Raw genomic sequence first — 72089 nt, 5'->3', positions numbered from 1 at the left:
TTGCAGATGGACCACCAGATCACTAAGTAGACAGTGCAAAAAAGATGAAGATGGATGAGAGCAGAATGCGCTATGGAAAAAAAAAAAAAAAAAGACTGACACAGTATTTTTAGAATGAAGTTCAATACACCTGTTTGTCTATTGGAGCCACCCCCAGTGGCTGTCAGTGGTAGTACACTTTTTTTTTTACTACTACGTATTCAAATTTTATGACAACTTTACAAACAGCAAACAAAAAACAAACAAACAAAAAAACAGTTGATAAAATTAAAATTACAAAGATGCTACAAGACTGGTTTATGTAATAGGCTTGTGCAACATCACTAGCACACTGAGGTTGTACATTATATTTGCACAATAACTCATATCGTAAAATACAACACATAAGTATGTGAGTCAAGAATATTATTTCTTTACAATCAAAGTGAAAAGGAAGACAAGCAAAAAAAAAAAAACAAAACAAAATATAAAGTGACAGATATCCATCATGTTATGTGTTTAAGTCCAAATTATACTGCCACCTCCAGTGGCTTCCTCCATTTCTGCAGGAAAATATCAGTCCTGTTATTAATACAGTGTTGTAGTTTTACTAATATCACAACTTCTGAGATCAGTGATTTCTACGTAGGAATGGAAGGGGGGGTCTTCTTCAACCCATTTGACCATCATGGCTTTCCTTGCTAGTGTTAAAACTGACTGGGTCACATCTTCATTTTCTTTTAGAAAAGCAGAGACCTTCCCTTGCAGACATTAAAACAGGTTTACTGGTACCTGCTGACTTATTGCTGTACTAATACTTAAGCATACTGCCTTCCAGAACAACTGAATTTTTTTGCATTCCCACAAACAGTGCAACCTTTTACCTACACAAGATGTACATTTGGGGCAGTTCGCTGAAGTTCCAGTTTCATACTTACTATAAATATACGGAGATGTGTAGATACTGTGCACAGTATTATACTGTAACTCTTTATATATCTTGCAGATTGAAATTCTGGAAGATAATTGCAAAATGTCATAGTGGTATTACACTTTGAAATACCTCTGCACCTCATTTTACACTAATCTTAACAATAACTTGATACACAAAATAACTTTAGACCTAAAAGTAATACATAACCTGAGCATATCTAAAATAGTATATCAGTGAGTAAGTCTTCTTCCACATTAAAACCGTGCACATTGTTAGTATGTAACACGTGTTAGTATGCATCTCCTCTATAAAAGGATGCATTTCCTTATGTTCCAAAGCAGCGTAAAAATAACATGATAACATAAGACGTTCAAGTGGAACATGTGGCTTTGGAATAAATTCTCCCATGAAAGACATGGCAATACATATGAAATTATGTTATAACACGAGTTCAGATAACACATATGGTTTTGCATAGGCTTCATTTGTGATTAACATGAGCGGCAGACATTACAACATAAAATACTTCCAAAAGCATAAGAATTTCACTTTACAGTAAACATTGCTCTCCTCTACATAAATGATACTCCAGTCATGAGCCCAGAATCCTGGTATGATCCTGGTGAATATCATTTTCGGGTGCACATGTTAAAATTATATCAACACACACAAAAAAAAAATTTATTAACACCTCTGTACCATGTCTCACCTTCACTTACCTTGAAAACACAAGTTAACGTCAGCTTTTGCAGCACCACCTCTATTGATTTCCCCATGTTACAGTTCTGAATCACTATCTCTTAACTGTGTTGGAAAAACATTCCTTCAAGACAAATTTCACTCAACATGAGCTGCTTCACCCTGACATTGGCAAAGTTGGAGTTGTATAAATGTCAAGAGAGATGTGTCCTCCTTTTGTTCACTGCAGAATTTGCCAGCAGCTCATTTCCTCAAGGAACGCATTAACAAAGCAGTTAATTCTATCATTAATTAAAAGGAATCACAATTCAGTGAACACTTCAAATTAATCTATTGAGATTTGCTCTCACACAATGCTCACATTCTTTTTTCTTTGTCTCATCAAAGACATTGCAGCTTTTTTTCTCGTGTCATTTACGTCAGTCTGGTTCTGTGTAGTTCCGTTAGCAAAGCATGTCACTAACACCGCTAGCACTTTGAGTCCGTAGGGAACCATCCATGCAGTTAATGAATATACTTGTAGCATAAGATGAGGCTTGTTTTCGTAAAGATTTATTTTGTAGAATCATTTCAGTATAAGTACTTTAATGAGTTACACATTGTAATTAGAGGTCATTGTATGTTATTATTTGATACATCATAATGTGATATGTAGGTTGAAGGTTATATTACTGTACCTATGCCTTTATACGGTATGTATTTAAGTGATTATTTACATTAACAGGCCTTAACTCTGACATTATAGTCATTTAAGTCATTTAGGAGTCATCTCCTGTTGATGCGACATTGGTTTTGTCGCTGCCACGCCTCTTTTATGAGACAAACGGCAGGTCCTGACTCTGTGGTGAATAAACATGAATACATTACCACTGATTCTTTTGTCCCATTATCACTAAAAACACTGGATCTGAGCCACAGTTTCCTCTAAACATTCGCCAAACATGACACTAAAATGGCAAGAGAAACATGGATTTTTGATCAAGAACTGCTTCTGTCTCAGCAAAACAGTCACAAGATACATGCTACTTCCTAAAAAGAATAAATAAATAAACAAATAAATAATTAAATGGCTGCAACATTAGGCACATTCATATGGTTGTATCGTGATCATGCCAAAGATTTGAGCTTTTATATCATATGCTTCATAACAGGAACAGTTCAGTCCATTCTTTTCTAAAGGATGCAGAAATGTTAGCTAATTGAACAATTTCTTCTTTTCAAGTGAATTTCTAAGATTAAGAATGGGCCTTCAGAGCAATGGATGTGCTTTTGTAAAGGTGACATTGAACCAACAGAACATCGTCTTTCATGCTCTCATACTCAGTTGTTTGGAAACTGTTCATGAAATGGTTTAAATGGCAACAACACAGTAGGTTTGTCAATTACTGTGTCTTGATGATTGGACCTTATTGTGAATGTTTTGCTCATTTTGCTCATTACCTCCGCCAGGAAGTATTATGATCACTTTGTGTGATTGTGTGCGTGTTTATTTGTTTGTTAGCAAGATAACTCAAAAAGTTATGGACAGATTTTCATAAAATTTTCAGGAAATGTTGACACTGGCACAAGGAAGAAATGATTAAATTTTGGTGGTGATTGGGGGGATCTGCGCTCTCCGAGTGCTTTTCTTGTTTTTTGCTAAATTCAATAAGACGTCATTGTCGTCATGTGCTGCTTAAATCAAAAACAACTCTCCACCAAGTCCCTGAAATGAATGAAATACAACTGAAAGGGTTGTAAAGACCTCTGTAGTCTTAGATCCCAGCAACACAATGAATGGATCTGATGTTAATTTTTTCTTATACATGTTATTTTACCTGTTTTAATCTTGTATCCTTTACCCTTCTTAATGTTTTTTTTTTTTTTTTTTTTTTGCCATTAGTGCCCATTTTCCTTTGGGTCTTTGTGAATATTTTATTATCGATGTACTGTGTTTTAAGACACTGAAATGTTTGTTTATGGTTTAAAAAACCTAATATTATTGTCATGTTTCAGACTATAGCTGCATTGTTGTGGAGCATCTTTGCTTCAGCTCAGTTACAGTTAAAATGGATGCTGAAGTGAGCTGGAGAAAGTTATCTTAATGTTATGCTTTCATAAACAACCTGAAGTACTGATGTGAGGTTTATCACTAATTCTGAGACAAGAGAGACGAGCACAACCCCCACCCTGGTGTTAGCCACAGAAGCATGTAGAATTAGCAGGTTAGCACATTGTTTAGAAAAAGAAATAAAAGAAAGAAAGAAAAAGAATCTATAAAATGGGGTCAGCTTCTTTACCAATCTAAAGACTTTTGACTGGAGAGATGGGAAAAAAATGTAATAAACAAAGAATAAGTGGTGCCAGGCACAACAAACCCCGCCCCTCGCACGTATTGTATCTTATTTTGGCATCGATCCAGCTGATGTCATCATGTCTATGCATGTGCTGATGTCAGCATATCAGTTTCCTCTACATATGTGCCAAGTTTGAAGTAAATTGAAACAAAATTGATGTTTCATAGACATGTGAAATTTTGCCCATTATAAGTAAATGGGAACAAAAAAAATATTTTAAAAATTCATGAAAAATGTAAACTTTGACCAACTTTTCCCAAAATGTAATGGCATCTATTTTGGGTCACTGGTAATCTATAAACTCAATTTGGTATGAATTCTATCAATAGTTTTGCTGCTAGAGTATTAACAAACAAAGAAACAAAAAACAGTACCCCTTGCCTCCCCTTTGGGGGGCGGGGTCATTTAGGCCTCTCTACATTAACCACAAAATGAAAATTTATGCTTAAGAGTGCTTTTAACTCTACATTACAATAATGCAATGTTTGGTGCATTTATGAAACTATTCTATAATAATAACAACAATAATACAATGGAAAAATACCAGATATTTTGAGATTCATTATTAACATTTTGTTATTTAATTGAAGGAGCTATTTCCATAACACAAATATGAAAAGGGAAACTGCATTGGCATGTGCGATTAAACAAATGCAAACTGAGTTTGTTCTATTGTTTGGCAACAAAAATATGCCCAATGTAACATGAGACACATATTTATTTATTACACATTTTTATTCTATGTAAAGGCTATAAAATGTTACAGTGTATGAATGGCTTTAGGTCTCCAACAGTGATGGCTAAATGCTGTAAAATTAATTGTTATTTTCATATGTGACATGTTTTTTGCACAAAACAACACAAACCAAAAAGTGGAGAAAGCGAATCTAGATATAGTTAATTAATTGTAATCACTGCTGTTGTATGTAAGATATCAAAACTTTATAGAGGCCTAGTTATATTGAGTTCATGTGAAATTGATTCAACGGCAGTGTTTTCTGTATAAATCCCTCATTTTGTCCAGAATAATACTAAATTGTTTCATAACACCAGCAAAATGTTTGATCTGGCCACTGGCCACGCTGAGCTGTTTATCTCCTCAGTCACTGGTTATAAATACTTGGCGTCTCCACAGTATGGAGCTACTTGGAGGGTGATAAGGTGCTAATTAGCAACTGTTAGCAGAAGTAAAAAACTACATGCACAGAATGAAGCACATCTTGCCGTTGTCACCGAATGTTCCGCCGATGATCCTTTCTCCTCCGCTCGTAGACACAGAGACTTGAGAGATGTCCCTTATTAACACTGTGTACAAGAAACTCTCTTTTTTCCTCCTTCCAGGCAAGCCAGGTCTGACAAATTAAGGCTGTGGAATCATTAGATTAAGATAAGAACTTATCTTTTTCTCTGAGACAGACTTTTATCTATTGTATTTTTCTTCTCTCCCATCTCTTTCGTTCCGTCTCCCCCCTCATTCACTGTGAGATTGTTAAAGTAATTGGGATGTTATGTGACCAGAAAGGCCAGATAAGTTTTTAACCCTGTCATGGATTAACCTCTCATGTCTGAGGTAGGTCACAAAAGGTGCAGCTGGAGACATGTTAAGACTCATTTAAGGGAATCTTGATATATTATTGTTCCAAGACGGCTTGTTTTTCTGCAGGTACATGTGCCAGGAGGTCTAGAAATGACTTCTGTTCGCTGTCAGGGGTTATTAAAGCATAAAGTGTATTTTTAGGGTCGCTGAGCAAGACTGCCACGGTGTCTTCAACTGCGAGTACATCATTTAGAAACATTCAACCAGGTTTCATCATATGGTTCCTGAAAGCTATTTTATATGACCTTTTAAAGTTAATCACAGTCATGCTCTGTTGAACTGGTTTAAAGGGAATCTGCGTCAAGAACGAGAAAAAAGGAGGAATCTCTATATAATCTGCAGCGGGATAATTAAAGAAGCTCTCAATCTGTAGCTGAACATCAAATAAACAATCACTGACGGTTGCTTTGCCGACAAAAATGCGTGTATAGTTGACCCCGTATCTGATGCTTCTGTATTTTTCTGTTATTAATATCTAAGGAAAGAATCGCAGCCTGGAGCAGCATGATTAGAGCATCGAGATTTATTATTCTTCAAAGCAGAACATATGAAAAACACCTGAAATAAATGAGTTAGACCCTCATGGCAGCAGCCGGTGCATTTCTGCGATCCCAGTGTTTATAATCCTTTGTTTTAAAGGTCATTGCACCACCTCGTTGATATCTAGACATTTCTTTGTAGCACTAATTGTGTCTACATTCTTGACCACTTTGTCAGAAAACTCCACACTAGAGCTGAGAATTCAGAGGAGTATATGCTGCTTGTTTACTGCGATCAAGATAACAAGGACAAGTCTGTGAAATAACGAAGGCCGGGCTGATGCAGAAAACAGTATATTTTCCATTTTAATGGTGTTTAAGCGTGGAAGCTGCAAGAGAGATAGCTTGAAAAATGTAACTAAAGGATCGGATTCAGTGGGATCCAAATGGCAAGGGTAGCTGTTGGGCATGATGACGTCCCTTTGATGTAAGCTATAACTAGCTTTAAGCTCGTCTCAGGCGCATCATGGCTGCATCCTGACTGATGTGGGTAGATGAGGACCACTTTGTCGTGTGTGCCAACTGTACCTTTAATTTCATATTCTCTAATGTCTCAGATGGGATGACATTAAAGGCTGGGGTCATTAGTGTATTGTAATGTTTGCCCACAACAGCGTGAGCCGGACTGTCATCTCTTGGAATTTTGTCATATTCATCAATGCTCTGCATAATAGGATGAGAAACTATTTACATGTTGGATCAAAACTGCCAGCGGAGAGCATTAATTATTGAAAAACTGACAAAATCAAAAGACCAGCTTTTTCCTCTTCATAGTTTGTTGTCTGCACAGACTGAAAGCCACTCTGTGCCCAGTAAACATAATTATCTCAATTTTAAAGACAGCACAGGCGTTCTTTTTTTTGAGGGAACATGGTCGACACAAAAGCAAAGGCCCCACTGTCAACACAGTAAAATAAAGGTTTGTCCTTTGTGTTCCCCAATAGGCAGTAACAAGTATCTTGAGAGGGGCCGTGGTGTAACTTCTGGAGAGCCACCTACTGTACAGTCTTTGTTTGTGTGTCAGGCTGCTGATGTAGTTAAGGCTACTACATAATAGAAAGTGCATCATATTGATCAGTGTCACTGTGCGTGCGACTTGTACTGACTTAATTATTGAAAATAAAGCACTGTACTAACAAGGAGACACTGGACACTGCACTGCTGGATGCTGTGCACTTCCTTCTGGTGTCTTCACAGTTATTTGGCTGCATGTAATCTGAATAATGACAGCAGCCATGAAGATAAAAGCATCAACTACACTTGATCTTACATCCTGTACCACCATCATACACATGTGTGCAGTTTTATATTATACAGAAATTATTAACTGTAATTTTTTCATCAGTTGCTGCAGTTCATGTTTTAACATCAGAGAAAGTACACCTAACTTGTTGTCGTTGCACTGCTCAGTGGAACTTTTTGGATTTAGCTGTAATTAATTAATTTTTATGCACTTTCCCTATGGGGGTCATTAAATTTTCATCTTGATCTTATCTTTTTAATCATAATCTGTTTGAATGTTGTAACCTGCTTTTCCCACTGATGCAGTAACCTGTGCCTTTTTTATATTCACAAAATATTTAATGCTAAGTCTCCCAGAATATAGAAAAATCCGGGGTGATACCAGCCGTTGACATCGCACAGAAATGCAGCCTCCTGTTTAAACAGAGCCATAATGGTAGATAATGAAGTTTGTTTTATAACGCTGCCCCAGTATATACTGTAAATTAAATGCATAGGCAGTAGAGACAGTAAGGACTTGAAAATGCAGACGGATACATTTTACTGCATTTCCCCCCGACCACAGTGTCATCCCCTTAAGCTGCCAAGAGAGTGTAGGGGGGTGAATTCATGAGGGTCTTCTGTAATAGGCTGGCACACACACAGGCACAGCCTGTGGAACCTTACAGGCTGCTGAAGCTGGTCTTGGCATTGCTTTTGGCAGCTATGTGGTTATGTGCTCTGCTCTACACATTCTTTCTGAAAAAAAAAAAAAAGAAAGTTTATACTAGCTGGTCTTGCCACTCCTTTATAAATGAGGAAGCCCTTGGCATAAATAGATCTACATGTTCATTTGGTATATTAAGAGAGACACACAGTTAAAGAGTGTTCATTACAATTGTAAATTTCTGCCCTGAGGCCCTTAGCCCGGCACTAGATTACATGAGGTCTATGCTCATGGACAGCGCCTGGCATCTGATTGAGGGTCCAGTGCAGCTAATTAATTTCATTAGAAAGTGAAGTCATCTTCTAGCAGGAATTAATATTTGGAGCGTCATGTTGCTAATTTATTTCCAGATTTAATTAGCTCAGAGAAGAAATGTTGCTTGGGCAAGAGGACTTTTTAATTATCAGCTTGGATAAATTTGAAAATGTTGATGCCTAAGGGTTGAGTTAATTAAAACCTGCATTATTTTAACTTTAATTAGCTCCCATCTTTGTTTTTCTACACCATATGGCCATGTCCTGTAGTCAAATTTAGTTAATTAAGCTAATTAAGCTAATCATTTTAATTACTCAAGACAATGTGATTGGATAGAGGATGACTACAAGTTTATAGCCAAGTACTTGTTTTTCATTAAGTTGAAGGGACAGAGTTATTTCTGATTGCAGTTGGCAAGCATAGCAGAGTAGTTTGAGAATGTGACAGCTCTGAGATATTAAGGCTGAAGTCTAATTGCATTCCTTGATAATAAAAAAAATCTTGTCACCAGCACAACTCTTTCAGAGGAGAAATGATTTACTACATCTCGAAGCTTTGCACTGGTTCTTGCTTGTATGCTGCTGCGTGCTCTATCAGATTAAATAATGTCCAGGTTTACTCAGGTTTACCATCACCAAGGATGTCCTGATCACTGTGTGGCACTCGGTAACAGATATAATGCTGCTAATGGATGTACAAACGTCTCTGTACTGCTGCACACGTAGAAATGTGTGAAACTCAGGGAACCTTTGTGTCTGCTTCGTGTCTTCAGGCCACTGCAGGTTATGAAATTCAATTGTAATTGGGTAATAGGTCTGTGGTTGGTGGTGGGATAGGATGCTGCCCTTCCCCTTTGTGACCCTGGAGTGTGGGATGGCCGATGTGTGGGTCTGTGTGAGCCACTGGCAGCTGTGCGTCAGTCTGGACACAAGCTGGGCCCATCCAGAAGCCAGGCCTAGCTGACAGATGCACAGGCTAAACCCAATAATGAAATAATACTGGGAGACATCATGTCCGTGGTTTCCATCATTGTTAAAAGATTTTGGTAGCGAGTACCCCCACTTAGGTAATTTGTTTCCATGTATAATCCTATTGCTCACTATTAAATTAAACCAACTGGTCATTTCAGTTTGGAGCCTATAAATAAACTGGTTGCTATGTGCATGAGCAGTCTGTGGGACGTCTCATCTGATTAGAGGGGAAGCACTTAATTTCAACTGAAAAAGGTGACCTTCAGTGTCAGGTGACCTCAGTGGTCTGCCACACATATGGCCCCGACGGCTGCAGCAATATTACTAATGTCTGCTCCTAATGTATTTTTACAATCCTGATCCAGGACCACTCTCCACAAATTGTTTTGGACAAATGTTGATGTGTGGTGAGATGGCTAAATGTAGAGGCCATTTACATGGTCAAGAGCAGAGCTGGACAGCAGATGCCAGCGATAGGCCCCTCTCTGCTTTCTTTCATCAGGCCGAGCCTGGTTAGTCATCGGTATGTTCGCGTTTCTCAGGTTTTGGTGAGCACCGGAGGGAAGGAGCCCCCAGTCTTCTCGTAGTTGCGCTGTAACTTAGAGTGCAATATGAGAGCAGAATTAGTCACCACGTCCCCGACAGGCTTTCACCCACTTCAGTGATGTTTCTGTCACCACCTGCACACTGTAAATGGTCCTGTCTCTCACTGCAGCTGCCCACCTGAATGGCTCAGGGTCACATACTCACCACAGACATGTGGTGGAAGACAATAAATCAATCCAAGTACATTCAAAGCTATAATGTGTGTAAGTTCTCCCCATACCACTACTCTGTTGAATATGTATATCAAATGAAGAGCAATCGGTAGTATATTACAGTGTAACTGCACATTTCACTTGGTCACCTGGCATCGAATCTCCTTAACTAACATTAGAAGTTAATGTTAGTTATTCTTATTTGACTGGAACTAAATAACTGTATAACATAGAAAGTGCTAGTGTGAAGAGACCTTATATTACTTAATGTATCTGCCAAGATTTTCATCATCAGTGGTGGTGAAAACAACAAATCCCATCATCCCACACAAGTTCACATCACTGCACCATCTACTGTATGTGTTTGGATAGACTGTTACAAAAACTGGAAACCCTAACCATCATGTTACAGTTGTTACAGTGCTGTTCAATGTGTCTATATGTTTATATTCTACTCAGACACAAGACACAGTAAATTCTAATATTTTGCCTTTACCAGTTTTTATGGGGTCTGTCAGCTGTTAGCACGTTAGCATGCAATGCCAGATAAATACTACTAGATGCTAACTTGTGGCACACATGCGTGCTTTCTGTTTTTATACTTACAGAAATAGCATACTGGAATTAGTTTCAATTTAGATCATGTTATAACCACCTTTCACAAACAACAGCTAATTTAAATTTGTAGCTTTAGCCTTACAGCATAGGTTATTTTTTGCCACTGACAGCAAAAATTTACATTGAAAACCAAACTACTCACCCTTCAGTGAGCAAACCAAATGAAAATAAAGTGAAAACCTTTGTATGATATTTTATGTTTGTATGATATTTTATTTTATTTGTATAGTAACATGTTTTTGCTGGATTTGTGCAAGTGCAAAGTTTTTATTTTTGGATCTGTCATTTTTTTCATGTATGGGTGCTCACATGCACAGTTTACCCAGTTATTAACATACATAGCAAATACTTATATATTATATTGTCTATCAAGTTTGCAGACATATACAGTCACTTATTCATTATCCCATGTGTAATAATAATGTGAAATAGTAGGTAATAGGTTTTTACTGTTTATTAATTTATACCGCATATTACTGTTATCTTATCTTCTCTTATCTTATCTTATCTTATCTTATCTTATCATTTACTAGTGTAGTGCTTCAAAAATTTTTATAGCCTATTCCGAAAAGCCAAACTACAGCCATGTGTGATTATATATAAAATGATATTTGTGGCCACTAGTGCATTCATTAATGAGAATTTGGACACTGAAATATCACACTGAATATAAAAATATTCCACACGGTAAAACTGCTTCAGAGGGAAAAAAAACACACAAAGGCAATACTTGTATAGCACACATGATTAACAAAACTGGGACCATGGGATGTCATTAAATGTTTATTTACAGCCAAAATGCCTCACACTTTTTACACTTAGTGAAGTTTTATTATCGTTTTCACCTCCACAGATACAAATTCACAATCATGCCTTTAAAAAAAGTGTAATTTCAGCTCAATTTGATGACTCTTGTCTAATCATCTTAAAAAATCAGATTACTCTTTGGCCTTCATTTGGCCCACTGTCCAATATAAGCCCCTACACCAGCCAAGGAGAACTCTGCAAGAAGCAGCTTAATAGATTTAGATGAAAGGAGGGAGACGTGGAAGCCTCAACCAGCAGAGAGCAAGGAGAGCATCTGCTCAAAGGCCACCTCCCCATGCCCGGATCACCATCTCCAGAAGAACTCGGGCATGGAGCCTCCATCTCCACAGTTCCACACTAATTCCAGTGCCCCCGCCACACGCAGGCTAATTAAGGCCATGCATTTATTTATGACTGAGCTCATTAAACAGGGAAAAAGATGGTCGCCGCTCTGAAAACACATTAGTCCCCGAGGAAACTGCCTGTGAAGTCGCTCTCCTCAGGCTGTTTCAGGTCACAGATTCTGAATCTTTTTGACATATGAAGAAACAGCAAGCTGTAATGCCTTAAAAAAAAAAAAAAAAACATCAGTTCGGAGGCGATGAAGTGATGGTGCAGGACATTCTTTAGGGTATATTTGAAGCTGCTTGAACTGGTCCCATAATTACATGCGTAGGTCATTGACCGGAGGATGAGGAGAGATTTCACTCTCAGGTCTTTTGCTTTGCATTTTTGTCTTGGGGTATTTGTACAATGTGTTGTTCTTTACATCCTTGACATGATTTCTTTAATGTAAACTGACAACTGCAGCAAAAAGAAATGACACTTTAGGCAATAATAGCAATAATTAGTGGACATAACGAACATGAAAATGCCTCTGTCCTCTAACACACACACAGATACACACACACTCATTTTTTATATTACTTTGGTATTTAAGTTAATTTAAGACTTAGGCAGTGTAGAGCTGGAAAATCAAAGACAGAGGAGATCCCTCAGGTATATTTTCTCTCCCCAGAGTGCTTGTCTTTCTCACTCTCTCTTTCTGTGTGTGTGTATAGGGCATAGACTTAGAGATCTTACACAGATCCTACTCCCTGCCTTGTAATTGCAAAGATAATGCCAAATCACACAGTCCTTTGCTGAGACAACTGGCAACTTGATTTAGTGCTCTTTAATGGCTTCAACTTTGAAGGCTGTGAGAAATTCCTCGTTGAACAGCTTGTGCGGACTGGAACCATAAATGGAAGATAATGTTTTGTGCTTTTACTCAGACAAGAGAGCCGACATATTTTCCCATCACTTCTTTTTATGTTTACACACCATTTGGGTAAAAAAGTAGTGCGGGGATAATAAACCGAAGTGTGTTTGTAATGTCGCAGGCGCAGAAGGGCTAAAATCAATCCACAGGATACCCACTCGGCGCTTCGTTTTAGGATGGCTGATAAACAACAGCATTTGGTGACCTTTTGGTGTTCTTATGGGGGATTTAACCCCCTGCTCTGAGCCGCACCATGCTGGTGGCTCCAACATGGAACTCAGGTGGGACTTTTTCCTGCAGGCATCGTAGGACGCCCGCACAAAAACCATCATTTCACGTGTCGAGGTCTTGGGATTCACTGGACAGTGCAAGACCCCAGTCTGACATGTTTTTATTTCGTCATCAGAGTAACAGACAGTGTGAGTGAGAGAGAGAGAGAGAGAAAGAGAGAGAAAGAGAAAGAGCCGGGCGGGGGGTGTAGGGGTGAACTCTGTAGGACTTTGTAAGATGCTTTCAACAGCAGGCAAACTGGTTCTGCACTTACTGTGAGAGGAAGCTCTGAGTGTTTAGAGTACTCAGCCCACTTAATGCATTATTATTGTTACTACATTCTTGAGGAGAATGGGGGAAAATGGAACAAGGAATGCTTTTCAAGAGTCAAACCAGTAAAAGGGGAAGAAATGCGGGGGGAGTAAACATAACATGAATGTTGACTATCTCATTCCTTTTGTATTTATACTCCTTTTTTCAATAAAATCCATTTAAGCCCAGATGTCATGTTTGTAGTATTCACTGAGTAAATAAACATTTATATCAATGGAGAAAAAGTAGGTCTCGTTTATTTTTTTGTATTTATTTATTTTTGTTGTAATCTTTTAATAATCCAGCCTGATGTAAATATGGAAATACAGAAAAATGGATAAAACTAATAATTTGGTTAGTTCATAGAACATCTGGGGTTTGGAGAAGGTTTTGAAATTAATTTGTGTGTGTGTGTGTGTGTGTGTTTTGTTGTTGACTAATGTTTAGTCTCCTCACAGAAGAGGTAGATGCTGTGAGTTGTAACAGTTTTGGGAAGGTTACAAATGAATAGTTACTCTTTTCCAAACTAGATGTTATAATGAGTAGTATACCCTGCATAGGCAAAAGTAGTGGGACACATTGAATTCAGGTGTTTCATTACTAACAGGAGGCTGGACTGGAAAACAATGATTAAAAACATCAGTATATAATATAAAATTTTGTTAATTGTCGCTGCGATAAACGTTTTCAATTTGTTTTTGAGGTTCATTTTGTTTGCATTGTTATCTAAAACATACAAAATGCTTTACTTTGTTTTACTCATACATATTTATCTTCATAATTGCTTTTAATATTGTGCCGTTAATATTCTGCAATATTTACCACTCTCTGACCATAAATAATCATTTTAAACTACAAGTAACTGTCAAGTTTCTTCAACTCTCACATGGGAAGATACGTCTCTAAATGTAAAGTAATACTAATTTTTTTTACATATATCATAATAATTACTGACAACAATCAATCAGTCAAATTTATTTTATATTGTGCCAAATCATAAAAAAAGTTATCTCATGGCACTTTACATTTAGAGCTGGTCTAAACAGACAGGAACTTTTTTATTTTATTTTTTTTTTTTTATTATCATAATATTTTGTTTTTTTTCATTGAGAATGGGAAGTGTTATGAGCTGTAAGTGATGTGTCAAGATATTTTTGTCTGTGTGTATTTTAACTATTCCATATTGTAGGTTATTGTGGCCAATGACGCTGAGAAGTTCTAAAAACATTAAAAAAAAAAAAACATCTAAAAAACTTCTAAAAATATATATTCTCTTCAGACATAGTCCCTGGCCTTTGTGTGTCTGTTTCCTACACAGAGGCTTTAAAGGAAAATAACACATTTAGATGGAACCTCCTAACCCTATTTTTTTTTTTTTTTTTTGTCAAACTGACAGATTGCAGTTATGTTTATCTTCTAATTTAAGTATGTAATGCTATTCCATGTGGGCTACTGGTTAAACTACTCACCAACACTGGTTAGCATGTTAGCATTCATTGCTACATGACATGCTGTTAGCTTATGGCTTCCATTTGTTACTTTATTGTTTATTTTTATAGTTTACATTCATTTACATTTTATGCTTAATTGTACAACATTGATTTTTTTAAAAATAAAAATTATGCTTCAAGCTATAACACAAACTATGTATTTCCTTGTTTTTAGTTACCATGTTTTTTTTTTTAATAAACTCTTGTTTTAATTAAAGTACTGCATGGCAATTTCCACTTCCAGTAAATGTGGCTTTAAGGAGATAAGAGTCCAGTGGTGCAGGAGGTTCTTTGTTTCTCCTGTTGCATTACGACTACATTTCCACTGTGAAGGACATCGCGGTGTAAGCTGAGCCTGTTTTTGTCAGAAGGTAAGCCTTTTAACAGTAAAAAGCGACGCTTTAACAGTGCTCCTTGCCCCAGAGTTCACAGCATACATAATGGAAAGGATAGAGTTACCTGCTACTTCAGGCCAAACATGACTGCCAATTATTGCCTTACCAATATTTGCATGTCCCTCTCTGTGTTATTGAACACCGCACTAAGTAAGAGAGCTCACCAGCCAAGGCTCTATTTTAAGTTGTTTGCTGATTCCATGGTGGGCTGAAACAGGACAATTATGGACCACAGTTCACACCATTATAGTGTGTTGAGGAGCTTCACATTTCACTAAAGCTTGGACTCAGGCCTGTTTCTATGCTCTACATATGATCTGAGCTACATCAGATGACTTTTCTGGACATGACATTTTAAGTAAGTACCTACTTTGTTGCTTGAAATGTTAACAGGAGTAACAACCATTTAACCATTAAACAACCCCCTCCTGACTGAGTCTAATCACTATCATTATGTTTGGGCCTACAGTACAATCATATGAGGAGAGGAGGGAAATGCAGTGATGGGATGCATCCTTTCCCCAAGTTCTTTTTAACTTGATAAATGGTGTATGTGCTCCAGTGAACAAAAGCAACAGACAAAACCCCTCAGACCTAATCAATGTAATTAGACATGTTGGAACGCAATGGTGAGATGCATGATGTTCACAGGTTCTGGCAAAATCACATCAGGACTGGCCAAGAAAGCAGATGGTTGGATGAACTAGCAAAGGAACAATTAGAAGAAAGTTGAATAGTGTGGAAAAAGCTCAGTTTGAGAAATGGATAATATTGGAACAACTACATTAGGGAACATGAGATGACCTAAAAATAAACTTGAAAGTTAGCTTTGTAATGTTGGTAGCAGGCAACAATTTTAGGTTTTGTGACATAAAACACTGCTATTTTACACCAAATGGAGAGCTTTGCATTAGAGGGTCCAACAAACAAATTAATACACGCACTTAATGTGCCTCAATGGATGCATGGTTTGCAATCATTTATCAAAAATCCCCTTGGTAGTTTTTCTTTTCTTTTTTTTCTGTGCAGTGCCACCAACAGATGGCATTACATGACATTTTCCCTGCTTACTGACTTATGCCATTTTGACATTAGCCATCAGACAGACATGAGGATGAATCTCCTTTTAATATCAGCGGTGGAGAATGACACTGCTGTGGTTGCCAAGCTGATGCCACCATGAGATTCATTGATGATTGAAATATTTCTTCAAAAAGTTTATTCTTCATGTACGGTGTTGGGTTGTAGGACCAGTAAATGCTGATTAAAGCTGGGGTAGGCAGTTGTGTTTAGCATCAGAAATCCATTAGTAACTTTTCAACAAGTTATGACTCAGGTGGTTTGAGAGGGGACTAGATTGTATCCTGTCTTGGATCTGTCTTCAGCTTTTAGAAAATGTAGCCAGTGGCTGAGGAATTTGGCCAATCACAGGTCTGTTTATTTGGAGGGTGTTCCTATTGGCTGTTCTACAGTCGCACAGGTCTATGTTCAGACAGTGAGGGTAGAAGGGAGAGCATGAATGTGTTATTAGAACTAGATGCCAAATTCCAAAATAGACCCGTTTTTTTTAATCTGAAAGTTGATCACTGGTTTTCTGGCTTCCAGGATTACTTTCACGTGATGGCCCATGCCCACATCTTCCAACATTATATTTTACCTCAGAGGTTGTGTCCCTATATTGTTCTTTCCTCTGGGAGTTTAGAAGATTTAGCACATATACAGTACACTGCCCAAAATTAGCTGCCACCTGGATTTAACTAAAGGTGGCCATACACTGTACGATTTCAGAGACGATTTCTCACTCGTGCGACTCTTTCTGGGATCGGGCCAGATGTGCCTCTGATCGTGTGTCGTGCTTTGTGCAGTGTACATGGGGTAAGGAGAAGCCATTAACACCTCACAACCACCTCACAACCAGCAATCATGTGTTCGCAAGGAAAACGGAGCTGTTTGAAATCCTGCTCGCTCCTCATGAGGGTATCGCACTGTCAAAGCAGTGCCACGAGCCCATGGGCTTCAAATTCTCACACTGTGCATACACGAACGCAGAAATGTACAGTAGTGTACAAGCTTCCAGTAGCTGGTTATTGTCCTAGTGTAGTTTAGCTTTTGCAGCTTCCCTCTAGTTCCCGCTGTAGGATTGACAGCCCATACTGTCCACGTCTGGACAACCAATTCCTGCACCAAACACGTCGTCATCTTTTCTTCCTTTTTGATTCCCTGCAGGTAATGGCACATATTGCCAAAGCAGCTCGTTGGTTTTTGTTTAGCACTACCATTTCGTGACTCACACCAATACACAATCGTCTATGCACTTTTACGGATTCCTCGGTATTTTAACGTTGTATTTCCGGATACAACACTTGAATGTGTGGTGCGTCCTCTGGTGTATGGTCCTTCAGTGTGTGCAGTCAGGTCGCATACGAGCGTCGGTCCGTACGGTGTGAGAACATGAATTGTGAGCCTGACTTTACCATTGATTCGCACAGTTTGAGATGGAGCTGCGTGCAACGATCGTAATAATCGCACAGTGTATGGCCGCCTTAAGCAAGTAGTTCACATTCTTCCATTGGATAATTACTGCAGTCATTAATAGTTTCATCTGCAGGTTCTTTAACTCTAACTGGTGCAGTGAGGAGCTTCTCATTTCTTAACCAACCATCAGTTTGTAGAGAGCATATAGTTTGAACTGTGTTTCAATGGACAAAGGTCATGTGGTCTGATGAGTCCAGATTGACCCTGTTCTAGACTGAAGAGAGGCAGATGAAGTGATTACCCATCATGCCTAGTGCCTACAGTGCAAGCCAGTGGGGGCAGTGTTATGATGTGGAGTTGGTTCAGTTAGTCAGGTCTAGGTTCAATCATGTTATGTGTCTATAAAATAGGGTCAGCTGACTACCTTGGGGGGTGCAGTGGCTTAGTGATCAGCACTGTAGCCTCACAGCAAGAGGGTTCTGTGTTCCACTCTGGTTACGTTCAGACAACAGGTCTTAATGCACAATTTAGATTTTTTGGTGAAATCCGATTTTTTTTTGTGTGCTTGTTCATATTACACATTAAATGCGACTTCAATTAGTTTTGAGTAATGAACTGAATGTGACCCTGCAGTGACCCGCATGCGCAAAAGAGGTCCTGATATAATACGCGACCACGCAGGCATGCACTGTGTTTACAGAAGTAAATATGTTTTTCCCGCAGAATTGTGACTTCGTTGCATTTCTATGACATAAAGATTGGATAAATGCGATCTGGCTGTTCAGACTGAAGTTGTATTGCAAAACATCAGGTACGTATCAGATTTAGGACCACATATGAAAGTGGCCTGGGTCGGATTTTAAAAAATCTGATTTGTGCTGTTCAAACTGTCTTTAACAAATCGGATACAGGTCACATATGGGCAAATAACTCAGATTTGTGCTGTTCAAGCTATCTTTAACAGATCAGATACAGGTCACATATGGGCAAAAAAATTGGATTTGGGCCACATCTGCCTGCAGTCTGAACGTAGCCTCGCAGCTGAGTTAATGAAACCAAAAAAACAAACAAACAAACAAAAAAAAAAAACAGGTATATATTGGTTAATTCTCCTGTCAGTGCCCCTGACTATGGTACTGATGAAGATCTAGAGTTGGTCCACAAAGGCCTCCAGTGGCAGCTCTCTGCTCCGAATTTATGTTCTATGTGCTAATGCTAATGGTAGGTCCATTGTATGTATCAGGATGGGTAAAATGCACAGACCGCAGTTCCCTATGAGGAAAATAAGCAAGTTAATCATTTACATGAATACACTAAATGACCACCTTTAACATCACCAGGATTCATCAGGCTCTAGTTGTCAAACAGTGGTTCAGGGAGCATGAGATCATCTTCACACATGGATTGGACGCCACAGAGTCCAGACCTGAACCCCAGTGAGAATGTTTAGGATGTTTTGCAGAAGACTTATATACAGTGGTTTGACTCTACCATCACCAATACTAGATCTAGGCTAAAAATGAACAGAGCTCTGGTTGTTGACATGTACAGGGTGGGGAAGCAAAATTTACAATATTTTGAGGCAGGGATTGAAAGACAGTGTATGACCAATTAGTTTATTGAAAGTCATGAGAATTTATTTGCCACAAGAAAATGTACATAATAGAAAATGTTTTTATTCTATGTGTCCTCCTTCTTTCCCAATAACTGCCTTCACACGCTTCCTGAAACTTGCGCAAGTGTTCCTCAAATATTCGGGTGACAACTTCTCCCATTCTTCTTTAATAGTATCTTCCAGACTTTCTCGTAATAGTTTTGCTCATAGTCATTTTCTTCTTTACATTATAAACAGTCTTTATGGACACTCCAACTATTTTTGAAATCTCCTTTGGTGTGACGAGTGCATTCAGCAAATCACACACTCTTTGACGTTTGCTTTCCTGATTACTCATATGGGCAAAACTTTCTGAAAAGGTATGGATAATAGTGTTAGGTATGATTATGACATCAGTATATGTTTGGTTTCAAAACAATTGACGTAGTGCCTGCTGAGAAAAAACAACTAAATATTCATTGTAAATTTTGCTTCCCCACCCTGTATTGTGACATTGTATAATCATTGTGTGGAAACAATTAAATATTATGTGTGACCCTTTTTTTGGTCTGACTGTGTATAACCTCTATATTATATAAACTAAACTAATGATATGGGGTGATTTACACTTGCAGTATATTGTATTGTTTGGTTGTCTGCTTTTTGGGTGCCATGGGATTGTTTTTGTTGCAGTACCACAATTGGACACTAGGGGAATTGATAGTCCTACAGTCGCAGAAAACATTATTAGACCACCAGTGTTTTCTTCAATGTTTTGTTCATTTAGCTATGTGGACGACAGTCAGATAGATACATGCCCTTCTCAAAAAGAAGGATGAATCTTTTGTCAAACCTCTACTCAGGTGTCTTGATGCCATAAAGGGCTGGATGGCTATACATTGTTTAAAGTTTAATGAGAAAAAGACAGAGGTGATGGTTTTTGGTGGCACCACTGCCCCCCACCCCCACCCCCTTGCAAACCTGGGTCCCTTGGCCCAGTTCATTAAGCCAACCATCACAAACCTTGGACTTAAAGTGGATGCTGGTCTCAAATTTTTGACTGTCACATCACTTCAGTCGTTAAATCCAGTTTTTTTTCCAGTTGAAGCAGCTGGAAAAAATTAAACCAATTCTTTCTAGACACCACTTTGAAACAGTCATTCATGCTCTTGTGACCACCAGGCTCGATTATTGCAGTGGACTTTATGTGGGGGCTAGTGGTTCCTCCGTCACCCGTCTTCAGATGGTGCAAAATGCTGGTGCACGTCTTTTAACCGGCACACGTAAACATGAGCACATTTCCCCCATTTAAGCCTCTCTCCACTGACTGCCCATACATTTTAGGATTAATTTTTAAATTATTTTATTTACTTTTAAATCCCTAAATGGCCTCACCCCACCCTACCTCTCCGAACTGCTGCAGCTTAATACACCCCCTCACTCTCTTAGGTCAGCTGATCATCTGCTCCTGGGTATACCAAAAACTCAGCACAAGTTCAGGGGTGACTGTGCCTTTGCTGCAGCAGCTCCTAAACTATAGGACCATCTGCCTCTCCAGATCAGACAGACCTCCGCTCTGTCTGTTTTTAAGTCCCTTCTCAAAACACATCTTTTCTCCTTGGCCTTTGAAACCATGTGAGATGTTTGAATGTATTATTTTTTATTCTATTGTTGTTCTATTGTTGTTATTTATTTATTTAGTTGTTTTTTTAATTGTACTGCTTTTTATGTTTTTAATTTATTCTTGTATTTTATTCTTTTATTTAGGTTTTATTTATTTTTCTGTACAGCACTGGCTTTTTTTGTACAGTTGTTCTATGTTTTTTAATCTATTCTTGTATTTTACTCTTTTATTTTGGTTTTTATGTATTCTTCTGTACAGCACTTTGGTCCACTGTGGTTGTTTTAAAGTGCTTTACAAATAAAGTGGGATTGGATTGGATTTTAATGCCTGGTACAACTAAAGGTTCATTTGTTTGGACAAATATAATGATAACAACAAAAATAGCTCATAGTAGTTTCATTTCAGAGCTGATTTTCCATGTTGTCTTGATAATAACCAAAATCACTTCAGTTCTTACATCAGTAGCTATGGCATTGTACTGACAAAACCAGTGCTTTTAGGCATTCCATGTTTTCTTTTCTGTCTGTTTTAGTCACATGATACACACAGGAGTTAGTACTTGATTGCATAACCATTGTTTTTGATGACTTTTGATGGTCTAATAATTTTTCTGTATATTCACCTCAGTTAATACACCCATGAGGGAGAGGTGCAGGAGGACGATGTGTGTTTTCCTGATTCCTGCCTACTGTAGCTTTACGTTCATATTCACTCCTTTTCTGTTAAAATGAAGAATTTAGAAGTAGCAAGGCCCATGTTTCAGTGAAATAAAAAACATGCAACCTCCCAAACCAACCATAAATGCTTAACTATCGGCTAAATCAGTTTACAGAATCCATCCATGTGTTTATCACTCAGCATCTGCAAGGTGGAACCTATTATTCCTGAGTAAACAAAAGGAGAAGAAATGAGGTTGGCTAGAATGAGAGATTCCAAAGTAAATTCCCCAGGTTTGCACAGCCTATCATGCAGAACACTACATCTACCCTCTCATAAAAAGCGACCAATCTTACTGAGATAAATGGTAATCAAAAACGTGCGGCAGAAATGAAGACCCTAAACTAATTACAAATAAATACAAGGTGACTAATCATAAGTAATCCAGTTGCGGTGCATCAGCAGACTCCCCAGTGAGAGCAGGAAGGAGCTGGAGTTGAAGCAAAGTGATTTCCCTCAGGCAGACATGCCATTTAAGTGTGCTCCATTGTTGTGGGTGAGATCCATTAGCCCTCACTCTGGTTTGGCACATCAAAGCAAATTCTCACATATGGATTATCTGCAAATAGTGTTTTATATATATATATATATATATATATATATATATATATATATATATATATATATATATATATATATATATATATATATATATATATATGTATAATTTTAGCAAATCTGAGAACTGAGCAATTGCATGTATTCAGTAAGTTGAGACATATGAATGTGTGTGTCGCCCATGTGTGCAGCTTATATATAGTTATGCATTTGTGTTTATGTGTGCAGGGATGTGTGTGAGTAAACAGCTTAATGGAACCAAGAGGATTTCATAATGGAAAAGGCCGACGTAATGTAGCACGAAATAGTGTTGTCATGATGTGGATTACCGAGGTCACTTTAAAGCAAAAATCAAACCCAAAATCAACTTAAAGGATAATTCATTTTCCAAATCTGATACTCAGAGGCTTCTTTGGCCTGAGAGTCATTTAATAAGCAGGTGAAAGTGGAATGCACGCTCTGGTTATCACCTCAGAAACATCCACCAGCGTCGGCCTCATCTCATCCTAAAAGGCCTTAAATCAAATGCAACAGTTAAGCTAAATGAGGATGAGGGTTTTGAAACATTTTTGCAGTCATCTAAGCATTAGTGCGGACTGTATTTTGATGATATTTACATAGCTATTCCCCAAAATTCCAGTTGTAAGTGGTTCGCAGAGACTCCAGCCAACACTCCATTTAAATGTCACATGCAGAAGTGGCATTATCCCCAGAGATTGTTTTTTGTTTTTCATTTTTTTGGTAAATCTGCATATTGTTTTTGTGCATTTGCAGAAAAGCCTGTTTGTCATTGATCTGCTTTACCCAGAAAATACATGTACTAAAATGTCTGGAGGATCATACACTATGTATATGAAGGAAGAGGATTATGTTCGGCCCAAATATATTTTGTTTGATAGTCAGACTTTGTGAACTCCAACACTGACAAACCGTGAAGAATATTTGTAGGAGTCATGTTTAAATGTTTAGCTAAGGAGGCTGAGATCGCTCCAGAGCTGAATACATTCACAACAGATCTGTTCCTGCAGCTTTGCAATGCTTCCACAGCCCTGAAATTCTGTCTGTTTACTGTTTTGGCCTTTTTTTCCCACTTCTATTCAAGATGGTTTTTGCATGAAGGTCTTATCCTGTATTGCAGCATTGTTTCAGTGACAGCGACGGGCTCATGAGGGGCCCAGACGCTGCAGATAAGCGCATCAGCCATTCCTGGGTTCCTCCTTCAGACCTATTAGGTCTTGCAAGGACTTCAAACACCAATTTGTTCTGCAAATAGCCCATTCAATTTGTGGCTGCCAAAGAGAGACACCTCTCTCCCTCTCTGCAGTAATTGAATCTTCAAAGGGACATTTTCCTCTATTTCTGTCAGGTATTAGAGTGATGAATAGCAAACGGTCATTTGAACAGAAAGAGTGGATACATGTTTATCCATTTTCAGTTAGACGCTCATCATGCGCCTTGATGATTGCTAGGCTGGAAACTGAATGGCAGCTCTGTGGCATCTTTAATAGAGTTTTTTCCTTACTAAGTCATGCACTCATATCAGGCTTTTGCATGAAAGATACATTCTTGGGCACTTGGCAAATGGGATCTTGTAGTAATTATGCCATTCAGACATAAAGACGCCTCTGAAAATGCTTCATTGCTAAAAACAAGGACATCAGACATCATGACAGCACATCTCTAAGTGTTCCACCATCCATTATTAAGAGAATGTCTTCAACCAACTTTAGCAGGTTACAACTTTAAATTCTGTATATTTACAATGAATTTAACGAGTCCTTTAAATCTTCAATATTTTTATTAATTAAATACACCATACTGGAGCAAATGTCTCGGAAAATATCACAAATAAATTTCTCTTTCATTCAGCATTTATATGTTGGTGATGATCTCTACATTAGTGACTATGAGCAACTTTCTTCTGTTCGCCATGGGTTCAGGGTTTGAGGGGAGGAGGAAAGACTGGAGCTGAGTGCGGAGGGTCAGATGTACTGTAGCCACGCCTGGACAACGACATTTACATGCATACTGTACATACATGGTAGTTTTACAAATACACCAAGAGTGTTTTCATGATTTGTTTTTCACAAAAAGCCACAGATTTTTTTAAAACCCCATCTTTTTTTATATATATACCACCAAAAGAAAGAAAACATTCCCCTTTGACAACACTTAAAATATATAAAGTGGAAACACCATGTTGTTGGGAAATGAAGATAGAAAAGGAAGCGAGGAAAAAAAAATGAAAAGTTCCCGGTTTTCCCCCAAAACGTCTTTTAACAAATGTTGCAGAGTTGAAAAGTCTGCATCTCTTTAACCTCATTAGTCTTTTTCTCTTTTCCTCACTTCAGTCACAACATCCTCTGCATCTGATTTCATTTTCTCTTCCGCAAGAGTCCCTTGGATCGGTCTCCTTCTTTCCTTTTTTTTAAATTCCAGGGTCGTGGAGTCCTCAGCGTCCCGATTCAGGTGCATTAAGTGCAAGTATCCACCCATATTTGGGGAAAAGCCAAGGCTGAAGGCTGAGCGTTAGGTATGGGTTGCAGAAATAAAAGTCAGGTTACTGGTTAAGATGGGTAGAGGATTCCTTTGGGGCAAAAGGGCCTGGGAGCACAGCTGAAAGGCTGGGGTGCTGATCCACTCTGTCTCGGGTGACAATGAGTAAGGGCTAAAATGAAGGCACACATCCTGCTTCCTGTACAGCTCCCGCTTAACACACCTGAACAGAAGACACAAAGTACATCAACATGGGATCTGTCATTCATCTAATACACATATTCTACATTTACCAGAGCCCTGGGTATCAAAGGTCAATACTTTCATGGCAACGACTGAAATGCATAGATAGCATCAAGTATTAAGTATCATTTCATGTTCAATTTCAATACTTAAGGACTAAATCGCATCAGAGTCTGAGATTTTTTTAATTAAAGATGTTTATTTTTACACTGTTAAACTGCTTTGAGTATATAAAAATGCAAACAAGTAGAAAACAAATGCAGATATCTATTGCAATGTCTGAGTCAAAACAGAAAATTTGACAAATTATTATTCAGAAAATCAGCACTGAAACTGATCTGTTACTATTAACAACAGACCGTCCCTATGTTTGGGACTTTACCTACATGCCAACAGTGTTTTAGGTCTAGTTAATGGGTGCACCTAAAATGATCATTAATGTGAATTAAGCTGTTGAATATTTCTTATAAATGTAAGAAAAAGGTAAAAAATGTTGATCAATGTTTCCCAAAGCCCAAAATGAGATCCATAAATATCTTGTTTGGTCCACAGACTGAATACTTTCTGCTTCTTGCTGTAGAGGAGTCAAAAGATAGAAAATATTCAAACGTAAAAGCTGGAATAAGAGCTGGATGACATGATCTAAAAATTTAATCTCAATTTTCTCAATGCGATGGATGATTTAGATAGTGTAGATAAAACAGTTAAAAATTGTCTATACTTGTCTTGTCTTTACTACAACTATATTCACAATTAATATATTACAAAAAACAAACAGGATGCATTTTCATTTTTATTGCACAAGAAACTTCTCCAGTGGAATAATCTGACTTTTGTGATTTAAGCATTTGCTTCATGTGAACAAAATATTGATCAATTGAGTAATAAAATGGACTAAGAAAATACTCAAAAATGTAAAAGCTCAATTTCATACTTTAAAGCTGACAGTAATATTATAATTTCTGCTGCTATATTCGACTTTATGTTTGTATGTAAAACAATGATGTCACACCCTAATTCACACATGCCTATTGTTGCTTTGTGTGATAAGGATGCACTCTAAACAACAATAACATGAGTAGATTCTGAGTATTTTACATTTGATTGGCCTTAGCAACTACAACTTCACAAATTCAAGGTTTAATATAAAATATGTGTGTGCTCATCTGCTTTTGGATTTAGCGTTGGAGTTTGTTTTGTGCTGGGAGCTGGTTGTATGTCGTTAGCTAACTCCATTTCTAAACTAACAGCTAGATGATGTAGTTCAGTGTTACTCCAAAAATCCAGCACTGAGCACAACACAACTCCAACACCACCATTAACATTTTAGACAAGAGCATTTATGTCTGCTACAGTACGTGATCAACAATGTCAGTGGTTCAGTCTGCTAAAAACCAATGTCAGAAGTTTTCCCATTGTTTCTCCATTGTTGCGTGTACGAGTTATAAATGGTAAAGGATGTAAAACAAAGGCCATGAAGACGAAGCGTTTGTTTAAATGGAGGGGGAACATTTCCATTGAGAGATAGATCTGTATTAGTGTGGACGGGCCCTCAGAGCATCAGTTCACAAAATAGCAGAACTGTTTCAAGCTGACACGTCAACTTTCCAGCAGCTTCAGTCGGGTCCTTGTTTAATTTATTGATCAGCCAGGCTTTGAAAACCATCTGGTGTCCCATTTACTTTGCATTAACTTAAAAGTGCATTCATGAAGCGATTCTCTTTGGTATAATTATAACCACGCTCAAACATAACTGCAGGAGGTGTTCAGTCCTGTGAAACAGAAAAATGCAGGGGAGGAAAGACAATTATCTGTCTGGGTTCCACCAGCATTCAACTTTTTCATCTTTCTTGTTTTCTTTGCATTTTTTCCACGATTCTGAGGAGCGATTTACTTTTTCCCTTCATCCCTCAAATCACTAGGAGGGCTTCAGTCTATTAGTAATTGCAAACTCCTACTTGGGGTCTAATTAAAGTGACTGACGCTGGGAGGGTCTCACTCCCCTGGGTCAAAGCAGCTCTGTAGGAGAGAGGTAATTTGTCTCTTCTGAACAAAGAGATTAGGAAGAAGCTGGGAAGAAAGCTTAATAAATGAGCATCAAATGTCCTATGCCATGAACGCACACCACACCAATTATGTCACTGCAAAATCGCACATAATCAAAACAATGGTCAGCAGATAACCCTGTGTTTCCGTTCGAGTGGTGACTGCTTAATTTTCTCCCTGATCTCCTCTGCTGGCGTTTCTACATTCAGTTTATGTTGCTGTTGAGGATACATGAGGTATATTGATTTTGAGCACCTTTCACCGTGAGCTGTTATCCTCCTGGAAGTGTGAGGCCGTCCAAATTCTGTTTTAGTGAAAGGAACAGCTATGTTTTGTGCTAACGTGCTTTAGCAGCAGGATAATTCTCCTTTATTTCACTCACGGAGATAATAAAAGCATCCTGAGACAGTTCCCACTGAGGCTTGTGTCTCTGTTTATTTAATAATTCTCTCTCTGCTATAATTAAAGCACCAGGGCCAATATTCAGATTGCATTTTAGCATCAATAATTCAGCAGTTTTCACTACAATTGATGTTAGCGCATAAATAAACAATGAGGCCTCATATTTACTACACCAGCCATGCTACAAGAGACATGCGGGTCGGTGTAAGGACTTAAACAGACATTTAAAATTAAGCTAGATAATGCAACGGCTTTCAATTTAAATGTGAGGAGCTCTAAGAGCTCTAAGAGCTGATTTGTAAAAGTGACAAGCCCTTAAAAGGCCTGTGACGTGGAGTGGGAGGGTGAGAGGGGGGTTAATGGAGTTCTACTTCTCCTCTACTCACAAAACCACTCAAGGTGAAATGCATGCTCCCAACAATATAATTCCTCTTTCAGTCAGACTCTGACACACTCCAAACACCTCCCATATCTCTCTGCACTGTGTGTATCAATAAAGCTGCTTGTTGTTGAGGCAAAAATGATTACATCTGCTGCCGGCACAATGAAGCTATCCTGAAGAATGAAGTTATCCTTCGTATATGATTAGGCCTTCTGTTTTGCTTTCACTGGAGGCATCGAGATCAAATCAGGGAAAGCCATGATGACAGCTTTCATGATAGAGTAGCTGCTGCAGCTTGCTGTCTGCATTCAACCCCGGGCTCCGGATACATATTTTTGGCCCGGGTATAATAACTTAGCACAGGTGATCCCAGTCTTGTTGATAGAGTAGTCAAATGCTGTTTTAAACAGTCTATTAATGGCAGCATGTGTCATTTTTCAGGACAATTGTAAGTCTGGCTCAGGACGGTGAATGCATTCAATACATTCAGTTTAACATGTATCTACTCGTAACAAAGTGAGTCTGAAGACAGCCGCACAAAAAAAAAAAAAAAAAAAAAAAGGAAACAACAAAAATCATTTTCACATGGTTTGTGCTGACAGATTTTCAGAGCACCATGTTCACCAACAAGAATGATGGAAAAATCCATTGGCTGTCTGAAAATCAAATTCATCTCTGCTCGACAAGATTTAATATGTGCTGCTGCATGCCTTGCAGTAAAGTTGTCGTCAATATAAACAGAGTAAAAAAGTTGGAAATTACAGATGTTTTTCTTTTCCTGCTAATGACTCAGTGACTGATGACAAGCTTTAAGTGACCGTTTTTTACTTTGAAGGTATCAGCCGCCCCTTTAATACTTCAAAATGAGACCACAAAGAGCTCTGCACTCTGCAGAACCAGAGTCCCTGTCGTATTTCACTGGAGAGAGGGAGGGAGCAGGAGGCGGGGCTTCTTACCTTCTGGTCAGGCAGTAGCGGGTTCGTCTGCAGTGAACTCAAATGGCCGTTGATGAGTGCTGTGGGTCTGTCGTGTTCGCAGAACAGGCTGCCGTTGATGTAGTGGAACCGGTCCCCGGGGACGAGTCGGTTCCGGCAGGTGGAACATGTGAAACACTGCGGGGGGTACAGAGCGAGAACCGTTCACAACCAGGCCCACAGCGAGCCGACGCTCAGGCTGTTATGTAATATCACCTCTGAGCAAACACACATGCTTCAGTTATGGGCAGACGTAAACTGCACGTACTTCTACTGAGGTATGAGTGACTTTACCAGTTTAACACACCACCAGGCTGAAAATCTACAAAAGACACTTTCTAAAAATGTTTATACAAATTTACCATTATTTTGGAACCAGATCCAAATATCTGAGTCTGCATCGACCAGTTATTGTACTTAAGAATGATCAGATCAATACTAAGAATTTTTTATGGATACTGGTATCATTATTTTTTAACAATAAATGTATTTAATCTGAAAATCCAATACTTCGCAAAAGCAGCTGCCTCTTCATCTGAGACAAACATTTCAATACAACATTAAGTTTTACTTTATTTATTTATTTTTATAGAATTCTTTAGCTTGTAAAACTTTATGAAAACAAACTTATTTTAGCTCTGTAAAGTTCTTGGGGGTAACTAGTTAAATAAACAGCTTAAATTAAAGATGGTGTTACAAATAATTTATATAATTGCAATCTATTATAGTTACCATGAAGAATAAGTCACTAAATTATTTCTTCAAAATCCTAACATTTTAGTTTTATTAAATAGTCAGATTTAAATTTTTGTTTCTATTAATTTTCAGCTTTATTGCCCAAGTCAGTCAAATGTAATTACATTTCTTTGAAGAAAAGACAAAATACTTGCATTACTTGTTATTTTAACTTGTAATCAGTAACCTTGCATTTCCAAATTTAACGCTTCAATACTGACCCTGTCCTACACCCTTTATTGTTGTCCGTAAACTTCAGGGAGCAATTTTGCTATTTACTGAATATATGTATTTGTTTATTTACGTTTTTATTTAACATGACAAGAAATCCTTGCATTTTATGCTTTTCTCAACTAAACATATACTTATGAAAAAGTATACTTATAGGTATTTCAATCATATTTGTGTCAGCCCAAATTTTGACACCAGTATTTTCATTCTTACAGCAAATGTATAACAGTTCTAAATACCTGCACATTACTAATTACCCCCCAAATCAAACCGTATGTCTGATTTCATGTTCAACTTCATAGAGTTTACCTTGAGATGGTACACATTGCCCTGTGCCCTCATCACCAGTTCACTGGCTGGAATGGACTGACCACAAGCACTGCAAGCTCCACTGTTTCCAAATAATCTGACAAAACAGACAAAAAAGAAGAAGCAGAAGAGGAGAAGGTGTTACTACAGATGCATAGGCTTGTGCTTGTGAAATGGACTGTGGCATCCACATGTTTGACTGCTGAGTGTGTCACTTTATTCACTGCTAAGTTCACTTTTTCATTCACCTCTAAGTCCAACTTTAGAGAAATACTCGCAAAAGAAAAAAGAACAGGAAAAAAAATCCAACTAGCAGGAGGAGAAATAGGAAATCATCACAATATCAACAGAAAAATGAAACCCCAGTACTCCGCTCTGCACAAGCACCTAGCTCTGAAGCTGCATATTACTTTTGGTGCACATTTTTTGCAACCTAATAATAACCTGGAACATAAGCAATCAGGACCTAAGAGGATTTGATTGTACATCCAGGCGGAGACATAGTGCCTTTGCCATTAGGACTCCTGTGAATGCTCTGTCAGTGCCGTGTTTCCATTAGAAACCCGTAGCTACTCGGGTTGATATATAATGTGCATGGGTTAACCTTTTCAATCATGGTGTCAACACTTTAGATTTGCTTCTGCTCATCTCTTTCGTCCCTAACCTTCTCTCTCTCTCCCTCTCCCTCTGCCTCTTGATAATGAAATGCTTGCTCCAGCTTCCCTTCTATCTTCCTTCTGAGTCCACAATTTAGATTACTTCATCTCGGTGAGCAGCAAACTGAATGAAATTTCGATTTGAGCAGAAAGTAATTTACTGGGATCTGGACCCATTTGTCATCATATCTCACCGGGTGTTTGCTCTATCACTGCACTTTTCCTAAGCAATCAAATAAGACCACGGCATCTGACATGCTCCGGAGAGAAGAAGAGAGAGGGGGAGAGAGGGATGGAGAGAGAAAGGGATAGGGGGAGTGGTTAACACTGCTGGGTATGAATCACATGAAGTTGTTTGGCTAAAAACAAATTAACAGGCTGAGGAAACAACAGGAGGAAAGTGCTGTAAAAACGTCATTTCTTTCTGTTGATACATTCTTGAAGACAATTTTATGAAAAGTATTTAACAAATTCATACTGCAGGGGAATAAATGCTTCTACTATCCCAACCATAACCCAAGCAGTTGTTAGATATATTGACAAACAAAACAAGCCAGAGCTCTTTGCAAAGGGACAGAAATGGCTTTCAATAAGACAGCCAAGGCAGAAGCAAATTTTGTCTTGGCATCATTTGGAAAGGCTCCATCAAAACTCAATTTCAGAAACTAATTAACTGGAGACTGTCGTCACAGCACTGCCAATTCTCTGCTTTCACTGGGACACACATGATAGTGGAAAATGAACATATAGGCCTTGCTTTAAGACTCTTTTGTTTGTGGTATTTGTGCAGAAAAGAAAAAAAAAGTATACCACTCCTGCAAAGGTGTTTCTGCAAATCAAAGATGCCTGAAAATGTGTTCCTCATGTTCATTATGTTTATCCTTGGGTGGGTTTGTTTACAGGCAACAATCTGATGATATAATAAACATGATGATACAAGGGTCCAACCTGTCATTGCACAACAAAACTGCACCATAGGCATAAAATTAAGTTCAGAAAGTTTACATTGTCATGTAATCAGATCAGTGGGATTCAGGTTGTATATAGTATCTGAATATTATGGTATACCTGTATTTTTAAGGACATTGTTTAGCATTAGTGCAGATAGACGGTCTACTTTACTTCCTGCTTGATCTAAAAACAAGCTGCACAAACTCCTGCAGGTTAAAGTGGGCTAATTGCACACTAATAAAATGTACTTAAATATACTTGTGAGCCTAGTAACATTAATGCCAAAACTACCAATGATGTACCACCTTATCTATATTTTGATGGTACTCAGCCCATTTAATGACAGTTTTTTACAGTGTTAATATCTGTGGAGTAAAAAAGTTGGGGCAGTGCTTTTATTTAGTGATTTATTTTTAAATGTGATCTCTAAAATCCATTGTATGTCATATCCAGATGTACATATACACTTACTTTAATCGACTACAATCTTCTAATAAAATATCAAGTTGTACATAGTCATTGTACATATACAGAGGGTTGACTTTTGGTCCGTATTGCTCAGTTTGTTGCAAATGTAGCTCCTTAAGTAGGATTTGCATTTGCAAACACAACACAAAATTAAACACTGTCTTCAACAAATGTTTCCAAGATAAATATTAATTAAAATTGATATAAAGAATTGATACAGTATCACAAAACATTATGTAGCGATGGTGGAGTCTATCAATATTTTCATACATCTCTATTCTTGTTAGTCTCATCTGCATGACTGCTTTGGAGAAATGTAGACACAATGGCCACAGGACATTTTCACCACAGCTTTTCTATTTGACCACAGAGTGGAACTCATACCAGGTTAATTATTTTACCAAGGGAAGGCTCTTGATAGTATTTGATTTAAGGACCCAAAGCCTTTAGGTGCTCAATTAAGTTGCTATAACGGTTTGAACTTGGGCTCTAATGGCCTCTCCTGCCAGTGAACTACAGCACCGAGGTGAAGTCGACACTCTGGGTCAGTATAATTAAGGCCAAGGGACTCTTTAATTGCAATGACACATCTGCCCCCCCCCCCCCCCAAAAAAAAAAAAAATCAGTAGTTGTTGAGAGACACTGGAGGACGGCTATATCTTGATTTATGTGTCCTCTTCCCTTTGGATTTGACTTTAAAATGTTATCGCCACCTCCGTTTCTGATTAGATTAAAGAACAAACAAAAAAACACATTCAGAACTGTCTGTTGTCTATAGGCGATGACTATTAGATTTCATTTCACCGCTGACTGCCAGGTGAAATATAGCATGGCTTGCTGCTGGGCTGTCTGGTAAATGCAGACCTCATTCACCAAGGCCTTTGAGTAGGGTAAAATTACCCCACAACAATGATTTCTGCAACACAGTCCATTAAAAATGCCTCTCTACATCAGCAGCCAAAGCACCTTAAAAGCACTAGGCCATATTGATACTGAAGCGGGGCTTTGCATAATGGCAAGAGCTGCATTAGAGAAAAGGGTGGAGGGGCCGGGGTGGGGGTAGATTGCAAGGATGAGGGAGGGCGCGTGTGGATCTGTGTTCGTTTGTGTATGTGCATGTGTTTTAGGAGGAGGGGGGGAGGGGAGGTGTCTGTGCAGGGATGGGGAGGTAGTGGCGGCAGCGGCGGCGGCGGTGATGGTGTTGGCGGCGGTGGGGGCTCAGCCAAATTACACTTGGTTAATTCAGAGTAACAGATCTGGCCCCAAGTGAATTGAAGGCCTTGAATTAATTCTGTTATGACAAATCAAGATAAACGTTTCCCCTAAATTGCATGCGATTTAATTAATTTCTGAGATCCCCGTTTTTCCTGGCCTAATAGTTCACATTCTCTTGCGCTGTCATAGTGCTTGAGTGGGCAGACTTCAAAGTGATATTAAATAACCAACTATTAGATTTACCTCACACGTTCTATTGGAAAAGTGCCATTTAATTACCTAGGCTTATTCAATTAAGGGGACAGCATTCTCCCTGAATCCAGCAGCCACAAGTAAATTAATTCTCCCTCTACTAGCAGCCCACAGAAATAATATCTCCTCCAGCTTAAAACAACATGATCCCAACAGCAAACACGACTTTGGCATCGAGTTTGACTTTAAAGTCTTTGGTGGCAGCAGTGCAAGGGTAACACAGGGAAGGTGCTGCCCTGTGATGTTTGTGGTGCGTGAAATCTTTGATTGATGGGAGTTGGGGATCATCCCAGGCAAGGCGTATCCCATTATAGATGTGATACGATGCCATGTTGATCAATCAGATGAGTGTTTTCATTATACAATTCTAAAGCTGCAGATGAAAATATGTGTCATATGTGCAGTTTAGCTTATCTGTTACCGAACTGAGTCTGCCCCTTTAAGATGAGAGAAAAAAAACAGCGGCAAATGGCCTTCACAATAATCCCTCTTCTCTATCTGTCTTTCTCTCTTGCTCTCTCTCAAAAGCCAATTTGGTTAATTAAATGTTTTGTTTGCAGTGTGGCTCTCATTCATTTCGGACACGTCATTGGGAGCGGATACAAGCCAGGGACCAGATCTCATTAGATAAAACCCATCAGGACTAAAGGAAATGGAGGGGGACTATAATTAAAGCATTTAATTGTGTAGACTCACTGTCAGATGTTTTTCCCCCGCTCCTATCTTTATCTCTACAGAGATCTCATGGTTCCATAATATGCGTTTTAGCTCTTGTACCAAGCATGCTCTTATTACAAGTGGAAAGGTGTATCCACATTTTCCCCCCTTCCAATTTTAATTACGTTATAGTCCCATTATGAATGAAGTACCCCATTGACTTTCTCATCCTTTTTATGAGGTGGGTGTGAGTGCACACAGGCACACTTTAGATTCTGAATTATTCGTGCATATTTAATAGTGGTGTAGCATGTTCATGTTGACTGCGGTACTGTTCCTTCTTTTGGAAAAATAATGGTCACAGTACACCTTACTACATGTGTTTAATTTATAAAAACTTAACTCAAATGAACTTCACATGAAAACACAATTTCAAAAGCAAACATGAGAACCAAAAAACACTTAGCTGATAAAAAAGTATTAGAACTTTGGTTAGCGCCTTCCCCTTTCAAGGGAGCGCATGCTGAATGATCAGGCGGTCACATCACTCTGCTCTACATTACCACAATGAGAGTGTCATCAGTGAGCTCTGGTTGGGTGTCTGGCACACCTACTACAATATTTAAAAAGGCTCTCTTTGCTAATTAAATTGTCTTTTTCCATTAAAAAAGTCCAAAGACATAATAAATCAAGTCCAATATCTATGTCCCCTGTGCAAACATCTTGCAGACCAAACAGATTCCCTACCAGACCAGTTTTCTGTCTTTCACTTGAAACGCAAACAGGACAGATGAGGAGATGTCCTGAAGAATAACTTTTTTGCTTTGTGCTCTGTCAACATAGCATTGTGTTTGATCTAAACAACTGGACAGAGACTTCAACCAGGATACGTTAACAATCACTAATGATCTTACTAAAATTTCAGATGTTTGGAAGAAATACACACAACTCTTCTGATTCTTACGTGACAGGTTTTGCAATTTAGGATTGTTATAATATCCTTTCCTAAAACAGCCAAGAACTTTTAGAGCAACTGTTATATGTTCATGAGAAATCCATTGTTTTGCATTTATGCAAGATGAATGAATTATGTTGGTTTTTAACAATACAACAGCAAAGATAAAATGTGGTCATAACAAAGAATGATAATCTTTTCAACAGTGCTAATTTAAGTGTCACATGCAAGCATTTCCAAGGTGTTTTTCTCACCTGATGTAGTCATTTCTACAGAGGATCATGCCGCTTTTTGTGTAGCATGACGTGCCTATTTCGCCCAGCTGGGCCTGGCAGCATGAGCACTTGAGGCATCGGCTGTGCCAGTAGCTGTCCATGGTGTACAGGAGGAAACGGTCTGCGATTTTGCCCCCGCACCCTGCACACCGCTTCCATGACAGAGAACCTGTGCCCACCGGCGGTGGCTGGCTGCTGCCTCCCGGATTCACCATTGTCCCTAAAAGCAAACACAAACACAGAGGGGATGATGGAGACAGGTCAGACTTCTACTAGACAAGTGTGGCTTTGTATACAACGGGGTCAGGACCTGTGACGAGCTGTCAGACCGAATCCCTAAGGAGACAAATTAGGGAGAATCAAATTATCAATTATCATATTTTAACATTTCAGCTACATGAACATCTTGTTGCATCGGCGTCATCTTTGAACAGCTGTAGACTGCAAATTGTACCACAGCACAATAGTTGATCTCATTATTGGAACAGTTCACAGTCCTGTTCCGCTACAACAGAGCTACGAGTCATTTAGTGAACTAATCTGCCCTTGATCTCTGTCTCATCCCCGTGCTGTTGCTTCATTGGACCTCTCATGATGAATGTGTGTTAACTGATAACACTGGGGGCCAAAGGAACAATTATGCAGTACGGGCTTTTGTTGAGCTGTCCTAAGAATTTCTAAATAGCACAATACTTCACTTCACAATTCCTCACTCTGTTGCAGTTTGAATAGCTGGGAGGAGGCAGTTATTACAAAACACAAAGGCATACAGTATGAAAGAGCTGAAAGGGAATTGGCTTAAAACTGATATGTGAAACAGTCTGTCTTGTCGGCTCCGTGTTTACCATCACTTTATGCCTTGTAGGCCTTTGACCCAAACAATGAATGTGATCTGCCTTGCAACTAAAAGCATTTAACAGCACCATAATAGGTCACAGAGCTCTGATACACCACAGAGCTGCAGTAATGATGCTAAGTGTTTTAATCTAATGCAGTGCAGGCATTTGTTTCACCCGCAAAATTAATGTGGCTTCTTTCAAATGTAATCCTCTCCAATTTGGTCAGGGAGACTACATGCCTGGATAAAGCCAAATCTTTGTTGAAAGGCAGGTAGGCTAATTAGAGTTGGGGAGGGAGGGGGGGGGGGTGCACAGAGAAAAGCATTCAGTAAGCCCATTAGCAATGGCTCTTAGGGACAAACCACAGCGTACCTTAGTGCTGATTAAATCTAAAAGGAGATGAATCAAAAAGCCGACCTGAAAGTGACTCCCTGGATAAACAAGACGGACCATCGTCAAGTTTCATCCAGAGAGGAGTTTCTTTTTTTTCCGCTCAGGGATGAAGGGGACAGGAGGGGAAGGGAAGAGAGGAGGAGGAGGTGGAGGAGGAGGAGGAGGAGGAGGAGGAGGGGGGTGGCTTTTAACTTAAATGGGCTAACTCAAGTAATTACACGGGCAAGCAATTTAGGCGCAGAGTCATGGAAATAGAGGAGAGTTCGGAAAAAAAAAACAAAAAAAAAACATATGAGCCAGCCATGTGCTAAAAGCTCCTTTGGCTGGCTGCGGATAGAAAACATCATCTTTAATGGAAAATAAAAGAAATGTAGCAAAACAGTGGTGTTACTGCGGGTGAGGAGAATGGATAATGTCGCGCGACTATCAAATGGCACCACTTAGAAATGGAATAAAATAGAAGAAAACAAACCAGGCTGTTCATGTAAATAACAGTTACCATAGCTGAAATGTAAGTAAACACCCACCTCGTTTGTCTCTTTTAAGTGTAATGGTTGTGAAGTTGAGGGGCTTGAATGCAGGTAAACAGGTAGGATACGACAGTCCCAAAAAAAAGAAAAAAAAAAAAAAAAAAAAGTACAGGTAAAAAGGGGACAGACTAGCGCGCGCGGTCGGCCTCCAGCTCCGCGCGACAAGGAGAAAAAAAAGAAAAGAGAAAAAAAAAGAAAAAAAAGACTTGAGCTCCGATGTTCAGTGGCACAGAGCGCAACGCCGAGCAAATGGAGTTATCAGATAGTATTTCCACTGGATGGTTCCCGTTTTACTGTTGCTGCTTCACTGCTCTTTTTTTCGCCGGAACAAAAGGAGTCCATTGCAAAGACGTTATAATTACACTTCAGCAGCGTCGTAATGTCCTCAAACCGAAAAAGTGCGTCTTTGGAAACAGACAGAGACAGGATTGGAGGACAGAGGAGGAGAATACCGAGGCTTTCAGAGGGAGGCGTAAGTCTGTAATTGACTGTCCTCTGTAGTCTGCTCTCCGGGTCCCGTTAGCTGCTAGTTCTACATGTGTCGCTGACAGGAAGAAACCTCCAGTAAAAAGCCCTTTTAGCCGCGTGACGAAAGTATCGCAGCAGCCAATCAGCGCACGGGCCATTTGAGAGGAATAACAAATCCAGCCAATCAGAGAGAGGTGGAGTTGACTCGGACGCAAAGAGGAGGATGGAAACAAACGGCGATGAACTGTGGACACGGACCCGAGAGGTGCGAAAAACACGCACAAGAGATCCTCAAGACTTTCAATGACTCTTATCTTCCTTGCAAAACTAATTAATCACTTCATTTATTAGGCTATATACATAGTGGAAACTGTGCAAATCATTAAGTGGATTTGCAGAGTATCATCCTAGTAAACCTGGCGCATCCTCTGCTTTATTTATACGCCCCCCCCCCCCCGTCTATAAACCTGCATTGCAACATCCACCAGACCCACGTTGCATGCATCTCACGTCTGAGTTTAATTAGTTGACATTCAATAACTACTTAGTTTACCGAGGGTGACTCCAACCTCTGGGAAATATCAAGGCCTAATAGCTGCGTAGTGGCGCCATCGTCTGTCATTGGAAAAAATCGCAGCAAGGCCTTCTGTCGTTTACAACCCCATTAAGCCCCAGGTCATTGGTTTCAACACCTATTAAGGCTAATCTGCCAGACCTTGATTTGGCTGAGATCCTTTTACTCATTCACTCTTACATTTTTTAGTTTTTCACCATAATGAGACATCAAACACGAGTCAAGGGAAGGACATCTTCGCCAGTTCAATAAAAACTAATATGCTGTTGACATGTTTTGTGGGATGAGGTAATGCAGCTCTTAGATTTTAACTAAAGGGGCTGAAGTGCAGCCATGTAGAAGCACGGGAGGGTTCAAGGAAACAAGTGACGTCTTCAGTTAGACTAAAAATGTGCTGCCATTGGAGAAAAGTTGGTTGAGAGGAAACTAGTTTGAGATTCATCAGGCTGGGTGGTTTTACATGACAAAACAGCTTTATTATAAGATGCCCCTGGCTTCATTAGAAAGACATCAGATGTATAAAGATGGTCTTTTTCTTGACTTTAATTGTTTAATTATTCCTGTAGCTCCAAAGAGATTGTGCTGCATCGAGCTGATTTCCCTTTGGCAAAGCCAATGCTACTCCACCTTGGTTTGAGCCACATTCTCCTGACATTCTCATCAAGCCTCTCACTCACTAGAACAAAAACCACAGAAGATGGCGAAGAATATCGTTTCCACCAAGGAATGATTAATTGATATAAATGATTAAAACAGAGGGAAATTATGAAATGAATTTGAAAAGGGGCCTCACAGGAAAAGCTTTGTTTGTTCCAGGCCTATTTTAATGAGCTTTTCATAACTGGGCAAGAGAAATTATTCTGCTTGTCCTTTTTTTGCAAAATAATTATGGATAGTTGAAGTGAGGAGGAGAACAAGGAGGTAGAGGGGTCAGGGAGCTGGGGGAGCTGAGGGGGGGGTCCCTCAGAAATTGATCATCTCCGTTCTCCATTGAGATCTTTTAGTTCTGTGGCAGTTTCCAAGCAGCTGCATTATTATGAGGGGAACCTGATAAAAACACAGGGGCACACAACAGTAGGACAGAACACTGTTTCAGTGTTTAAACAGGGGCAAGAGAGTGTCAGATGTGGCTCATAGTGTTGATACTCCCCACAGGGGTGATCTCACCATGATGAAAAGGAGACCACGGTGCTTCATAATGAAGCTGGCTGTCCTGTGGGAAAAAGCAGGAGTCACATTCACTGTGTTGGTTAACTTCAGATTGGGATTTGCTCTGTATTATATTCTTTTAACTTGTGACAAAGAGGCCTCGATCTTGGAGTTTACCCATCGGAAGACAATCTTAAAAGAAAACAACATGCAGGTCAGAGTAACCTTCTCCCACCCTCATTTCAGAACATCACATTTGATTATTTACCACAGCAAAGTGCACTTTCGTCTGTATTTGTGCATGATACAGCATCACACATACCCTGTTCTTGTTTGTGTGTGTTAGTGTGCTGTCTTTTAGAGAGAATGATATTCACTTAGCTGAACCGACTGATGAGGGAAGATTAGAGTTCAGATTATCTACAGATAGAGGACCCACTCTGTGACTGCATGCAGGATGGGAGACTCCACAGAAAGATCTCCAAATGAAATCTTCTAAATGAGTGAGTACGGATGCTCCCCTAAAAACACATTTAATCACACTGCAGTGAGACCAGTCTGTGCAACTTCTTAAACATTTAATAACTTTGACAGTCCTCATGTTAAACTTGTGGTAACTTAGATTGTTGTTACTTTGAAAACTAATAAAAAAGAACATTTCTATACGACCGCATTTGGCTCAATGCATAGCAAATCAATACACCCTAGTTCATGGTTATGGTAGACTACACTCATGCGACGTGTAGTTAAAAAATGGCATGAAAATAAGCACATTCAGAATGGCTAAATTAGTGTAATCAAACCCTTAAATCTGAGTTCATGACTGTGTTGCTTTGTCTTGTGGTTTGTTCTCTGTACTCCTTCCACTTTCCCCCTGTGGTTCCAGCTCGACTTGGGTCACGAAACAATGAAACAGCAAGAAGTGTTTTTGCTCGATTTTTCTCTTTCAAAATATGCCTTACTCTATTTACTTGCTGTTATTGATCGTGCTCAATTATTGTTTGTAATTAAACAGAGAATGCCTGAGCTTAAGTAAATAGAAATCAACAAGTCAATAAATGCCCCCTGTATGTCAGGTGGTTTCTTTAAAGCCGGTGCTGATGGTTCTTCATCTCATCACATACAGGCAGTGGAAAAATTTGGGGAAAACACTATACATACACAATACAAAGAAAAATCAAGATAATATTATATGTAAAGTAATCTGAAAATGTGCCACAGTTTATGAAAGATGAATCTGGATGTAAGTTAAAAGAGTATATTTAATTTTTCATTTTAATAATCAAGAAAGTAAGATGATAAAGTCTGAAGTATCAGTGTCATGTGAGTTAAATACTGTGCAGAGCTGTATTCAGGTTTGAGTTAGCCTGTTTTAGCATTAAAAGTGGATAAAGTACAAACAGCTGGAGGAGAGAGATAGCTACGCAGTGTTCTAAATAAATAAATACAGCTGCATCAGCTCTAAACCTACACACCTACACAACGGATCTCATTTGTTTTGTCGACACTTAAGAATGCTGCTAGCAGCCATTTTGCTTGTGGTTGTTCTCCTAAAACAGTTCCTAACATTAATCCCCTCATAAAAGAGCGTCATAATTACTTTAATGTTCACGTGTAGGTAAAAGAATACAGAATAAATAATGAAATCAGTAAATAATGTTGATTAAAATATGTTAATTGTGAGTTATAGAAATGGTTTTGTCTTTCGCTGTTAGCAAACACACCCTGGACAGTGTCTGGATTATAGATAATACAGTCGTGGAAAAAATTATTAGATCATCAAAAGTCATCAAAAACAATGGTTATGCAATCGAGTATTAACTCTTGTGTGTATCATGTGACTAAAACAGACATAAAAGAAAACCTGGAATGCCTAAAAGCACTGTTTTTGTCAGTACAATGCCATAGCTATTGATGTCAGAACTGAAGTGATTTTGGTTATTATCAAGAAAATATCAGCTCTTAAATTAAACTACTATGAGTTATTTTTGTTGTTATCATTATATTTGTCCAAACAAATGTACCTTTAGTTGTACCAGGCATTAAAATGAACAAAAAATTGAAGAAAACAAGGGTGGTCTAATAATTTTTTCTGCTACTGTATATAAAGATGGACACTGTTACGGGAACCAGAAAGTGAAGCCAAAACCTCTTGATCCCTCCTGGTGATTGGTTGCAACACAGGTCACAAATCCCACCTCCTTCATGGTAGCATTTGGGAATTTGTGCAACCTAAAACTTCAAAGTACACATTCATTTTTTCCCAAAGGTGAATTTGTCTATTTCAGTAGATTTCATGAGCCTGTTTGTACTCAGAGTATAATCTTCCTGATTAGTTTTTCTGTAATATTTGACAATCGATTGACCATTTTTTCACCGCAGGAACTTTTATCATTTACCTGGAATTTTGAAAAACCTCAGCAATTACCCAGGGAAAAAAATTATCCATCGTTCCCAAACTTTAAATGGAAAACTTTCTTGGTGGGGGGTTGGACTTTTCAGATTCCCTGGAACACACTTGCAGCGTTCTGCACTTGCATTCACCTGCTATGTTTGTGCCAGTGTGCATCTGCGTCTTTTCCAGGTTTTATTTGCAATGTAGTAAAACCCAAGGAACAACAGAACAACTTGATCCATCCATTCCATCTTGGCATATTGTGTCACATAAATAATGATGCAAGTTTGTCGATCACCATTTATGGCGTCATTGTGCTTGTTTAACCTTAAGCTTCTTATCACCACCTACTGGACTGGAGGTGTAGTGCACTTTCTTTTTTTTTTTTTTTTTTTTTTTTCAGTAACCCATACATCATCAGCCTAATATGAATACATTTTCTGGACACACAAATAGAACACATACAGATTACCAGGAATTCTTTTATCTATGTAAATAAATTCCAGGAAATAAAAGTTCCAGGAAATGTCGGTGGAAAAGGAGCTATTGATTGACAGCTGTAATGACCAATTGCAGTCCTGAATCCATCAGCCTGGGAAATAATCAGATGGACGGTGGCAGGTAGGTGTGAAGTTATGCAGAAACTGTCTCCAAACTGCATCACACAGGCAGGCCAGCAACTCCCACAGCTGCAGGATTTGAGCTTAGTGTTTGTTTTTTTATGCTGGTGTTGAAGCATCCATCTTTATATACAGCCTATGATTGATGCTCAAACACAGACTGGTATCCGTCTCTCTAACACTCTTTAATGTCCTTTATTTTAGGAGATAAAATGGTATTTATTTAAAGCTTTTAATCATTATACATTGCAGTATTAAATATGATTTTCAAAGTGTCTTGAAACAACAGGAATAAACTAGTAAGAAAGGTGTAATTAAGTGGTTAACAACATTTCACAAAGCGAGAAAATAGCAAACGAAAAGATCATTTGAGGTGATTATTAGATAATATAAAGCTCAGTTGCATAGCTGTTTCATTTTTCCATACTAATCTGCAGCTGTGGATAATTTTTGTCACCTTCACACTATAAACCTCTCTATTCACTTGATAGTTTTCTGAACTTTTGTTCCTCGCCATTAACCATACTTTGCATTTGAGCTTCAGAGGCAGAATTTTCCAGCAATAAAATAAAACCATCAAGTCGATCATGACATTTTTGTGTAAATATAATGGATTTTGTAGGTTTTTGATGGATCAGAGTGCACATTTTCATGCACACCAGAAGCCCTTGACAGTAATAAATGTGCACAACAGAGCCAGAAAACATCTCAGCGATGGGAAAAAAAAAAAAAAAAAAGATGTGGAACGATCAAATTCCGAAACTAAATGACAGAGAGCTGAAAACAGCCCTTCCTTTAAGTGCTTTAATCGTCGGATAATTACTTCTACACACTATTTCAGAGTCTCTGCATGCGCATATGTACAAACACAAACAGAACACCATGTGCTGCCTCTAACAACACTGCTTTAATGAAATGTCGTGAATCCTTAATGAGTCTCGATGTCTTGTGATAAATTTCATAATTATTCAACCCCACACAACTGGAGTGGGAAATTCATCAGTCAAAGCAAATTAGTTGGGATCCATTAGGGTTCAGTGTCTTGTAGGGACATTCACTTTATTAGCTCCTTACACCCATTGCCATAATTGGGAGCATATTTCATTTGGCGCTAACCCCACTTTACTGAATGACTGCTCTTTCCCTTTTTTATTTACAGCGACATGCTCTGCACTGCATGGTGTGCATAAAGTCTCTCATACAATACAAAACAGCATGAGAGAGGACGCTGTCCCCTTGCTTAGCTAGACCGTTTATATCAGGAGTGGCACTGCAGAATACTTCAGAATCTTCTCATTTTTCTTTCCAAATCTACCTGGTCCATCTTTATTGATTTATCTACAAGTTCAAATGAAAGAAGTGGTAAGAGGCAGTGATCCCTGTTCCTTTTAATGTAGGTTAAACAACCCAATAATGAAAGAGGGTTTTGTCTTTTCTGCGCCGAGGCCGTGGTCTGAGCATGCAGCTCCTGGTGGATCAGTGGGACACGGCGGAGGGGATAATTTCTTTAGGATGACTGATGATGACTTCTACTCACAGATGCCTCTCTTGTTTGTCTTGGGGCTGCCTCGGGGTTCGCTTTACCCTCACTCCTCTGCCTTTCGCTCTGACAACCTGCAGACATCTCAGATGAGCGGCATTCTTCCCACAGAGACACCGAGTCTCAGACGGAGCAGAATGAGCAGAACAGGAAAGCCTCTCTGTTTAGTGTTGCTGTGTCTCTGAGCCCAGAAAGAAAAGAAAGTGATGGTGGACAGACGCGCTGGTGGTGGTTCTAGTCTTGGTTGAGTTCCAGAATTAGATTTTGGTCCAAAAACAAATGCAAGTCAATCTCCAGAGTTTATATTACAATGTTAAATTTAAGTTTATTTTTTCTCCTTTTTGACTCTTGCTATGACTTTTCAAACCAGTAACAGTGTACAACGCTTTCTAGAAATGGAGTTTTTCTTCACCCACCAATAACTGGATCCAAGCCCAACACAGACCCCAATACACATAAGTCTATTGTACATGTTTGAATATTACAAATTGTACCTTTAACCCATAAAGACCCAATGCTACTTATGTAGCAATTCCCAAATGAATTTTTCTCTATATTTAACCTCCCTTAAATGATTTATCACCATATATTATAATATTATCCTCTGTATTTTGTGTTTTTTTCAATGAAAATCAGGTATTTTCCTACATTTAATTCACTGATCATACAGATGTTCATAAAGGCTCAGATTAAAGTTGAGGGTTACATCAAAAACAGAGGAAACTGAAGAAAAAGTGACTTTTTATGCAAAATCTATCATTAACTGAACATAAACCCAGTATTTCCATCCACTGTCATTGATCCAACTCCATGGATTTTTACTAGTGAATCAGTGTTGTAGAAGATGACGGTGTTTCCACGTTCACAAGGGAGCCTCTGAACGTCCGAATGGGTCATATCTGATGACCATGAAAAGATGAATAACTGTATTTTACACCAGTTATTTACATGGATTGATAGGATTAGTGGATTAACAGGTATTGAACAGTTTAGTTGACGGTTTTGGTAGACGGTGGATGTTTGGGTTTTTATGGGTTAACCAAGTAGTTTTTTCAGCCCAAACCACAACCATTCTGTCCATTTATCCATGTAGGTTTTATACTGTTAGACCAAATTATCCACTAGAAAATCCAGATTAGAAAACTAATGAATAAATTATTTTGTTTTCATACCACACTGTCTTGGATTAGTTAATATTATTTCAAAGACAACAACATTATAACCAAAACCATGTGTTTATTATTGTTACCATCACAATCCTCAAACATTTAACAAATAAATAGAATATGCAGATGAGAAAGTTAACTAATCATCTATTTATTTATCTTTGAATTTTTTTTAAAAATTATTTTGTAGTATGCTGTGTTGTATTATTTTCTTGGATTGGGCCGTTTGCAGATCAAGTACAATTTTAAGTTAATTTTTATCACTAACACCACAACTTTACAACTAAAACCAAGTGTTTATTATTGCTTCCATCACAATTTAAGTCTTTGAACATCTAACAAGTAATTATTTAACCTCACAGATTATCTTTCTTTTCCAAGTTGTCAACATGATTTAAACTAACCCAGTTTTATTGGTTTAATATGAAGGACTTATGCATTGTTACGGTTCTAGGTAGGACTGCCTGTGAGTTGAAACTTTTTAATATATTAAAAATAAACCTAGCAGTACTATTTCCTACTTATTTTAAGTTTTTCTATTTTTTTTTTTATACTCAGTGAGCCTGTTTTTCATTAAGTTCAGGTAATTTGAATGTTACAGCTTGTAATGGCCTGTTTGTTGCAAGCTGATGACGTCTAGTTCTGTTCATATATGTGTGTACCTTCTCCAGGGAGTTTGTCTTTTGTTCAGGCTGTTTACAGAATCAGTGGAGACCAGAGAGCCTCCTGAGTCCACATGGAGCTTACATTAGGAGTGGAGCTGTAAGGGGATGCTGCAGAGAAAAAACACAAAATACTCCGATAGTAGCATGATTTACGTATATGGTGGTAGACTGTAAGGAAAAGTAGATTTACATAACTAAGGTTTTGAATGAAGTGAAGGTTTCATATATGGAGTATTTTCACAAAACCTTTTTAGGTAAAGAACCTGATTAAAAGATTATGAAATGTATAAAACTGGATTAAAATAGATTACTAAGTAGTAGTTAAAAATCTTCATCTGACATTTCTGGTAGCAAAGTGGTTATGGAAGCGTTACTTTTGGTATAATACATTATCATTGTTATCACATGCAGAGATCAACGCGTGTTTTCAAGCTTTACTTTGCTTGACCAGTCAACACAGTGTCAGCCGTGAGGGCAGAAGACAAGGCAACTTTGTTTAGCACAATTCATACACAGGGCAATTCACAGTGCTTTACAAAAATGGAAAAGAGACGAGTTAAAAACACACAATTAAAACATAATCATAATGAAACATAAATAATAATCAATTAAAATGAAGTAAAAGAGAAGAGTGCAGGTAGAACACTTTCAGTGGTTACGTGCACAGTTGAACAGAACAGAACAGCTTATTTTAAGCACGCAGACAAAAAACAAATCTAATTTACCTAAATTAGGGATGTCCGATATTGGCTTTTTTGCCAAAAACCAATATGCCGATATTGTCCAACGCTTAATTTCCGATTCCGAAATCTACCGATACCGCTGCCGATATATGTGGGATATTAAACTAATTTTAGGTAACATCACATATCTCCTGTCATGGAATTAACACATCATGCCTAATTTTATTGTGATGCCCCATTGGATGCTTTCTCAAATGCAACAAGGCTTTCAAAATGTAAACACTGTCTGTGCAAAGAATACATACTTCAACTTAAGTTGTGGAAAAAAATGCCGTATTTATTTATTTTCTCTCCCTCCCTCCATGAGTCTACTACAGTGTGGCAACTCCACTGTAAAATTTTGAAAACTGCACATTTCTTTCAGCTACAAACAATGCTTCATTTACACGTTGGTAAATGCCAGCGAAATCAAGGCATTATTTTATCGGTTTTAATGATAGGCAAAAAAACCGATAACGATATTCACCCATATTACGTTTTTATGCCAATATCGGGCCGATAATATCGGTGGGCCGATATTATTGGACATCCCTAACCTAAAAGTGATGTTTTTGCAGTAGCACGGTTTAGGAGGTACTTCATCCTGTAGGAAACAAATAAAAGCTATGGGAAGTTCAGCTGCTTCCATCTGGGGCAGCCAAAATCCACTTCAGGGCTCTTGTCACATGCTAACACCCCCATGATTCCCTATTAGCCTTGTCCCATGTTTCACAACGGAGATGCAGCTGTCAGGAGACCAGCAGATGTCTAAACAAATAGGACACAATTTGTCTATTTCAGTCTTATACTTCTGTAGTATAGTGTTCGGAGGATGCTTCACTGTTTTGTGTTTGGTTTGTGTTTTTGTGGTTCCAACAATGACAAAACAATCCTGAACAAGCTACTTCATTGACTGTCCTGTCAGCAGATGCCTGCAGTGGATCATAACATCTGGCCTATAGTTATAAATCCACTTCTAGACTTGAACATTTTTGAGAGTTTTGTGAACAAAAACGTTAACATGTTTCCACATAAGTTTAGGTAATGGTGGATGGGCAGAATAGATAATTATTAGAATACAATAACATTAGCTCTAGCACATCAGCCTTGACAACAGCATGACTCTTTATTCTATACTGTATATTTTATTTAACTGCGGTTAAAGCAGTCCTCAGTGAAATGAACAGTAAAAAGGTTGGGACTGAATTTATGAAGAATAGTGTTAAAAATAAATTTTATCCACTTGGTCATCAACTCCTCTTCCTTTGGATTATACAACATCTTCTTGACAAACTAATGGAGGTGGGAAAGTGGGGAAAAACACAATAGACTGTCTTAATACATTTAATGTAGCTAATTCTCTATATCACTGACACCATGCACTAAAATTTCAAATGATTTAATAAAAAATAATTTGAAACTTTTAAGTGACCACAAATAAAAAGACATTAAACATTAAATCTAGAACACACTTTATTTAAACATACTGGTGACAAAGCAGGTTTCCATGTGTTGAAGGCTAACTCCATTTCCAAGCTAATGACTCTCTTTGTTACCTCATCAGTGATTTTTTTATAGACTGATTTTAATATAGAGCAGTGGTTCTGAACACATTTCAATTTGGGAATCACGTTTATCCTCGTTCATACAGTCAGAACCCACTTTTCACATTTTCATCCATGCATCCAGAGTACATGAACAATACTTCCAAACAAAAATCTTATGAAAATGAATAAAATCAATATAATAAGTATCAAACTGTTTTAATGCGTAATAAGTAAAGTTGAAAAAGCAGGGTGTTTTCAATAAAACACAAATACTGAAAACCTTTTTGATTCTACTTGATATTTCAGTCTTGATAGTTTGGGGTTTCAGTCGTTTTTTTATCACTAATCCAAAGTCCACATGTAACTGCACAGTATTTGCTCTTCAGATATAAACAACAACATAAACATAGCCTGTCAATCTACTATGGATCTCTAAGACATTTGTCAAAATTAAATTTCAGTGTCAGATTGAAATAAATGCATTTACAACCCATTTTGGGACCTGTTCAGGAAAACTCCATGACTCATTTTTGGGTTCAAATCCAACAGTCGAGAAATCTGGAGAAATTTCAGTTGCAAAGTGTGTTATGTGACTCATCTACAGCAACAACATTGTGCAACAACTTGGACTCAACACAAACTTCACACAAGAACACACAAATATTACATTCCCACAAAACATCAGGAACTCAGACTCAATGCAAAACTTCAAATCACTACTCAAAAGTCACCTGTTCAAACTTGCATTTTCTTGAGCCTCTTTCTTTTCTCTCTGTTCTTTTTGTTTTGATTGTTTGTGAAGCGTCTTTGAGTGTCCAAAAAAGCGCTATATAAGTGTGATGTATTATTATTATTATTATTATTATTATTATTATTATTATTACACATTAAACCTTTAACGTAGGTTATATTAAAGAGCAAATGACCGTATGGATCGTCAGGGTGGAGGACTGATTTTGTTAAGTTCTATGAATAAAATGTTGCTCAATAATCTTTGTGATTTGATTCAGTGACGAAGACACAATACACTGACAGTGTAATCAGAACACTTGTGTATTGTGTCCTTGAAAACAGCAGGTTCAGATTGACTATGAGATATAGTTAGCATTTCTTAATCAGTTTTAAAGTTGGAGGGCGAACTCACTTTCACAACGCTTAAAGCAGACTATTTTTTGTAATGAGTAATCTTCAAAATTTTCCACAATAGCAGTAAGTCCTTTTCTGAGTCCTTGCTGTAGTGACTTAATCTCATTCTGCCCACATCATGGCCATGTTTGTCCAAAAAGCCTCCACTGTGGAGCTGACCTGATTGGAAGGTAATAAAAATCTAAGTTGAACAAAGGGAAAGAAATAAGCTACATTCAAGCACGCACGCACACACATGCACACACACACAGAAAATAGCAGCCTTATCATCCCTGTTTCATTTAGAGTTGATTGCTGTCGGATTATAATGCAATCACCACGCTGTGTGAGCCGTAACTATGGGAACTGGTTTTAACTGTTTATCTTGCCAGAGATCTTAATTTAAGTTTGAACACTCTGGATCACTTAGATGTGAGAGACATGGGAAATTGACAAAAAGGGGACAACAAAGAGAAGGGAGGGAATGGGAGCTGTGGAAGAAAATGGAGAAACAGACACTTTCTTGTTCTTTCTGTTGTATTTCATATGCAATTTAATTTGTCTTTCAGAGAGAAAATCAATTTATGATGACAATCCGCGGGGCTGTAATGAAAGCGGCGGAGTTCCTTTGCCATGGGAAAGTTTCTGCCGGAGAATGCCACTAATCTTGGCAAAATGAATCATTCACACTTTATTTGGACATCTGTGTTAACCCCCCCCTCCCCCCAGCCCCCCCCCCCCATCCCTCCTCCCCCCAACTTTCATTCATTTGTGACAGTTTTATTACAAGTTGTGCAGGTGGCTAGAGGCTCAGGAGCCAAAAAGAATGCCAGATGGAGAAGGTCCAACATGTGGAGGAGTTGTTGAGTTTATAATGGTGTTTACTTCACACAGTATAACTGTCAATATACTGTCAACTAACATATTATCAATATCTAACAGACGCACTGGACACAATAAGCAGGAATATCAGCATTTGACAGCTCTTACAGCAATACTCTGCTCTGCCACTCAACAAAGGTGTTTGACTCCGAGGTGTGAACAAACCCAGATTAAGGGCTCCGACGATATGACTTTGTGTAAGCCTCCTACTTTACCATAGGCCTTTAAACTAACTCCATCCTAAATACAGGAAATTGCACATGCTGCCACAGTATCCACAGTGTACTTTCAGACCCACAGCAGTAGGTTTATCGCCTTCCTGGCATTCCAAGAATTTCCACAAAACATCTACAAGCTGCTGCTACTTCTACAGCAAGAAAAGTAGAAAAGTCCTACTGGTATTTAATTCATTTATTTCTTATTGAAGTCCTGTTTTTCAGCACATATCATACAGTAAAGGTTGTTTTGCTTTAATATTACATACACACACACTAATATTTTTATTATTACTGGATAAAATAATGAATGATTAATGTGAAAGTGGTTATTTTCAGGAGAGTCACATTTCTACTACGGCCCTTAAAAATGTTCTTCCAAAGTCTTTTTTGCTTGTTAGTGCTATTTGGCAGGAAAGATTTGGGCTTGATTTACCATAAAATCTGCATGTGAATATTCCAGACAGTTGTCTCAAACCAAGATGAGAATCAGATCAGACACTTAAAGCCATTATTCCTACGCCTAGATGAAAAAAAATCCACAAAACCCATAACACAATGGCAATTTCACAAATGAGAGCTGTGTGGGGTAGTCTAACTCCTCAAAGCGACCAAGTATATTTCAGAAATCGGTTGCAGAATCACTGCATATGTATCTGCTTGACACTGTGATACAACTAGTTTCCCACTCACTGGTACAGAAAATCAAATATAAAAAAATATTGTTATCTGTGACTGAATTTATATCATCTGGTTAAATTTAGCCTTCCTATTTCCAGTTAGGTCACCAAAATATATACAGGTTTTTCATGGTCTTTCACTATCATGTCACCAAAGTTACCCACACAAGTCGTCTATTTCTTCAATACATAAACCCTTACATTCTTATATCTGTAACACAAACCCTCTCTGATTGGTGTTGCCTCCATTCATTATAGATAAAACACAACATTCAACCCACTGATGACAGACAACACCAGCATTATGGTACTGTTCAATGTTTTTTCTTCAAAGTTTATTCAGGTCATGGTTATGAAGCCAGTGCACTATATCAGATAAACTTAAAGGAGTGATATTTTGCTTTTTTAAATGGAATTATGCATTTTAAAACATTTCCCTGTGCTCTACATAAACTGTAAATGCTATGTTTGGGTCTGAATTCTTCATTAATTCAACTCCACAGGTCCATCTTCAACCCTATTTCTGAGTAATGACGCCACAAAGGTCATTCTGAGCGCTGGCCCTTTAAATGCACATGAGCCACTTCATGCCCCACCCCCTCCAGGTTGTTGACTGTGCTGCTCTGTCCCGTTCAGCCACTTGTGTTCATAATACAACCAACAACTGAACATTTGAGGTAATCGGCTCCAAGTTTAGACATATTTTCAGTATGGACTACAGCCACTGCTGCTGATAAAACAATTATGTTGTACTTTGAGAAATGTTTGTCATAGGTCTTGACCTTATATGTGTGAATGTCATGACGTAACTAGTTATAGATGTAACAAATTAAGCAGGAATTTAAACAGGTTGTAGAAATCCACTTGATTTTTGCCTAAATGAATATAAAGATAGTTTTGCAGCACCTGGAGGGTTCAAATTTAAACTTTTTGAACTATTAGGGTCCAAATACACAAATAAATGTACCAAAGACTAATAATAATAGTGAGTTTAGCAAAATATGACCCCTTTAACTTATGCCACATTTCCACTATGTGGTACTGACTCTACTCGATTCAACTTGGGTACCAGGTACTATTCCTGGAGATCGTTTCCATCACACGATACTAACAACTTTAGAGTACCTGGACGTCATTGCAACATTGCTCGTAACTTCTGTGTCGTCAGCCCAGAGTTGCTGATAAACCTGCTCGTTGCATATTGCCCCATCAAGCCCACACTGAATCTTTTCATTGGCCACCAAAGAACAGAAATGTCTGAACCTCATCGACCAATCATCACAGCTGTCATCATAGATTTGCCTACTGCTATATTTACTGTAAACTTCCGAATCTGTTTTTTTTTTTTAATTGCAGGTCATACATTGATGATGCAATGATGCAGAGACAACTCTTTGACCAATCAGTGATCTGCAGTATTTACACATCACATTTTAATATCTCTTCACCCATTTTGGAACCTCAGCCAAGCAAATGCTAAAAAAAATAGTACCAGATTCCGGGTTCTTTTACATAATGGAAACACAAAAAGACTGAGTCGAGTCGAGCTGGTACCACGTAGTGGAAACGTGGCATTAGATAATAATCCATAAATGAAGCACTGATTCAGATATTTCTATCCAAGCGTAATGAGGACAAAACAGAACCACTGAAATAAATGACATTCTTGTGGTTCAAACACATTCTATACACATTCCATACATCTCCACAACATCATCTCCCACTACATTTTTATTATGTTTATGACTGAGAGACCTCTAGTGGCAGAAATGACTCAGTGGTAAAAACCTATTTGACTGATGTCTATATTTGGTGATGGAGATGAGTCTGGGCTACATTAATATGTGTGTACGTGATGTTGAGTTTTTATGAGCAATTTTTTCCAGTATTTTATTACTTATCCTGCATTCAGTGTTTTTTTTTCTGCAATAGCAGCTGTGCATATGACACCACTCTTCAAATGGAGGCATCTACACAGTCTTCAGTAAATGCTTCCTTTAGTTTGGTGATTTCTTTAGCTGCAGTAATGATATTGTTTTTTTTTCTTCCTTTTAGAGATTTTAAAAGGTCTTAAAAGGCATTACAGTTGTCATTAAAATGTGCAGATACCTTGGACTTTATTGTATCGTATAGAGGTTTGCTTATCTGTAACAGAATATATTTTTTAACCTAATTTTTGGCTTGAAATAGAACACCCTATGAGTCAAAATCACACACATTGTCAGCCGCACAAAGCATCATACCATCCTCCAGCCTCTTGAACCTGCTGCTCTTTGAATCCTTGAGCTTCAATCTGAAATCGGTATCTACATTTCTAAAAATCCATTATCAACAGAATGAACTTATTGGCTGTTTTAATAAAAGCAAGCCTTTGAAATCTCCAAAAAGGAGCTAAAATTTGCTAAAGAATTACACTCATATTATTCTGCACAGTCTGCCATTAAATTTGCTTTCACTTGCCCTCAGCCCCTTCTTACTGCTGTCTGCTGTATTTTAGCAGAAAACAAGTTGACTGAATTGTAAGCTGATGTGTGAAATGGAAATAAGTTGAAGTGGCAAGGTCAACGATCAATAGGAAGTTAATTAATGAAGAGTATGCAGTGTTGTGAAGTATGGATTTCCGAATGCTTATGATTGTGTTCCAATCATTGAAATGTCACCAGCATCACATCTGAAAAAAACAACCTTTAATTTACCTTGAATTCCTGCTAAAGGAATACTTGCTTATAACCGCCAATTCACACTGCACCCTGTACACTGTTTCTGAAGTACAGAGGTGATGTTTGTACCGAATAACTGAATCAATAAATGGAAATAAATGAATGTTGTAAAAACAATATGGCAAAAAAACCCAACTATTTTTAAGTTTTGGGTGAAGAGCCACTAGAAAATTTGTGTGTATGCACAAATGTCTAAGATCTGCTGTTAATTTCTAATGATTTATAATTCATGAATTATGAAAAATACTGTTTTTAGTTCCATAATTAGTAACACTTTATAATAAGGGTACATAAACTAATTATAGTTAATGTATAACAGATGTGTGTAATCATTTTTACCCCGCCCCTTGAAGGTGATGAAAGCCGTATTGTTTTTGGTTTGGTCTGTTGTTGTTTGTTTGTTTGTTTGTTTGTTTGTTTGTTTGTTTGTTTGTTTGTTTGCTTGTTTGTTAACATTCTAGCAGCAAAACAATTGGTTTATTTCATGCCAAATTTAGTTTGTAGATTGCCAGTGACCCAGAACAGATGTCATTACATTTTGGGAAAAATAGGTCAAAGTGTCAGTTTTTTACGAGTTTTTAACCCCCCCCCAATTTACTTACAATGAGCTACATTTCAAATGTCTGTAGCAACAAAACTATTGGTTGAATTCATACCAGATTTGGTTTATAGATTGCCAGTGACCCAGAATAGATGTGATTACATTTTGGAAAAAGTAGGTCAACGTTAAAATTTTTTATGAATTTTTTACATCTCTATTTTTTCTCCCATTTACTTATAATGGGTGAGATTTCACGTCTATAAAAACATCAATTTTGTTTCAGTTTATTTGAAACTTGGCACAAATACAAAGGCAATTGATATGTTGACATCAGCTGGATCGATGCCAAAAAACACTACAATACACATGAGGGGCGGGGTTTGTTGTGCCTGGCACCACTTGTTTACAAATGTTTTCACGTTAGGGAGATATTTATACATTATTTACATATACAGAAATAAGCATTAAGTGTCAATATGTCATTTTCACTAATGTCTTATTTAAACATTATTTAATAGTGTATGAAGCTGCTATTAACAGCATTTAATACTAAACACATTAGTTAACTCAGTTAACAGTTAATCACTCTTTTTGTTAATGTGGACTGTTGTGTTCTTATTGTAAAGCACTACTTTATATCTATCTATCTATCTATCTATCTATCTATCTATCTATCTATCTATCTATCTATCTATCTATCTATCTATCTATCTATCTATCTATCTATCTATCTATCTATCTATCTATCTATCTATCTATCTATCTATCTATCTATCTATCTATAATTTTATCAAGTGTTGAATATAAATCTAACATCAAACTACTTTATCATCATAATATCAAGCATCCATTTCCATTTTTGACCACTTAAAATCTTCGATCCAGGTGGCATCAAAGACTCAACCTGTGTTTTTGTGGTTTAAAATGCAGTCAGATCCATAAATATTTGGATGGCAACACAAATTGTGTAATTCTGCCTCTGCACACACATACTTATACTACAGTGGATGTAAAATGAATCAATCCAGGTGTGACTGAAGTGTGGACTTCCAGCTTTAATTCAAGGATTTTAACAAAAGTATTGCATAAACTAAAAGGAATTATAACCATTTTTCAGTCCAACTAGGTAGCAGTTTAACAGTGGTGTAAAAATAGAGCAGATGAAGCTATGAAATCATGATATACTATGTTAAAGATAGAGCTTTGCATCCACCGAACGTTACTAACCTCCTTATAAACGGACCTGTAAAGATCCGGAGTAAATCTGTGTGAACGATGACTGTGTTTTCGGTTGTATAACATAGCTGCTGTATTGTTCAAGCTTTTAAAGTTTGCGTGGGAAAAGTTGTGCCGTGAAAGAGAACAAGGATAAAAAATTAAGTTCTGATTACAATTACGGGACGTGACACTTAGCTGATTTCAAATCAGCGAGGCCAAATTTCACAAAGCCTGTCAATGGTGGCAGCGAGCTCGCCAGATCCCTCCCCAATCAAAAGTTTGCTCTATATAATTTTACGCAATCAGATTTCTCCACAGTCATCCAGTGCAATCAGGTAATCAGAGGGGAGCATTAACAAGACAAATGGGGTTTAAAAAGTGGGTGCACTCTGTTTGCAGGAACTTCCTATGGAGAAGCCCCCTCCCCTGCTTGATTACTCCTATCACCCTCATACAGCGCAACATCCCTGCTAAATAGCTTTCTACTACAGTACAGGCAGTATGTGCAGTAACAAAGAATATGATTGACTTTACATGTAAAATTCAACAGGTAAATTGTTACTCTTAAGGCTATTTATGTCAAGTGATTAACTGCTCCAACTAAACAGTTTCACTCGATGAGTCATATTGTGTGCAATGATGGCTCTGCAGCCTGTTCTATACCTTTCATTAAACCTCATGTTCTGTGATCCAGATTGCACAGTCAGGGTCTATTTATGCCAGTGTACATTTTCAGTCATCTATGCAGATGTTGCGCCTATGTGGACTGAATTTGTGCTGACAACTGCCTGCCATTTTGCCACCTTGTGTAGTCGTGTAGTTTTGTTATTCTAACCCAAAAATCATCATGTTTCTGTTGAGGATTTCTTACATTCACATGAGCCACTAGCTAATTTCAGATCCATTCCACTATTGCAAATGAAAGGACAAAATATCTTCAGAGTAAATACAATGTGTAAATTGGATACTGGGAAATGTACACCGCTGCCATCCTTTGTAAACACAAACTCACTGTAGAATCAAAAGCTACAGTGTAAATGTAGCACGTTTAGAGCCTGTAATGACGCATAAAACTAAGAATATTGACTTTGTGCATTAATAAAGAGAGAATAATGTGTGTTTCAGTGTTACAGATAGACATACAAATTAAATCTATTTATCCCAAGAGGAAAATAAATGTTCATCATCTTAAAAGATGGAAACAAAGAACAACATTTACAGAATATTCAGTTTTTGTTAAATCATGTTAGTTTTCCAGTGTGGAATGAGTAGGGGATTAATGCTACTAATAATACCACTAAATAACTACTAGCCTAAGAAATGAAATGCTTTTGGCATAATATTTTATAGGTATGTTATATTTTTTGTTGTGGAATAACTTTCAAACCTAAGTTTTTAGACCACATGTCCAACAAGAAGTGCCAGATACAACCCCCCCCACACACACACACACACACACACACAGACACACACACACACACATTGTATCTTATTTTGGCATAGATCCAGCTGATGTCATCATGTCTATGCGTGTGCTGATGTCAGCATATCAACTGTCTCTATATATGTGCCAAGTTTGAAGTAAACTGAAACAAAATTGATGTTTTTACAGACGTGAAATTTCGCCCATTGTAAGTAAATGGGAGAAGAAAAAAGAATTTAGAAATTCATAGAAAATTTGAACTTTGACCTACTTTTGCCAAAATGTAATCACATCTATTCTGGGTCACTGGAAATCTATAACCCCAGCTTGGTATGAATTCAACCAACTGTTTTGCTGCTACAGACATGTGAAATTTTGCCCTTTATAAATAAATGGGGGAAAAAAAGATTAAAAAAAATTCATAAAAAATTTAAACTTAGACCTATTTTTCCCAAAATGTACTGAGATCTATTTTGGGTCACTGGCAATCTATAAACCAAATTTGGTAGGAATTGAACCTATAGTTTTGCTGCTAGAGTGTTAAAAAACAAAACAAAACAAAAAAAACAAAAACAATACCCCTTGCCTCCCCTTTTGGGGGTGGGGTAAAAATTGGAGCATAATTTCCCATAGTCTTTCCCAAGATAACACTATTTTTTCCAACTATGTAATTACGTAAGAGCTCCTGTGAGTAAATACTTCTTAAAAACTAATCTTCCAATAAAAGATTGTTTTTTCAGGGTGTCTACAGATCTTTAAAAAGTCTTAAATGTGATTGTCCTAAATTAAGGCTTAATTATCCTTAAAATTGATAATTAATCCATGAATCTGACATTGAGAGTTCTGAAAAATTCCACACATGCAATTTGATATTGCCATGTTTGCTTTGGAAACATGTGTAAATGGTGTTGATCATTTTATAATAACGATGGGATTGAGTGGATCCACCAACAGTCATCCATGGGTGGACGGGTTCAGGTTTGAGCTTTAGCAGCTTGAACGTCAGTAGCAGGAATATTAGTCTTGGAGAAAAGTAAATGTAACGTTAACTGGACTGAAACATGGTTAAGACAGGTTCAAAGCAGTAACTATTATTCCTGTTGCATTGTTATTTCTGTGAATGTAAGTGGTATGTGCTTTCCTCAAACCTGCAGGCACCCTGTTTTTGTAGGTATCTGCAAAATCAGGGATCTATCTATCTATCTATCTATCTATCTATCTATCTATCTATCTATCTATCTATCTATCTATCTATCTATCTATCTATCTATCTATCTATCTATCTATCTATCTATCTATCTATCTATCTATCTATCTATCTATCTATCCCTATTAGAATGAGAATTTGTAAAATATTTTTCAATAAATGTTGGGCTCAGAAATATCCTCAGTGGTCTATATGAATCTGTGTAACATGGATCACAAGAATCATGCATAAAATTGATATATTTGCTTTAACAATGCCTTTTCAGTCATAATGTTGCATGGCACCATCATTTACATGTTTTGCATTTTTCACATCTTAAAAAATATTCAGCCCCTCACTGAAATTAATGGCTCCTGTGAATTTTCCTTCTCTCCTTGTTCTAATGATGCATTTCTGGGTAATCTAAGAGATTGACCTCTTCAGACACTTACCCAATCCTTGGAGCAGATTTTCTTAGCTCTGAAATAATTAGGAAAGACGATGTGAGGACGACAAAAGACAACAGGAAAATGAAATAGGCCCTCTCACTGGCCCTTAGGGTCTTTGCAGCAATTCTAATTAAGCCCATCCAGAAACAGAGGAGCTGGATTGAGGCAGTTTCTCATCAGGGTCCCTCCATGAGCCTCTTTTGTCGTGAACACACAGCCAATTACAAAGCTCAACAATAGAGCGGCAAAGTCTTATACCCTCCACAAAGACGACAGACTACGGAGAGCTCATAATATCCATGAGCACGGAATGACTTTGCAAAAACACTCTCACCTTTGTGAGCGCTGAAACCAAATATGCATTCATTTTGCGTGTTTTGCAAAATTGGCGGACATGAGAATTACGGCAAGCTTGCAGCTGCATTTCACTGTGGGATAAATGCCCTAGTTGTGCCAAGGGAACACTCCAGATCCAGTAATAGAGAGGTTTTCCCAAATATGTGTGTTCCTCTAATTAAAGGGAACCGCATTTCAGTGTAAAATGAATCTGAACAGCTTCTCCACTTTACACTGAGACAAGCTAAAGATAACCCCACTAGTTTATCATCTTTGCATATTAGTCTTGTTGAATAATACGAGTGGCTGTGTAATCTCCAAGCTTGCCAGACCTTAGATTATAGAACTGTCTCTCATTTTATTCATTGTGCACAGAGGGTAATTACCCAGAGATAAGTGTTCCTCTATCAGGGTCCAGTCACTGCACTGCGAAAGCAATCTCCTCTGACACGGGTCCCGTCCCAGGCTATTTGGGCGACACAGAGTGGGAAGTGGGTACCGGAGGACGTCGGCTGAGCTTTGTGGTTGCCTGCTTTCGGATGAGGCCTCCCGACAGTCACGGCCAGGTGGGCCAATCTTTCAATCAGACAACCTATTTACCATTGCAAAGCTCTACTGCCCTGCCTCATTTATAGCCGCTTAGGTTGCTTGTGATGAAAAGCAGATAACAGTGTACATTCCCCCCCTTCAACCTCTTTCCTCAGATGGAGAGAAAGCATCCTCTGGGGGCCTCAGACAATTATTTTACTTTCTTTTTTTTGTCACATCAAAAATGAATACTGCATCAAATTTGTAGGAAAATTAGACGATGTGTCAGAAAGTGCAATTAGTCGCTGAAAAAGTATTCTATTTTCTGTGTGATTTCTGCTGGTGATAAGTGAGGCGAGATTAATGCTTCTAAGAAAAATCAATGAGTGGAGGAGTGAAAAACATACCCTTTAGTGTTGTGAATCTACACTGGAGATGTCTGAACCAGCCACACATACATTCACAGACAGATTTGTGTATAACAAGAAAAACAAGCGAAACAATAGCCAAACAGTTACGTATTGTTCAAGTCTGCTGCACCACATAAAGAGTGTCTTTCATATACCACAAAGATGCTTCTGAAGCCCAGATTAATGGCTTTTAGACTCAGTCAATAATATTTGTGGTCATGTAAATAACAGGTAATTATCCAGACAATTACAAATAAACATTATCTTGTTTCTCAATTGATTGTAATTACTTTTGCAATAGAGGTTTAGGGATCACACATGTTTGTGTGTCTGTGTCTGTCAGCAGGATTACACACAAACTACATTCTCATGACATCTGGTCTAGCCAAGGGGGCGGGGGTGGGGTGGTATGGGCCAGAGGTGACCAGAGAGAGCTGATAGGCCATTTGATTGACCTGGGGCCTTGGTGGAGGTAACACAGACTGAGTACTTCTGCAGTACTCTTTGTGTAATCCTGTTGACAGACCAACAAAACAGGATAAGATTGTCCATAAGATTGTCGGCTCGGCCTTTTTTGCGTTTCCATTACAAAAAAGGACCTGGAATCTGGTACCCGGTACTAGTTGTTCGGTATCACCTCCGTCAAGGTTCCAGGACTGGGTGTACACACTGCAGAAGACTGATTGGTCAGACAGTTTTCTCTGTGGCCCGCCGTTTCACAAAAAACAGATGTGGAAGTGGACAGTAAATATAGCGGTACATTAATCCACATGATAACAGCCCAGAACTACACCATGGTCGGTCGAGGAGATTCAGTCTTTGGTGGCCGATGTAAAAATTCAGACGAGACAACACGCAACGAGCAAGTTTATCAGCAACTCTCTGAGCAGATGACACGGAAGTAATGCGCCGAATCCAGGTACTGTAAAGTCAGTAGTATCTTGTGATGGAAACGCTCTCCAGGAATACTGAGTTGAGCCAAGCCGAGCCGAGTCGAGCTGGTTCCACGTAGTGGAAACGCGGCATTAGAGCATTTTCAGACTGGGTGTCCAGATCTGTGCCGTACTTGGACATGCTCACACCTTTCCCATAGATGTTGCGTTCACAAGCATGTACCGTGACCTGTGCCCAAGAACGAGCGGGTGTTACAGGGCTGAAACAGTAGGTGTTGGTGTGGAAGGAATTCTGTTGCTATCCAACAAACGCAGAAGTGACAAACCCCTACGTCATCAACTGAGCGACTGTTCTGTTCACAGGCAGTACTTTTCTATCTGTTAGCCTGTCTGAGGCAAAAAGAGGAAGAGCCACCTTCGTTGTCCCTGATATATCACCGTGGTTCGGTCGATAAGGCGAGCCTGTGTCGCGCGGATCCAAGGCTTTTTCAGGAGACAACAGGAGCACCGTCTATGGTCTCGTGTTGATTAGGTCATTTCCGTTGTCGGAGTGGTGACTGGGTCACTTCCAGTCTCGGGTACAGATCGCTTTCACACTGCAACGTTCTGTACTGAAATCCATGCAGTCTGTACCCAGGACTACCTTCTCAGCTGGACTTGAGTGCAGTACTGGAATGTTTGCATTCACATTGATAAAATTAAGTGGACTTCAGGGTCCAGTGTACTCGTACTCAGTGTGTAAACGCCCTTAGAACCTTGGTGCTTTTTGGGGAACCAGTCCAAGTTCACACTAGTTTAAGACCATGTATTCACATACCCAGGTATTTATAGAAAGAGATATTTCCCCTCTGTTTTCAATAATAACATCATACACACCAGTCTTCAGAAAAGTTTTTATCAACACAAACCAGGATAAATAAGCCTGTAAAGCAGTTATGGTTAGGATAAACAGGTCACACACATGATGTGAGTGCATTTTTGTCACATACTGTGATGTTCAGGACCCACACAAGCACAGGGTTTTCTAAAAATTCCACATTTACCTGGAGTTTTCAGAAACAGTCATTTTAAGTGACCTAAACTGGAGTTTTCATGTGGATGAAAGGCAAAAAATTTAGAAAATATCTGTTACTCCACAAACTCGACTATGTGTATACTTGGCATAATTGGAATCAAAGTGGGAGGACGTTACTGCACGTTACTGAGGTGGAAATAAACACAATACCGGAAAAATTCCACAAGTTTGGCATATAACTTGTTCTTCCTTTTACTAATCCACAGCTTCACCTGGAATTCTGTCAATGCCCAGATTGCAGCCAAACATTTTTTTCTCCTCAGATCATTGTCCCTTCATTTTCCTTTTTCTTCATCTACTTCCTGTTTGTCTTCACAATTGAGGCTATGACACGCCCACTTATGATGTTACAAATTTAGAAGGTAGAACAGTGTTTTTTTGGTTTCAGCAGAGAACCAATTTTTCAGGTTCTGAACCAGATTTTCCAGTGTGAACATGGAGACCAGTTTGACATCAGGTTCAGGAACTGGAACTGTCATGGAGCCCTGCCAAAATAAAAGCCCTAAACCAGGGATGTTAAACTTATTACAGTTCAGGGGCCACATACAACCCAATCTGATCTCAAATGACTAGTAAAATAATAGCATGAAAACCTAGAAATAATGACAACTCCAAATTTATCTCATTGTTTTAGTGCAAAAAATTTAAATTACAGCTATAATTGTTAAATGTCCATCCATCCATCCATCCATCCATCTGTCCGTTTTCTTCCGCTCAGCTGGGGCTGGGTCGCGGTTAAATGTAGCCTGAAAAAAATAAATAACCTGAACAACCATGAACAATCTTTTCTTAAGAACAATATTATGCCTCAGCTTATCATTTTCACATGTGCATTATGACTCACAGATCCCAGTGGATCTTAAAATACAGAAAGCTTTTAGTAGCAGCCATAACACTGTTAAAATTGCAATTATTTTTCTTAAGAAATGTCAGGTTGTTCATAGGTTATTCGCTTTTTTGTGAAAGGACAGTTTGCAAATGTAAAAATGTTCAGAATGTAATTTTTCTTTTGCTATTTTTCACACCAAAACTAAGAGGAAAAAATTGGAGTTGTCATTATTTCTAGGTTTTCATGCTATTACTTTACTGGTCTGACCCACAGGAGATCAACTGGGCTGTATGTGGCCCCTGAACACCCTTACTTATTAATATCTTCAGTGTAATTTTTGCACTTTCTAAATTCATCCTTCTGGCCAGATTGGACCCTTTGGTGGGCCGATTTTGGCCCCTGAGCCACATGTTTAACACCCATGCCCTAAATCCTTAGCAGTCGTATGTTCTCTCAGAGTTCCCTAGTTGAGATTATGAGTCTACTGTTGTACTTATATATGTAAACAAACCTTTTACAGGATACAAAAAGTACAATTATTTGCAAAATTACAGCTTCACAGGCATTGCAGAATGTTTTCTGACCACATGAATATTTTTCCTAATTTCAGGTGTTGTTAGATGTGTTTAGAGAAAGGCTGTGAGTGTAATGTGGACAGTCATAGATCTGTCTAAATCCACCCAACTATCAAAAAGTCACTTCCTTGTTAAACTCAGTTTGTTGTTCAACCTGCTTGTAACAGATAATGTCTGTCACTGCCTACAACAACCACTTATCCAAACACCAGATATTTCATCAGCAAGGACCACACCACAACATGCACTTGTACAGTGTTTAGACAGAGTAATAGAGAAATGAATGTGAGGATGATGAGGTTGTCTAGGACAGCTTAGAACCTCTCAGATCTGGCTTGGGGGAAGGAGACTCAGTGTGAGGGGTGGGGGGTCCATCTCAGGTAGAAAATTCTCCAGAGCCGATTAGGGACCCCCCCATAGTGCCTGAAAACAGAGGGAAGCATGGAGGAAGGGATAAATGGATAAATGAAAGAGGAATGGGAAAGTGGTGAGATGAGAAATGATGAGGAATGGATGAAGAAGGAAACAGGGGAGCATGGACACACAGTGATGGAAGCAGGTTCCCATGTGATTAGAGGAAGGGTTTAGGTCAGGGGTGTCAAACTCAGATCCTCAAGGGCCGGTATCCTGCATGTTTTAGATGTTTCCCTCTTCCAACACACCTGATTCAAATGATGAGCCTATCATCCAACTCTGCAGAAGCCTGATAACGACCGTCAGGTGTGCTGGAAAAGGGAAACATCTAAAACATGCAGGATACCGGCCCTCAAGGACCGGAGTTTGACACCTGTGGTTTAGGTGGTCTTAGTTATCATTGGTGACTGCATTTGTGTCAGACTGAGGTTGGATTGAGTCCAGATCATGTTCTATTATTAAAGTGTACCTGCACTGGTCATGCATATGACATTAAATGTGCTTTGTGTATTACTTATAAGCAAGAGAGGCACAAATTCAGTAAAAAATCGCCATAAAAACCACACTGAACCTTTTTATTATGTGTATTACGTGTGGGGGTAGAGCAAGTAAGCAAGCAGCAGTCAGTGAGCAAGATTGAGTAGAAAGTATGCGTTTGCACTTGTTTGTACAGCTGTAAACTTTGCACTCCACCATTGTCCTAGAGGTGTGACCCAGCACTCACCGATAATGTGTCATCGTAGACTGGTGTCTTCTGCACAGGGTCACTGATCAGTCCATCGCAGCCCAGGTCATCGGACAAAACTACGAACTTTCATCCTGTGAAGGAGGCAACATGTGACCATGCCTGACTGTTGGAGCAGTGACATAGTACTTGTACGTACATGACAATGGGCTATGACGTAAGTTACCTGATGGAACCACCAGTATTTATGTTTTGTTTTTTGTTTTTTTAATATATACAGTATTTATTCATTTTTACAAAAAACAACCCCCCCCCCGCACATCAGTAAATTTACAGCAACACAGCCCTTACAACTATAAATTATTATGCTACAAATTAGTAATTGTATATCAAATAAAAGAAAGAAAATTGTATGTAATGCAGAAAACAGCAAGGTCAGTCACTCACATCAGCCACCTCATTGAAGAAACTGTAACACAGGCTCCCATACCTGGTCAAACACTTTGCCTCTATTATCACTATTATCATTATAATACCTTAGTCTTTCCAGATGTAGCGTGTTTGCGAGTTCCTCCAATACAGACTTGCATCGGTTGCAAACTTGAACCGCTAGTATTTTACGTGATCTTTTGAGATAACTAGCAATGAAAATTCACTACATGTACTCTTTAAGACCATTTCACAGTTGGTTTCATAGTGAGACCACTTCCTCCAAACCATCTTGATGCAGTTAAGTATTTTTCAAACTGTGGGGTGGGCCTCCTAGTGGGGGCGCCAGATCACTCCTGTTTTTTTTTTTTTTGTTTTTTTTTTCTTCAGGTCAGAACATGTAGCAGGCAAAACAAACATTTTGACATTGGAGCACCACAAACTCATTTTGGGATGTACAACAAATAAATCCAGTGCCACAGTGATCTCTCATGTGTTTGGACAGACAGTGTAAGTTTGGATAATAAGAATGGACAAGTATTTTACTGGGGTGAAAAGAAAAAATTGCACAAGAATATGTACAAAATAAAACAGGTTCATTGCAGCCACTCATACTGTTAAAATATTCATCTTTGTAACCAAAAATATGTTTGTTGTTCTAAAAACTTTTAGTTTGTTCTTATAGTTATAACAAGATAATTGTAAATTTCATATTATTATTTGGAAAAGTATAGTCCCAGGGAGTGGCCATGTTGAGTTTATTAGAATTGTTTAAGCAAAAATAATTGTTTTAATCTGCACAACACATTATTTAAAGAAAAGCAAAAAGAATGGTAACAACATTTGTACGGTTTTCAATAAAAGTTATACGTGTACCGTTGTTACATTTTTGTTGGGGTTGAGGATTGGACATTTTCCTCTCTCCAAAAGGGGTTTGAAAACCAGAGTAAGACTGTTCCCATTGAATGAAACCAACCAGTGTTAGATTAAAACAGTTTAGGCTCGAAAACAGTTCTTCCACCATTATTCTGAAAAACACAAAATGTGACCAATGCGAAAATGTAAAAACACGACTGATGCACTGTCAAGTAGATGCTGAACCAACAGGTGGTGACATAACATTAACCCCAAAGTCACGTGAGCCCATCTAAAGCCTGTAAAAACCTACTACCATCTGTTCCTCAGTACGATTTTAAAAGTCTTGTTAGCAAGCAACAGTATTTTGGCCACAAATTGCCTCCTGTACAAAAGAAATGATTATGCACACATGACGGCACCAGCCACAAACCCTGTCTGCCCTGTTTCAGAAACCTAAAACTGTTTACAAGAAAGGCCCAATGTCACATGTCATGACCAGGCTTTAGTCTGGTATCAAATGAAGAATTGAGCAATCGTCAACATTCTTCAAATATATCAGTCTGTTGGAAACATGGAAACATATGTGTCATAACAACATGAGTAACTGGAGATGAGTGAAAGAACATCAATAGGAGTTCATTGGAAACTCAGAAACAGATGATGTTTACTGCACCGCCAGAGACATGGAGCAAATAGTAAACGCTGAAAAAGTTTGTGTTATATTTAATTTAGCTTTGTTTTGTCTTTGCTTTCTCTTAAACCGATTTAAGACTTTATTACTTTTATTACTTGTCTGATTGCCTGACTGGTTGGATTTTCTGCCTCATTTAATCTATTTTAGTCACTGTGCTTTGAGTTTTAACAATCGCTTTTGCTAAATCCAATATTAGATTAAGCCAAGAGCCATAAAATAAGACTAAAGTGGAATAAACTATAGTTTTCTATTAGATAATAAAGTCCTTTTTGGCAAGCAGGTCACATGGAGGGGGAGAGTGGAAGTACAGTGGTGAAGCAGGAAGGGAGGGGGAACTTTTTCTGCAATTATCTCTATTTTACATAGAGGTCATGCTCATTTATTTACAGTTTTTCTCTGAATGTCAGTCCAATAAGTTTAACTTTTGGTCTCTCAGCGGCATCAACAAAGGGATGCTTTCTCACTGTAAACTTAACACAAGTTGCCCCCAATTATGAACTTGAGAACAAAGTGAAAATCAGGCTATTCCCTTCAGAGCAGCTGCTTCATTTCCCCTGTACCTCCAGGCTTTTGCCTCGGTTGATCCCATGGAGTCTAAGTGTGTCATGTGGGCACCCAGAGCAAACACGAGGCAGGGCAACTGTCCCTGTGGCTGTTGATGTTTTACCTTTATTTATCATGGGAAAGGTTTTTGCTAAGCGTGCATGTTCTCTTGTTGCTCTTGCAAACCACAAATGTCTGCTTTTGGCCTTTGAGCAGCATTAGCGGAACAAATGGGAGCAAAGTGGTTGTTCTTGGAGGCGAGAATATTACTCATTCCTTTTCAGCACCAAGATTCTCCCAGCTGGTGTGGAGAGTCCAACAGATACAAACCTATTTCTCTCACTTTTTGGCTACTGCTGCCTCTGTGGAAGTTACTGCAAATTGTGTTTACTCATCAACACATTAATATACTTATTTTTAGTGAGGGGAATAAGACACGATAATTATTGCCTTTATATAGCCTCATCTAGTTTGTATTTTCTATGGAATTGGCTCTAAGTTCTGCAGAACAACAAGCTGCTTTTCTTCCCTGCTGATTTCACACTGCCCAATCAGTCTCTGAACAGCACCATCAGTTACCCCTCTTGCCAAAAAAATACACTCCTTCCTTCAGACAAGAGAATAACAGCACCAAACCATTTCCTGGTGTCGCATGTTTCAACTCTGCGAGGCTGAAACAATTCTTTCTTTCATTAAAATGAAACACGAGATGCCAGATAATCTCATAAATATGTGTTGTATTCCTTTTTCTGCACTCGCGCCGGTCAAAGAGAGAGACGGCCTTTGTTTGGGGCTTCCTGGCTCACAGGAAGTGATTGCAGTGGGACAGTGAGGGACACTCATCTCTTGGAAAGGGGAATGCTCGAAGACGTATCCCTTTTTGATCAAGGCTTGCTGACGGATCGCCCGGAGAAAGGCAAATGGGGATCATACAGGGGCCTGATGACAAGAGGCCAATTTTGATGTCCCTTTTCTCTCATTGCGGCGCTTCCCTTTCAAGCCAAAGTCGGCTTGAGCAGCCTGGGAAAATGGCCTTTTACCCACCGTTCCAGTCACAGAGATGACATGACAACTGAGATTTGGATGGACGTCCACAAAAACACACTGCATGTGCCTTAATGTTTATGCAACAGATAGGCACAAATAGGCAAATCGTCATTTCTTTGTACATATACCCTGTTGTCCATAAAGTTGGAATAAACTTCTTTTTTTTTTTACCTCTTCTCATGAAATGATTATGACAATGTGATTTATTCTTGATAGACAAAGTGTAACTGGGACTGGTGTAAATATTGTATTGGTGATTACGGATGTATATAAATAGGAATCAAAAAGGAATGCATCAAAAGTTCTGTTTTACAGGGTTTAAAAATGTGTGATACATTTGTTTTTTTCATTAATGTTTGTGCATTTTTATTATGTAAAGATCTTAATACAAAATACAGTTCATGAATTCAATTTCTTGACAATCCAATCTCTGGTTTTACCCCAGAGTTTTTCAACCTTGGGGTTGGGACGCGACATGGGGTCGCCTGAAATTTCATGTAATTGATTAAAAAAACCAAACAAAAAAATTACTAATAAAAAAATATTCGGTGAGTTGAGAGAGACAATCACAATACATAAAAGACATGACAAACTGAAGCTGAAACTGAAGCGCTGTGGTACTGTTCATCTTTCAAACGTTCATTGTGGTCAGTTTCAGATGCTGCAGCTCCTTCATAATTCATAGTTTGAGTTCTTGTTTGTTCAGTATTAATTGTCAGCCTTGTAAATCCAAGCTGGACTGACTGTACATATCCTGACCAAGGAAAATCAAATTCTCACTTTGTGCAGTAATCTACACCTGGATTTACTGCCTCCATCCATAATAATATACATTATATAGACTAAATGTCGTCTAAAATTAACTTTATTTGCAACATAGTATAACAAACTATTACATTATGAAAAACAAATTAATTAAACAAAAAGTCTTTGTTTTGAATGTCAGGGTTTCCCAGAAATTTGTGATGTAAAATGGGGTCACAATCGAGCCATTCATACACCATTTCAGATATGTTTACATACACAATATGGACAAAAGTACTGGGACACATCACACCCAGAGCTTTTTGAATTTCCCATTTCCACTGATTTGAAGTATTATCATGATAAAAATGTTCACATCAGTTGTTGTCAATCATCACGATAAAAGCCAAATCAATATTTCTTTACAGAGTAAAGGCTCATGTATCTTCCTGAGCGAGAGTTGAAAAAACCAGAGGATCACATGTGGATGTATATGGTTGTTTTTGTTCAGAACATAAGAAAACTAGAGATAGACACATTTTTAACAATTATAATGGTATGATAATATCGATGAGTAAAATAAAAAAATAAAAAAAAACAGTCTGGAGCATTTTCTTAGTGTACATGACAATGTAAATAAAAATAACCCTAAAGATTGAATAAAAACATTTATGGGAATGATATTTATAGCAATATAAAATTATATTGTGACATCTGTCATTGCAGTTTTAGCCCAGCTCCCTGTTAGTAATGAAACGCCTGACTTTGATTTGATGTGTCTCAGTACTTTTATCTATGCATTGCATGTACAATGACATACACCTTTCAGCACAGGTCACATGACTACACAGATGCAGACAGACACACAAAATAGTAAACACAGAATACCTTCAATCTTCTTCTTCAGTTATTTTTTATTTATTTATTTATTTATTTATTTATTTATTTATTTTCCTTAGTAATTTTCAACATCATTCAATATCATTTCAACAGAGCTTCTTAAACTGATTCCCATATTGTATAAAACTGTTTCCGTCTGTCGGTGACCTCTGACATTGTCAGTACTCAGATACATGTGGGTGCTTTCTTAATTTTTCAGATTTGCTGTCTCAGCTTTATATTAACAATAAGAGGACACTTTTGAATACATTTCAAGATATTCAAATGTGATTTAATATTGTTTATGGTTGGATTTGAGAAAATCAACAAAGATGAAAACTTGAAATCTTACCATGTTGAATTAACTCTAGTGGTAAAAATTCTAAATTCATGTAAATCTGGATGCTCTACATATGAACACTTTTTTTGCTGACAAATATATACATTATATATTTCCACGGTTTACAGAAATGAACAATAGCAACAGTTTTGTCTGTTTGTGATTGTGTTGCTCTTGTCTACATTTATACTCCATTACAGATGACCAGAATCTGAACAGAGGCACCGAGAAACAAAACAAAAAGGGAAAATCCACATCCGGGAAAATTTAGAAAACACAAAGTGAGAATAAAACATGCTCTCTGAAATAAAAGCTGTCTGCGAGCGAAAACAAGGGCGCCGTTTTGTTTCATCCCAGATTGTTTAATTCAAAAATGTTGAACCATGTGAGAAACATTATATCTGAGCAACATCCAGCTCCATATTCAGTGTAACTATAACCTCAAAGGCCACATGTTCTTGCAGTGTTTATAATGCATTAGTGGAACAAACTCTACACTGTACTCTCTTTACAAATCCCACCTGGCCGTGTATTAGTTGCAGATGTGGCTCTCTAATTCATAATGAACTAATAATGGTTTTGTTAGTGCAAGATTGTTTTCCTTTCCTCCCTCGCACACACGGAGTGGAGGTTAATCTTTACTGGAGGTGTGGTGGTGCAGGAGGAGATATTGCACCCTGCATGAAACATAGACTTTGGAATGTTTTGCTGTGAGATAGCAGACGTTGAATTGTCTTCATGTGACTCATTATACATGGATCAGTATCATTTAAAAAAACAGCCTTAACTCTTTGGGGAGTCACTTCTCTTTATCTGTCAGAACTGCAATGATATATTTTATGAGTTAAAAAAAAAAAAACGTCTTGAAGGAACGCTCCAACAAACACAAGAGGAACCGCATTAAGTTCAGCACCTTGTTTTATGGAAAGTCTTCGACTATAATTTCCATAAATGAAACCACATGACACAGAACTGCAAATTAACAACTGCAACTTTTTTCATCATTTACTTCATCTCTTCATATTGTGATTGTTCTCTGATATAAAGGAGAGCTCAAGAACTAGACATATGAGATAAAGCAGAACAAAAGGCAGCCTTTTTTTTCCAATGGAGATCTAAAGGCATCAATTAACAGTCTGATCCTGCTTTCATGTCAACACAGCAGTGAAAAAAAAACTTCTCTGAGGTGTATTTTCAGCTCACTAACACGCAGTTATATTGACTAATGATTAGAGGTCTCATTTTTATGTCACCTTGGGGTTCAGTGAACCTACTGATATAATTTATCTAAATAAAGATGTGCCTAATGAACGTTATGAATGCTTATATTTCTGTTGCAACTTATGAATAAATATAAAACCTCACACTGCATTTGTAATGTATAATATGGGGTGTGTTTTGGAGGATAAAAGCATTCAGATGTTATTAAAATAGCTTCTTTTTTGTGCTTGATACAGTTTTTCCCTTCAAGAATACTTAAAAGGTCAAAGGTGAATATTATTCACTTCATTTGGTGACCACAATGTTCTTCATACTATCTAAAAGTGTTGGCTAAACTAACACCACTGTATTGTTTTTGTAGTAGTGTCAGTGTTGGGGGCAAGGTTATTATCGTTAACGAAAACTAACGAAATGACAAAAACTAGAATTGTAAAAACATTTTCGTTAACTGAAATAAATAAAAACTGTAATTAAAGGAAAAAAACGATAACTAACTGAAACTGTATTGTGTGCTTACAAAACTAACTAAAATGTATAAAAATTCAGGATAAAATTCCCTTCGTTTTCGTCTTTGTCAACGTCGGATTGATACAAAAGCAATTTATTTCCATCGAGCAATTTTATCTGCTGACACCATATGATATTTAACGGTCCATCACTTCTGGTCACTTGTCATTTAGGTGTCTTCTAGTCCCCACTCTACCTGGAAACATGGAGACTAAAGTCGGGAGAAAGCAGCAGAGTCCTGTCTGGGATTTATTTGAATATGACAGCAAAGAATATAAAAGATATGAAAAAACTAAAACTAAACTAAAACTAAGCATTTAGAAAATAACAAAAACTAATAAAAACTAGCAAACCATCTCTAAAAACTAATTAAAACTAACTGAATTGGAGAAAAAAAAAGTCAAAACTAAATAAAACTAAACTATAATGAAAAATCCAAAACTATTATAACCTTGGTTGGGGGCGATACTTTTAACATGTTTTTCAGTCTAATTTACAGAATACAAGCCCTTTGACCAGTGTTTTTCAACCTTGGGCACAGGACCCAACATGGGGTCACCTGGAATTCAAATGGGGTTGCCTTAAATTTTGAGTAATTGATTAAAAAAAAAAAAAAATTACAACTGAAAACATATTATGAGTTGAGTGAGA

The 72089-nt window shown here is 38.1% G+C and overlaps 1 protein-coding gene across 2 annotated transcripts; it reads right to left on the bottom strand.

Moving 5' to 3' along the window:
- Window positions 1-23916: 23916 nt before the first annotated feature.
- On the bottom strand, window positions 23917-37695 carry lmo4b (LIM domain only 4b). 2 transcript variants are annotated; one of them, XM_030132560.1, is made up of 5 exons: window positions 37144-37695; window positions 35364-35604; window positions 29956-30052; window positions 28663-28818; window positions 23917-24856 (listed from the first exon to the last, which is right to left on the bottom strand). In XM_030132560.1, the coding sequence occupies exons 2-5, from the start codon at window positions 35597-35599 to the stop codon at window positions 24848-24850; spliced, it is 498 nt and encodes a 165-aa protein (XP_029988420.1). In that variant the 5' UTR covers window positions 35600-35604; window positions 37144-37695; the 3' UTR covers window positions 23917-24847. The 2 variants fall into 2 exon arrangements, with proteins under 2 accessions (XP_029988420.1, XP_029988421.1); XM_030132561.1 differs by lacking the exon at window positions 37144-37695 and adding an exon at window positions 35695-35713.
- Window positions 37696-72089: the final 34394 nt, after the last annotated feature.

This window comes from Sphaeramia orbicularis, chromosome 4, assembly GCF_902148855.1.
Source record: "Sphaeramia orbicularis chromosome 4, fSphaOr1.1, whole genome shotgun sequence".
NCBI lineage: Eukaryota > Metazoa > Chordata > Actinopteri > Kurtiformes > Apogonidae > Sphaeramia > Sphaeramia orbicularis.
Note: the sequence above shows the minus strand (reverse complement) of the source record. Positions and strands in the feature narration are given on the sequence as shown.

What these genes read in the sequence shown, in the direction of transcription:
- lmo4b (XM_030132560.1), bottom strand. Translation starts at nt 35,599, where the DNA reads ATGGTGAATCCGGGAGGCAGCAGCCAGCCACCGCCGGTGGGCACAGGT. An exon ending in TGTAGAAATGACTACATCAG is followed by an intron (nt 30,053 to 35,363) that starts GTGAGAAAAACA and finishes CTGTTTTGTCAG; the next exon opens with ATTATTTGGAAACAGTGGAG. An exon ending in GCAATGTGTACCATCTCAAG is followed by an intron (nt 28,819 to 29,955) that starts GTAAACTCTATG and finishes TACCCCCCGCAG; the next exon opens with TGTTTCACATGTTCCACCTG.